Below are 70,317 nucleotides of genomic sequence, written 5' to 3' on the forward strand. Positions count from 1 at the left end.
ACTTTTGCGATTGCTTTCACTGTGCACTGAATACAAGGATGGCATGTGCACGCTACAACAACGAGCTGGGCAGGAGTGGGCAGAAGAGGACGGCCGTCAGAAATAAGCTTACATATTACCCAGAAAAGAGCAGTGTTTTTCGAGTGTGCAGAAAATCCGTGTTTCTGGACAAGCGCGGCATAAGTGCGCTGCGCTGCTAAGCTTTCTCCGTGCGAGACACACTGGCAAACATTTTCGCTATGATGCAGTCTAGTGCAGACGCACAGTACGGCTCTCCAGAGCTGATCGGAGGGAAGCGCCGTTCGCCGGCGTCTTTCGGCTGAAGCAGTGCTTCAGAGCTTACGGCTGCCGCTCTGGTGTTGTGTGCGCGAAGCAGCCGCTTCTCCTGCTCCCGGAGCCGGACAGAGCGGTAGCTTCTACGAGGGCGCAGAACTAAACCGCTGAGAGACGAGATTGTGTGCACAGCCTTGGGACTGCTAGAGGACGGTGGCTAAAGCTCCCTGCCTTTTCTATGCGCTGCTGGCATGCTTTATTGAAGGTGTTCCGAGACAACTTTTCTGGTTTTTGACTTCGTCCTGATGCAGCCCCTCTTGGGAAATTCGTGTTCGTCTCCTGAGGCTCGAGATGCAGTGAACCCGATGGCACCTGCCGAAATGAAAAACTCTGTTGAGTTGTCAAGAAGCAAGAACATAGACAGCGCCTTGTGATTGGGAGTCAGCCGCTGCTGGACTTTTGCGATTGCTTTCACTGTGCACTGAATACAAGGACGGCATGTGCACGCTACAACAACGAGCTGGGCAGGAGTGGGCAGAAGAGAACGGCCGTCAGACAGCAGCTTACATATTACCCAGGAAAGAGAAGTGTTTTTGGAGTGTGCAGCAAATCCGTGTTTCTGGGCAAGGGCGACATAAGTGCGCTGCGCTGCTAAGCTTTCTCCCTGCGAGACACACTGGCAAAGCTTTTCGCTATGATGCAGTCTAGTGCAGACGCACACTACGGCTCTCTGGAGCTGATCGGAGGGAAGCGCCGTTCGCCGGCGTCTTTCGGCTGAAGCAGTGCTTCAGAGCTTACGGCTGCCGCTCTGGTGTTGTGTGCGCGAAGCAGCCGCTTCTCCTGCTCCCGGAGCCGGACAGAGCGGTAGCTTCTACGAAGGCGAAGAACGAAGCCGCTGAGAGACGAGATTGTGTGCACAACCTTGGGACTGCTAGAGGACGGCGGCTAAAGCTCCCTGCCTTTTCAAAGCACTGCTGGCATGCTTTATTGAAGGTGTTCCGAGACAACTTTTTTGGGTCTTGACTTCATCCTGATGCAGCCCCTCTTGAGAAATTCATGTTCGTCTCCTGAGGCTCGAGATGCAGTGAATCCGATGGCACCTGCCGAAATGAAAAACTCCGTTGAGTTGTCAAGAAGCAAGAACATAGACAGCGCCTTGTGATTGGGAGTCAGCCGCTTCTGGACTTTTGCGATTGCTTTCACTGTGCACTGAATACAAGGACGGCATGTGCACGCTACAACAACGAGCTGGGCAGGAGTGGGCAGAAAAGAACGGCCGTTAGAGAGCAGCTTACATATTACCCAGGAAAGAGCAGTGTTTTTGGAGTGTGCAGCAAATCCGTGTTTCTGGGCAAGGGCGGCATAAGTGCGCTGCGCTGCTAAGCGTTCTCCCTGCGAGACACACTGGCAAAGCTTTTCGCTATGATGCAGTCTAGTGCAGACGCACACTGGGTTCTCCGCTGCTGTCCGAAGCCAAGCGCCGGTTGCCGGTGTCTTTCGGCTGAAGCAGCGCTTCGGAGCTTACGGCTGCCGCTCCGGTGTTGTGTGCGCGAAGCAGCCGCTTCTCCTGCTCCCGGAGCCGGACAGAGCGGTAGCTTCTACGAGGGCGCAGAACTAAACCGCTGAGAGACGAGATTGTGTGCACAGCCTTGGGACTGCTAGAGGACGGTGGCTAAAGCTCCCTGCCTTTTCTATGCGCTGCTGGCATGCTTTATTGAAGGTGTTCCGAGACAACTTTTCTGGTTTTTGACTTCGTCCTGATGCAGCCCCTCTTGGGAAATTCGTGTTCGTCTCCTGAGGCTCGAGATGCAGTGAACCCGATGGCACCTGCCGAAATGAAAAACTCTGTTGAGTTCTCAAGAAGCAAGAACATAGACAGCGCCTTGTGATTGGGAGTCAGCCGCTGCTGGACTTTTGCGATTGCTTTCACTGTGCACTGAATACAAGGACGGCATGTGCACGCTACAACAACGAGCTGGGCAGGAGTGGGCAGAAGAGAACGGCCGTCAGACAGCAGCTTACATATTACCCAGGAAAGAGCAGTGTTTTTGGAGTGTGCAGCAAATCCGTGTTTCTGGGCAAGGGTGGCATAAGTGCGCTTCGCTGCTAAGCGTTCTCCCTGCGAGACACACTGGCAAAGCTTTTCGCTATGATGCAGTCTAGTGCAGACGCACACTACGGCTCTCTGGAGCTGATCGGAGGGAAGCGCCAGTCGCCGGCGTCTTTCGGCTGAAGCAGCGCTTCGGAGCTTGCGGCTGCCGCTCCGGTGTTGTGTGCGCGAAGCAGCCGCTTCTCCTGCTCCCGGAGCCGGACAGAGCGGTAGCTTCTACGAGGGCGCAGAACTAAACCGCTGAGAGACGAGATTGTGTGCACAGCCTTGGGACTGCTAGAGGACGGTGGCTAAAGCTCCCTGCCTTTTCTATGCACTGCTGGCATGCTTTATTGAAGGTGTTCCGAGACAACTTTTCTGGTTTTTGACTTCGTCCTGATGCAGCCCCTCTTGGGAAATTCGTGTTCGTCTCCTGAGGCTCGAGATGCAGTGAACCCGATGGCACCTGCCGAAATGAAAAACTCTGTTGAGTTGTCGAGAAGCAAGAACATAGACAGCGCCTTGTGATTGGGAGTCAGCCGCTGCTGGACTTTTGCGATTGCTTTCACTGTGCACTGAATACAAGGATGGCATGTGCACGCTACAACAACGAGCTGGGAAGGAGTGGGCAGAAGAGAACGGCCGTCAGACAGCAGCTTACATATTACCCAGGAAAGAGAAGTGTTTTTGGAGTGTGCAGCAAATCCGTGTTTCTGGGCAAGGGCGACATAAGTGCGCTGCGCTGCTAAGCTTTCTCCCTGCGAGACACACTGGCAAAGCTTTTCGCTATGATGCAGTCTAGTGCAGACGCACACTACGGCTCTCTGGAGCTGATCGGAGGGAAGCGCCAGTCGCCGGCGTCTTTCGGCTGAAGCAGCGCTTCGGAGCTTGCGGCTGCCGCTCCGGTGTTGTGTGCGCGAAGCAGCCGCTTCTCCTGCTCCCGGAGCCGGACAGAGCGGTAGCTTCTACGAGGGCGCAGAACTAAACCGCTGAGAGACGAGATTGTGTGCACAGCCTTGGGACTGCTAGAGGACGGTGGCTAAAGCTCCCTGCCTTTTCTATGCACTGCTGGCATGCTTTATTGAAGGTGTTCCGAGACAACTTTTCTGGTTTTTGACTTCGTCCTGATGCAGCCCCTCTTGGGAAATTCGTGTTCGTCTCCTGAGGCTCGAGATGCAGTGAACCCGATGGCACCTGCCGAAATGAAAAACTCTGTTGAGTTGTCGAGAAGCAAGAACATAGACAGCGCCTTGTGATTGGGAGTCAGCCGCTGCTGGACTTTTGCGATTGCTTTCACTGTGCACTGAATACAAGGATGGCATGTGCACGCTACAACAACGAGCTGGGCAGGAGTGGGCAGAAGAGGACGGCCGTCAGAAATAAGCTTACATATTACCCAGAAAAGAGCAGTGTTTTTCGAGTGTGCAGAAAATCCGTGTTTCTGGACAAGCGCGGCATAAGTGCGCTGCGCTGCTAAGCTTTCTCCGTGCGAGACACACTGGCAAACATTTTCGCTATGATGCAGTCTAGTGCAGACGCACAGTACGGCTCTCCAGAGCTGATCGGAGGGAAGCGCCGTTCGCCGGCGTCTTTCGGCTGAAGCAGTGCTTCAGAGCTTACGGCTGCCGCTCTGGTGTTGTGTGCGCGAAGCAGCCGCTTCTCCTGCTCCCGGAGCCGGACAGAGCGGTAGCTTCTACGAGGGCGCAGAACTAAACCGCTGAGAGACGAGATTGTGTGCACAGCCTTGGGACTGCTAGAGGACGGTGGCTAAAGCTCCCTGCCTTTTCTATGCGCTGCTGGCATGCTTTATTGAAGGTGTTCCGAGACAACTTTTCTGGTTTTTGACTTCGTCCTGATGCAGCCCCTCTTGGGAAATTCGTGTTCGTCTCCTGAGGCTCGAGATGCAGTGAACCCGATGGCACCTGCCGAAATGAAAAACTCTGTTGAGTTGTCAAGAAGCAAGAACATAGACAGCGCCTTGTGATTGGGAGTCAGCCGCTGCTGGACTTTTGCGATTGCTTTCACTGTGCACTGAATACAAGGACGGCATGTGCACGCTACAACAACGAGCTGGGCAGGAGTGGGCAGAAGAGAACGGCCGTCAGACAGCAGCTTACATATTACCCAGGAAAGAGAAGTGTTTTTGGAGTGTGCAGCAAATCCGTGTTTCTGGGCAAGGGCGACATAAGTGCGCTGCGCTGCTAAGCTTTCTCCCTGCGAGACACACTGGCAAAGCTTTTCGCTATGATGCAGTCTAGTGCAGACGCACACTACGGCTCTCCGGAGCTGATCGGAGGGAAGCGCCGTTCGCCGGCGTCTTTCGGCTGAAGCAGTGCTTCAGAGCTTACGGCTGCCGCTCTGGTGTTGTGTGCGCGAAGCAGCCGCTTCTCCTGCTCCCGGAGCCGGACAGAGCGGTAGCTTCTACGAAGGCGAAGAACGAAGCCGCTGAGAGACGAGATTGTGTGCACAACCTTGGGACTGCTAGAGGACGGCGGCTAAAGCTCCCTGCCTTTTCAAAGCACTGCTGGCATGCTTTATTGAAGGTGTTCCGAGACAACTTTTTTGGGTCTTGACTTCATCCTGATGCAGCCCCTCTTGAGAAATTCATGTTCGTCTCCTGAGGCTCGAGATGCAGTGAATCCGATGGCACCTGCCGAAATGAAAAACTCCGTTGAGTTGTCAAGAAGCAAGAACATAGACAGCGCCTTGTGATTGGGAGTCAGCCGCTTCTGGACTTTTGCGATTGCTTTCACTGTGCACTGAATACAAGGACGGCATGTGCACGCTACAACAACGAGCTGGGCAGGAGTGGGCAGAAAAGAACGGCCGTTAGAGAGCAGCTTACATATTACCCAGGAAAGAGCAGTGTTTTTGGAGTGTGCAGCAAATCCGTGTTTCTGGGCAAGGGCGGCATAAGTGCGCTGCGCTGCTAAGCGTTCTCCCTGCGAGACACACTGGCAAAGCTTTTCGCTATGATGCAGTCTAGTGCAGACGCACACTGGGCTCTCCGCTGCTGTCCGAAGCCAAGCGCCGGTTGCCGGTGTCTTTCGGCTGAAGCAGCGCTTCGGAGCTTACGGCTGCCGCTCCGGTGTTGTGTGCGCGAAGCAGCCGCTTCTCCTGCTCCCGGAGCCGGACAGAGCGGTAGCTTCTACGAGGGCGCAGAACTAAACCGCTGAGAGACGAGATTGTGTGCACAGCCTTGGGACTGCTAGAGGACGGTGGCTAAAGCTCCCTGCCTTTTCTATGCGCTGCTGGCATGCTTTATTGAAGGTGTTCCGAGACAACTTTTCTGGTTTTTGACTTCGTCCTGATGCAGCCCCTCTTGGGAAATTCGTGTTCGTCTCCTGAGGCTCGAGATGCAGTGAACCCGATGGCACCTGCCGAAATGAAAAACTCTGTTGAGTTCTCAAGAAGCAAGAACATAGACAGCGCCTTGTGATTGGGAGTCAGCCGCTGCTGGACTTTTGCGATTGCTTTCACTGTGCACTGAATACAAGGACGGCATGTGCACGCTACAACAACGAGCTGGGCAGGAGTGGGCAGAAGAGAACGGCCGTCAGACAGCAGCTTACATATTACCCAGGAAAGAGAAGTGTTTTTGGAGTGTGCAGCAAATCCGTGTTTCTGGGCAAGGGCGACATAAGTGCGCTGCGCTGCTAAGCTTTCTCCCTGCGAGACACACTGGCAAAGCTTTTCGCTATGATGCAGTCTAGTGCAGACGCACACTACGGCTCTCCGGAGCTGATCGGAGGGAAGCGCCGTTCGCCGGCGTCTTTCGGCTGAAGCAGTGCTTCAGAGCTTACGGCTGCCGCTCTGGTGTTGTGTGCGCGAAGCAGCCGCTTCTCCTGCTCCCGGAGCCGGACAGAGCGGTAGCTTCTACGAAGGCGAAGAACGAAGCCGCTGAGAGACGAGATTGTGTGCACAACCTTGGGACTGCTAGAGGACGGCGGCTAAAGCTCCCTGCCTTTTCAAAGCACTGCTGGCATGCTTTATTGAAGGTGTTCCGAGACAACTTTTTTGGGTCTTGACTTCATCCTGATGCAGCCCCTCTTGGGAAATTCATGTTCGTCTCCTGAGGCTCGAGATGCAGTGAACCCGATGGCACCTGCCGAAATGAAAAACTCTGTTGAGTTGTCGAGAAGCAAGAACATAGACAGCGCCTTGTGATTGGGAGTCAGCCGCTGCTGGCCTTTTGCGATTGCTTTCACTGTGCACTGAATACAAGACGGCATGTGCACGTTACAACAACGAGCTGGGCAGGAGTGGGCAGAAGAGAACGGCCGTCAGACAGCAGCTTACATATTACCCAGGAAAGAGCAGTGTTTTTGGAGTGTGCAGCAAATCCGTGTTTCTGGGCAAGGGCGGCATAAGTACGCAGCGCTGCTAAGCTTTCTCCCTGCGAGACACACTGGCAAAGCTTTTCGCTATGATGCAGTCTAGTGCAGACGCACACTACGGCTCTCCGGAGCTGATCGGATGGAAGCGCTGGTCGCCGGTGTCTTTCGCCTGAAGCAGCGCTTCGGAGCTTACCGCTGCGGCTCCGGTGTTGTGTGCGCGAAACAGCCGCTTTTCCTGCTCCCGGAGCCGGACAGAGCGGTAGCTTGTACGTGGGCGAAGAACGAAGCCGCTGGGAGATGAGATTGTGTGCACAGCCTTGGGACTGCTAGAGGACGGTGGTTAAAGCTCACTGCCTTTTCAATGCACTGCTGGCATGCTTTACTGACGGTGTTCTGATACAACTTTTCTGTGTTTTCACTTCGTCCTGATATAGCCCCTTTTGGGAAATTCATGTTCGTCCCCTGAGGCTCGAGATGCAGAGTACCCGATGGCACCTGCCGAAATGAAAAACTCCATTGAGTTGTCGAGAAGCAAGGACATAGACAGCGCCTTGTGATTGGGAGTCAGCAGCTGCCGGACTTTTGCGATTGCTTTCACTGTGCACTGAATGCCAGGACGGCATGTGCACGCTACAACAACGAACTGGGAAGGAGTGGGCAGAAGAGAACAGCCATCAGACAGCAGCTTACATATTACCCAGGAAAGAGCTGTGTTTTTGGATTGTGCAGCAAATCCGTGTTTCTGGGCAAGGGCGGCATAAGTATGCAGCGCTGCTAAGCTTTCACCCTGAGAGACACACTGGCAAAGCTTTTCGCTATGATGCAGTCTAGTGCAGACGCACACTACGGCTCTCCGGAGCTGATCGGATGGAAGCGCCGGTCGCCGGTGTCTTTCGGCTGAAGCAGCGCTTCGGAGCTTACGGCTGCCGCTCCGGTGTTGTGTGCGCGAAACAGCCGCTTTTCTTGCTCCCGGAGCCGGACAGAGCGGTAGCTTGTACGTGGGTGAAGAACGAAGACGCTGGGAGACGAGATTGTGTGCACAACCTTGGGACTGCTAGAGGACGTTGGTTAAAGCTCCCTGCCTTACAATGCACTGCTGGCATGCTTTATTGAAGGTGTTCCGAGACAACTTTTCTGGGTTTTGACTAGGTCCTGATATAGCCCATCTTGGGAAATTCGTGCTTGTCCCCTGAGGCACGAGATGCAGAGAACTCGAAGGCAGCTATCGAAATGAGAAACTCCATTGAATTGTCGAGAGGCAAGAACATAGACAGCGCCGTGTGATTGGGAATCAGCAGCTGCTGGACTTTTGCGATTGCTTTCACTGTGGAATGAATGCCAGGACGGCATGTGCACGCTACAACAACGAACTGGGAAGGAGAGGGCAGAAGAGAATGGCCGTCAGACTGCAGCTTACATATTACCCAGGAAAGAGCAGTGTTTTTGGAGTGTGCAGCAAATCCGTGTTTCTGGGCAAGGGCGGCATGAGTACGCAGCGCTACTAAGCTTTCTCCCTGCGAGACACACTGGCAAAGCTTTTCACTATGATGCAGTCTAGTGCAGACGCACACTGGGCTCTCCGCTGCTGTCCGAAGCCAAGCGCCGGTTCCCGGTGTCTTTCGGCTGAAGCAGCGCTTCGGAGCTTACGGCTGCCGCTCCGGTGTTGTGTGCGCGAAGCAGCCACTTCTCCTGCTCCCGGAGCCGGACAGAGCGGTAGCTTCTACGAGGGCGCAGAACTAAACCGCTGAGAGATGAGATTGTGTGCACAGCCTTGGGACTGCTAGAGGACGGTGGCTAAAGCTCCCTGCCTTTTCTATGCGCTGCTGGCATGCTTTATTGAAGGTGTTCCGAGACAACTTTTCTGGTTTTTGACTTCGTCCTGATGCAGCCCCTCTTGGGAAATTCGTGTTCGTCTCCTGAGGCTCGAGATGCAGTGAACCCGATGGCACCTGCCGAAATGAAGAACTCCATTGAGTTGTCGAGAAGCAAGAACATAGACAGCGCCTTGTGATTGGGAGTCAGCCGCTGCTGGACTTTTGCGATTGCTTTCACTGTGCACTGAATACAAGGACGGCATGTGCACGCTACAACAACGAGCTGGGAAGGAGTGGGCAGAAGAGAACGGCCGTCAGACAGCAGCTTACATATTACCCAGGAAAGAGAAGTGTTTTTGGAGTGTGCAGCAAATCCGTGTTTCTGGGCAAGGGCGACATAAGTGCGCTGCGCTGCTAAGCTTTCTCCCTGCGAGACACACTGGCAAAGCTTTTCGCTATGATGCAGTCTAGTGCAGACGCACACTACGGCTCTCCGGAGCTGATCTGAGGGAAGCGCCGGTCGCTGGCGTCTTTCGGCTGAAGCAGCGCTTCGGAGCTTACGGCTGCCGCTCCGGTGTTGTGCGCGCGAATCAGCCGCTTCTCCTGCTCCTGGAGCCGGACAGAGCGGTAGCTTCTACGAAGGCGGAGAACGAAGCCGCTGAGAGACGAGATTGTGTGCACAGCCTTGGGACTGCTAGAGGACGGTGGCTAAAGCTCCCTGCCTTTTCAATGCACTGCTGGCATGCTTTCTTGAAGGTGTTCCGAGACAACTTTTCTGGGTTTTGACTATGTCCTGATGCAGCACCTCTTGGGAAATTCGTGTTCGTTTCCTGAGGCTCGATATGCAGTGAACCCGATGGCACCTGCCGAAATGAAAAACTCTGTTGAGTTGTCAAGAAGCAAGAACATAGACAGCGCCTTGTGATTGGGAGTCAGCCGCTGCTGGACTTTTGCGATTGCTTTCACTGTGCACTGAATACAAGGTTGGCATGTGCACGCTACAACAACGAGCTGGGCAGGAGTGGGCAGAAGAGAACGGCCGTCAGACAGCAGCTTACATATTACCCAGGAAAGAGCAGTGTTTTTGGAGTGTGCAGCAAATCCGTGTTTCTGGGCAAGGGCGGCATAAGTGCGCTTCGCTGCTAAGCGTTCTCCCTGCGAGACACACTGGCAAAGCTTTTCGCTATGATGCAGTCTAGTGCAGACGCACACTACGGCTCTCTGGAGCTGATCGGAGGGAAGCGCCAGTCGCCGGCGTCTTTCGGCTGAAGCAGCGCTTCGGAGCTTGCGGCTGCCGCTCCGGTGTTGTGTGCGCGAAGCAGCCGCTTCTCCTGCTCCCGGAGCCGGACAGAGCGGTAGCTTCTACGAGGGCGCAGAACTAAACCGCTGAGAGACGAGATTGTGTGCACAGCCTTGGGACTGCTAGAGGACGGTGGCTAAAGCTCCCTGCCTTTTCTATGCACTGCTGGCATGCTTTATTGAAGGTGTTCCGAGACAACTTTTCTGGTTTTTGACTTCGTCCTGATGCAGCCCCTCTTGGGAAATTCGTGTTCGTCTCCTGAGGCTCGAGATGCAGTGAACCCGATGGCACCTGCCGAAATGAAAAACTCCGTTGAGTTGTCAAGAAGCAAGAACATAGACAGCGCCTTGTGATTGGGAGTCAGCCGCTGCTGGACTTTTGCGATTGCTTTCACTGTGCACTGAATACAAGGATGGCATGTGCACGCTACAACAACGAGCTGGGCAGGAGTGGGCAGAAGAGGACGGCCGTCAGAAATAAGCTTACATATTACCCAGAAAAGAGCAGTGTTTTTCGAGTGTGCAGAAAATCCGTGTTTCTGGACAAGCGCGGCATAAGTGCGCAGCGCTGCTAAGCTTTCTCCGTGCGAGACACACTGGCAAACATTTTCGCTATGATGCAGTCTAGTGCAGACGCACACTACGGCTCTCTGGAGCTGATCGGAGGGAAGCGCCGTTCGCCGGCGTCTTTCGGCTGAAGCAGTGCTTCAGAGCTTACGGCTGCCGCTCTGGTGTTGTGTGCGCGAAGCAGCCGCTTCTCCTGCTCCCGGAGCCGGACAGAGCGGTAGCTTCTACGAAGGCGAAGAACAAAGCCGCTGAGAGACGAGATTGTGTGCACAACCTTGGGACTGCTAGAGGACGGCGGCTAAAGCTCCCTGCCTTTTCAAAGCACTGCTGGCATGCTTTATTGAAGGTGTTCCGAGACAACTTTTTTGGGTCTTGACTTCATCCTGATGCAGCCCCTCTTGAGAAATTCATGTTCGTCTCCTGAGGCTCGAGATGCAGTGAATCCGATGGCACCTGCCGAAATGAAAAACTCCGCTGAGTTGTCAAGAAGCAAGAACATAGACAGCGCCTTGTGATTGGGAGTCAGCCGCTTCTGGACTTTTGCGATTGCTTTCACTGTGCACTGAATACAAGGACGGCATGTGCACGCTACAACAACGAGCTGGGCAGGAGTGGGCAGAAGAGAACGGCCGTTAGACAGCAGCTTACATATTACCCAGGAAAGAGCAGTGTTTTTGGAGTGTGCAGCAAATCCGTGTTTCTGGGCAAGGGCGGCATAAGTGCGCTGCGCTGCTAAGCTTTCTCCCTGCGAGACACACTGGCAAAGCTTTTCGCTATGATGCAGTCTAGTGCAGACGCACACTGGGCTCTCCGCTGCTGTCCGAAGCCAAGCGCCGGTTGCCGGTGTCTTTCGGCTGAAGCAGCGCTTCGGAGCTTACGGCTGCCGCTCCGGTGTTGTGTGCGCGAAGCAGCCGCTTCTCCTGCTCCCGGAGCCGGACAGAGCGGTAGCTTCTACGAGGGCGCAGAACTAAACCGCTGAGAGACGAGATTGTGTGCACAGCCTTGGGACTGCTAGAGGACGGTGGCTAAAGCTCCCTGCCTTTTCAATGCACTGCTGGCATGCTTTATTGAAGGTGTTCCGAGACAACTTTTCTGGGTTTTGACTTCGTCCTGATATAGCCCCTCTTGGGAAATTCGTGCTTGTCCCCTGAGGTACGAGATGCAGAGTACCCGATGGCACCTGCCGAAATGAAAAACTCCATTGAGTTGTCGAGAAGCAGGAACATAGACAGCGCCTTGTGATTGGGAGTCAACCGTTGCTGGACTTTTGCGATTGCTTTCACTGTGCACTGAATGCCAGGACGGCATGTGCACGCTACAACAACGAACTGGGAAGGAGAGGGCAGAAGAGAACGGCCGTCAGACTGCAGCTTACATATTACCCAGGAAAGAGCAGTGTTTTTGGAGTGTGCAGCAAATCCGTGTTTCTGGGCAAGGGCGGCATAAGTACGCAGCGCTGCTAAGCTTTCTCCCTGCGAGACACACTGGCAAAGCTTTTCGCTATGATGCAGTCTAGTGCAGACGCACACTACGGCTCTCCGGAGCTGATCGGATGGAAGCGCTGGTCGCCGGTGTCTTTCGCCTGAAGCAGCGCTTCGGAGCTTACCGCTGCGGCTCCGGTGTTGTGTGCGCGAAACAGCCGCTTTTCCTGCTCCCGGAGCCGGACAGAGCGGTAGCTTGTACGTGGGCGAAGAACGAAGCCGCTGGGAGATGAGATTGTGTGCACAGCCTTGGGACTGCTAGAGGACGGTGGTTAAAGCTCACTGCCTTTTCAATGCACTGCTGGCATGCTTTACTGACGGTGTTCTGATACAACTTTTCTGTGTTTTCACTTCGGCCTGATATAGCCCCTTTTGGGAAATTCATGTTCGTCCCCTGAGGCTCGAGATGCAGAGTACCCGATGGCACCTGCCGAAATGAAAAACTCCATTGAGTTGTCGAGAAGCAAGGACATAGACAGCGCCTTGTGATTGGGAGTCAGCAGCTGCCGGACTTTTGCGATTGCTTTCACTGTGCACTGAATGCCAGGACGGCATGTGCACGCTACAACAACGAACTGGGAAGGAGTGGGCAGAAGAGAACAGCCATCAGACAGCAGCTTACATATTACCCAGGAAAGAGCTGTGTTTTTGGATTGTGCAGCAAATCCGTGTTTCTGGGCAAGGGCGGCATAAGTATGCAGCGCTGCTAAGCTTTCTCCCTGAGAGACACACTGGCAAAGCTTTTCGCTATGATGCAGTCTAGTGCAGACGCACACTACGGCTCTCCGGAGCTGATCGGATGGAAGCGCCGGTCGCCGGTGTCTTTCGGCTGAAGCAGCGCTTCGGAGCTTACGGCTGCCGCTCCGGTGTTGTGTGCGCGAAACAGCCGCTTTTCTTGCTCCCGGAGCCGGACAGAGCGGTAGCTTGTACGTGGGGGAAGAACGAAGACGCTGGGAGACGAGATTGTGTGCACAACCTTGGGACTGCTAGAGGACGTTGGTTAAAGCTCCCTGCCTTACAATGCACTGCTGGCATGCTTTATTGAAGGTGTTCCGAGACAACTTTTCTGGGTTTTGACTAGGTCCTGATATAGCCCATCTTGGGAAATTCGTGCTTGTCCCCTGAGGCACGAGATGCAGAGAACTCGAAGGCAGCTATCGAAATGAGAAACTCCATTGAATTGTCGAGAGGCAAGAACATAGACAGCGCCGTGTGATTGGGAATCAGCAGCTGCTGGACTTTTGCGATTGCTTTCACTGTGGAATGAACGCCAGGACGGCATGTGCACGCTACAACAACGAACTGGGAAGGAGAGGGCAGAAGAGAATGGCCGTCAGACTGCAGCTTACATATTACCCAGGAAAGAGCAGTGTTTTTGGAGTGTGCAGCAAATCCGTGTTTCTGGGCAAGGGCGGCATGAGTACGCAGCGCTACTAAGCTTTCTCCCTGCGAGACACACTGGCAAAGCTTTTCTCTATGATGCAGTCTAGTGCAGACGCACACTGGGCTCTCCGCTGCTGTCCGAAGCCAAGCGCCGGTTCCCGGTGTCTTTCGGCTGAAGCAGCGCTTCGGTGCTTACGGCTGCCGCTCCGGTGTTGTGTGCGCGAAGCAGCCGCTTCTCCTGCTCTTGGAGCCGTACAGAGCGGTAGCTTGTACGAAGGCGAAGAACGAAGCCGCTGAGAGACGAGATTGCGTGCACAGCCTTGGGACTGCTAGAGGACGGTGGCTAAAGCTCCCTGCCTTTTCTATGCACTGCTGGCATGCTTCATTGAAGGTGTTCCGAGACAACTTTTCTGGGTTTTGACTTCGTCCTGATGCAGCCCCTTTTGGGAAATTCGTGTTCGTCTCCTGAGGCTCGAGATGCAGTGAACCCGATGGCACCTGCCAAAATGAAAAACTCCGCTGAGTTGTCGAGAAGCAAGAAAATAGAAAGCGCCTTGTGATTAGGAGTCAGCCGCTGCTGGACTTTTGCGATTGCTTTCAATGTGCACTGAATGCCAGGACGGCATGTGCACGCTACAACAACGAGCTGGGCAGGAGTGGGCAGAAGAGAACGGCCGTCAGACAGCAGCTTACATATTACCCAGGAAAGAGCAGTGTTTTTGGAGTGTGCAGCAAATCCGTGTTTCTGGGCAAGGGCGGCATAAGTGCGCTGCGCTGCTAAGCTTTCTCCCTGCGAGACACACTGGCAAAGCTTTTCGCTATGATGCAGTTTAGTGCAGACGCACACTACGGCTCTCTGGAGCTGATCGGAGGGAAGCGCCGGTCGCCGGCGTCTTTCGGCTGAAGCAGCGCTTTGGAGCTTACAGCTGCCGCTCCGGTGTTGTGCGCGCGAATCAGCCGCTTCTCCTGCTCCCGGAGCTGGACAGAGCGGTAGCTCCTACGAGGGCGCAGAACTAAGCCGCTGAGAGACAAGATTGTGTGCACAGCCTTGGGACTGCTAGAGGACGGTGGCTAAAGCTCCCTGCCTTTTCAATGCACTGCTGGCATGCTTTATTGAAGGTGTTCCGAGACAACTTTTCTGGGTTTTGACTTCGTCCTGATGCAGCCCCTCTTGGGAAATTCGTGCTCGTCCCCTGAGGCACGAGATGCAGAGAACTCGAAGGCAGTTGTCGAAATTAAAAACTCCATTGAGTTGTCGAGAAGCAAGAACAGAGACAGCGCCTTGTGTTTGGGAGTCAGCAGCTGCTGGACTTTTGCGATTGCTTTAACTGTGCACTGAATGCCAGGACGGCATGTGCACGCTACAACAACGAGCTGGGAAGAAGTGGGCTGAAGAGGACGGCCGTCAGAAAAAAGCTTACATATTACCCAGGAAAGAGCAGTGTTTTTGGAGTGTGCAGCAAATCCGTGTTTCTGGGCAAGGGCGGCATAAGTGCGCTGCGCTGCTAAGCTTTCTCCCTGTGAGACACACTGGCAAAGCTTTTCGCTATGATGCAGTCTAGTGCAGACACACACTACGGCTCTCCGGAGCTGATCGGAGGGAAGCGCCGGTCGCCGGTGTCTTTCGACTGAAGCAGCGCTTCGGAGCTTACGGCTGCCGCTCCGGTGTTGTGTGCGCGAAGCAGCCGCTTCTCCTGCTCCCGGAGCCGGACAGAGCGGTAGCTTCTACGAGGGCACAGAACTAAACCGCTGAGAGACGAGATTGTGTGCAGAGCCTTGGGACTGCTAGAGGACGGTGGCTAAAGCTCCCTGCCTTTTCTATGCGCTGCTGGCATGCTTTATTGAAGGTGTTCCGAGACAACTTTTCTGGTTTTTGACTTCGTCCTGATGCAGCCCCTCTTGGGAAATTCGTGTTCGTCTCCTGAGGCTCGAGATGCAGTGAACCCGATGGCACCTGCCGAAATGAAAAACTCTGTTGAGTTGTCAAGAAGCAAGAACATAGACAGCGCCTTGTGATTGGGAGTCAGCCGCTGCTGGCCTTTTGCGATTGCTTTCACTGTGCACTGAATACAAGACGGCATGTGCACGCTACAACAACGAGCTGGGCAGGAGTGGGCAGAAGAGAACGGCCGTCAGACAGCAGCTTACATATTACCCAGGAAAGAGCAGTGTTTTTGGAGTGTGCAGCAAATCCGTGTTTCTGGGCAAGGGCGACATAAGTGCGCTGCGCTGCTAAGCTTTCTCCCTGCGAGACACACTGGCAAAGCTTTTCGCTATGATGCAGTCTAGTGCAGACGCACACTCGGCTCTCCGCTGCTGTCCGAAGCCAAGCGCCGGTTGCCGGTGTCTTTCGGCTGAAGCAGCGCTTCGGAGCTTACGGCTGCCGCTCCGGTGTTGTGTGCGCGAAGCAGCCGCTTCTCCTGCTCTTGGAGCCGGACAGAGCGGTAGCTTCTACGAAGGCGAAGAACGAAGCCGCTGAGCGACGAGATTGTGTGCACAGCCTTGGGACTGCTAGAGGACGGTGGCTAAAGCTCCCTGCCTTTTCTATGCACTGCTGGCATGCTTCATTGAAGGTGTTCCGAGACAACTTTTCTGGGTTTTGACTTTGTTCTGATGCAGCCCCTCTTGGGAAATTCGTGCTCGTCCCCTGAGGCACGAGATGCAGAGAACTAGAAGGCAGCTGTCGAAATTAAAAACTCCATTGAGTTGTCGATAAGCAAGAACATAGACAGCGCCTTGTGTTTGGGAGTCAGCAGCTGCTGGACTTTTGCGATTGCTTTCATTGTGCAATGAATGCCAGGACGGCATGTGCCCGCTACAACAACGAGCTGGGCAGGAGTGGGCAGAAGAGGACCACCGTCAGAAATAAGCTTACATATTACCCAGGAAAGAGCAGTGTTTTTGAAGTGTGCAGCAAATCCGTGTTTCTGGGCAAGGGCAGCATAAGTGTGCTGCGCTGCTAAGCTTTCTCACTGCGAGACAGACTGGCAAAGCTTTTCGCTATGATGCAGTCTAGTGCAGACGCACACTACGGCTCTCCGGAGCTGATCGGAGGGAAGCGCCGGTCGCCGGCGTCTTTCGGCTGAAGCAGCGCTTCGGAGCTTACGGCTGCCGCTCCGGTGTTGTGCGCGCGAATCAGCCGCTTCTCCTGCTCCCGGAGCCGGACAGAGCGGTAGCTTCTACGTGGGCGCAGAACTAAGCCGCTGAGAGACGAGATTGTGTGCACAGCCTTGGGACTGCCAGAGGACGGTGGTTAAAGCTCCGTGCCTTTTCACTGCACTGCTGGCATACTTTATTGAAGGTGTTCCGAGACAACTTTTCTGGGTTTTGACTTCGTCCTGATGCAGCCCCTCTTGGGAAATTCGTGCTCGTCCCCTGAGGCACGAGATGCAGAAAACTAGAAGGCAGATGTCGAAATTAAAACTCCATTGAGTTGTCGAGAAGCAAGAACATAGACAGCGCCTTGTGTTTGTGAGTCAGCATCTGCTGGACTTTTGCGATTGCTTTCATTGTGCAATGAATGCCAGGACGGCATGTGCCCGCTACAACAACGAGCTGGGCAGGAGTGGGCAGAAGAGGACGGCCATCAGAAATAAGCTTACATATTACCCAGGAAAGAGCAGTGTTTTTGGAGTGTGCAGCAAATCCGTGTTTCTGGGCAAGGGCAGCATAAGTGTGCTGCGCTGCTAAGCTTTCTCCCTGTGAGACACACTGGCAAAGCTTTTCGCTATGATGCAGTCTAGTGCAGACGCACAGTACGGCTCTCTGGAGCTGATCGGAGGGAAGCGCCGGTCGCCGGCGTCTTTCGGCTGAAGCAGCGCTTCGGAGCTTACGGCTGCCGCTCCGGTGTTGTGCGCGCGAATCAGCCGCTTCTCCTGCTCCCGGAGCCGGACAGAGCGGTAGCTTCTACGTGGGCGCAGAACTAAGCTGCTGAGAGACGAGATTGTGTGCACAGCCTTGGGACTGCCAGAGGACGGTGGTTAAAGCTCCGTGCCTTTTCAATGCACTGCTGGCATACTTTATTGAAGGTGTTCCGAGACAACTTTTCTGGGTTTTGACTTTGTTCTGATGCAGCACCTCTTGGGAAATTCGTGTTCGTTTCCTGAGGCTCGAGATGCAGTGAACCCGATGGCACCTGCCGAAATGAAAAACTCCGTTGAGTTGTCGAGAAGCAAGAACATAGACAGCGCCTTGTGATTGGGAGTCAGCCGCTGCTGGACTTTTGCGATTGCTTTCACTGTGCACTGAATACAAGGACGGCATGTGCACGCTACAACAACGAGCTGGGCAGGAGTGGGCAGAAGAGAACGGCCGTCAGACAGCAGCTTACATATTACCCAGGAAAGAGCAGTGTTTTTGGAGTGTGCAGCAAATCCGTGTTTCTGGACAAGCGCGGCATAAGTGCGCTGCGCTGCTAAGCTTTCTCCGTGCGAGACACACTGGCAAAGCTTTTCGCTATGATGCAGTCTAGTGCAGACGCACAGTACGGCTCTCCGGAGCTGATCGGAGGGAAGCGCCGTTCGCCGGCGTCTTTCGGCTGAAGCAGTGCTTCAGAGCTTACAGCTGCCGCTCTGGTGTTGTGTGCGCGAAGCAGCCGCTTCTCCTGCTCCCGGAGCCGGACAGAGCGGTAGCTTCTACGAAGGCGAAGAACGAAGCCGCTGAGAGACGAGATTGTGTGCACAGCCTTGGGACTGCTAGAGGACGGCGGCTAAAACTCCCTGCCTTTTCAAAGCACTGCTGGCATGCTTTATTGAAGGTGTTCCGAGACAACTTTTTTGGGTCTTGACTTCATCCTGATGCAGCCCCTCTTGGGAAATTCATGTTCGTCTCCTAAGGCACGAGATGCAGTGAATCCGATGGCACCTGCCGAAATGAAAAACTCCGTTGAGTTGTCGAGAAGCAAGAACATAGACAGCGCCTTGTGATTGGGAGTCAGCCGCTGCTGGCCTTTTGCGATTGCTTTCACTGTGCACTGAATACAAGACGGCATGTGCACGCTACAACAACGAGCTGGGCAGGAGTGGGGAGAAGAGAACGGCCGTCAGACAGCAGCTTACATATTACCCAGGAAAGAGCAGTGTTTTTGGAGTGTGCAGCAAATCCGTGTTTCTGGGCAAGGGCGACATAAGTGCGCTGCGCTGCTAAGCTTTCTCCCTGCGAGACACACTGGCAAAGCTTTTCGCTATGATGCAGACTAGTGCAGACGCACACTCGGCTCTCCGCTGCTGTCCGAAGCCAAGCGCCGGTTGCCGGTGTCTTTCGGCTGAAGCAGCGCTTCGGAGCTTACGGCTGCCGCTCTGGTGTTGTGTGCGCGAAGCAGCCGCTTCTCCTGCTCTTGGAGCCGGACAGAGCGGTAGCTTCTATAAAGGCGAAGAACGAAGCCGCTGAGAGACGAGATTGTGTGCACAGCCTTGGGACTGCTAGAGGACGGTGGCTAAAGCTCCCTGCCTTTTCTATGCACTGCTGGCATGCTTCATTGAAGGTGTTCCGAGACAACTTTTCTGGGTTTTGACTTTGTTCTGATGCAGCCCCTCTTGGGAAATTCGTGCTCGTCCCCTGAGGCACGAGATGCAGAGAACTAGAAGGCAGCTGTCGAAATTAAAAACTCCATTGAGTTGTAGAGAAGCAAAAACATAGACAGCGCCTTGTGTTTGGGAGTCAGCAGCTGCTGGACTTTTGCGATTGCTTTCATTGTGCAATGAATGCCAGGACGGCATGTGCCCGCTACAACAACGAGCTGGGCAGGAGTGGGCAGAAGAGGACGGCCATCAGAAAAAAGCTTACATATTACCCAGGAAAGAGCAGTGTTTTTGGAGTGTGCAGCAAATCCGTGTTTCTGGGCAAGGGCGACATAAGTGCGCTGCGCTGCTAAGCTTTCTCCCTGTGAGACACACTGGCAAAGCTTTTCGCTATGATGCAGTCTAGTGCAGACGCACACTACGGCTCTCCGGAGCTGATCGGAGGGAAGCGCCGGTCGCCGGCGTCTTTCGGCTGAAGCAGCGCTTCGGAGCTTACGGCTGCCGCTCCGGTGCTGTGCGCGCGAATCAGCCGCTTCTCCTGCTCCCGGAGCCGGACAGAGCGGTAGCTTCTACGTGGGCGCAGAACTAAGCCGCTGAGAGACGAGATTGTGTGCACAGCCTTGGGACGGCCAGAGGACGGTGGTTAAAGCCCCGTGCCTTTTCAATGCACTGCTGGCATACTTTATTGAAGGTGTTCCAAGACAACTTTTCTGGGTTTTGACTTTGTTCTGATGCAGCACCTCTTGGGAAATTCGTGTTCGTTTCCTGAGGCTCGAGATGCAGTGAACCCGATGGCACCTGCCGAAATGAAAAACTCCGTTGAGTTGTCGAGAAGCAAGAACATAGACAGCGCCTTGTGTTTGGGAGTCAGCAGCTGCTGGACTTTTGCGATTGCTTTCACTGTGCACTGAATGCCAGGACGGCATGTGCACGCTACAACAACGAACTGGGAAGGAGTGGGCAGAAGAGAACGGCCGTCAGACTGCAGCTTACATATTACCCAGGAAAGAGCAGTGTTTTTGGAGTGTGCAGCAAATCCGTGTTTCTGGGCAAGGGCGACATAAGTGCGCTGCGCTGCTAAGCTTTCTCACTGCGAGACACACTGGCAAAGCTTTTCGCTATGATGCAGTCTAGTGCAGACGCACACTACGGCTCTCCGGAGCTGATCGGAGGGAAGCGCCGGTCGCCGGCGTCTTTCGGCTGAAGCAGCGCTTCGGAGCTTACGGCTGCCGCTCTGGTGCTGTGCGCGCGAATCAGCCGCTTCTCCTGCTCCCGGAGCCGGACAGAGCGGTAGCTTCTACGTGGGCGCAGAACTAAGCCGCTGGGAGACGAGATTGTGTGCACAGCCTTGGGACTGCCAGAGGACGGTGGTTAAAGCTCCGTGCCTTTTCAATGCACTGCTGGCATACTTTATTGAAGGTGTTCCGAGACAACTTTTCTGGGTTTTGACTTCGTCCTGATGCAGCCCCTCTTGGGAAATTCGTGCTCGTCCCCTGAGGCACGAGATGCAGAAAACTAGAAGGCAGCTGTCGAAATTAAAAACTCCATTGAGTTGTCGAAAAGCAAGAACATAGACAGCGCCTTGTGTTTGTGAGTCAGCATCTGCTGGACTTTTGCGATTGCTTTCATTGTGCAATGAATGCCAGGACGGCATGTGCCCGCTACAACAACGAGCTGGGCAGGAGTGGGCAGAAGAGGACGGCCATCAGAAAAAAGCTTACATATTACCCAGGAAAGAGCAGTGTTTTTGGAGTGTGCAGCAAATCCGTGTTTCTGGGCAAGGGCGACATAAGTGCGCTGCGCTGCTAAGCTTTCTCCCTGTGAGACACACTGGCAAAGCTTTTCGCTATGATGCAGTCTAGTGCAGACGCACACTACGGCTCTCCGGAGCTGATCGGAGGGAAGCGCCGGTCGCCGGCGTCTTTCGGCTGAAGCAGCGCTTCGGAGCTTACGGCTGCCGCTCCGGTGCTGTGCGCGCGAATCAGCCGCTTCTCCTGCTCCCGGAGCCGGACAGAGCGGTAGCTTCTACGTGGGCGCAGAACTAAGCCGCTGAGAGACGAGATTGTGTGCACAGCCTTGGGACGGCCAGAGGACGGTGGTTAAAGCCCCGTGCCTTTTCAATGCACTGCTGGCATACTTTATTGAAGGTGTTCCAAGACAACTTTTCTGGGTTTTGACTTTGTTCTGATGCAGCACCTCTTGGGAAATTCGTGTTCGTTTCCTGAGGCTCGAGATGCAGTGAACCCGATGGCACCTGCCGAAATGAAAAACTCCGTTGAGTTGTCGAGAAGCAAGAACATAGACAGCGCCTTGTGTTTGGGAGTCAGCAGCTGCTGGACTTTTGCGATTGCTTTCACTGTGCACTGAATGCCAGGACGGCATGTGCACGCTACAACAACGAACTGGGAAGGAGTGGGCAGAAGAGAACGGCCGTCAGACTGCAGCTTACATATTACCCAGGAAAGAGCAGTGTTTTTGGAGTGTGCAGCAAATCCGTGTTTCTGGGCAAGGGCGACATAAGTGCGCTGCGCTGCTAAGCTTTCTCACTGCGAGACACACTGGCAAAGCTTTTCGCTATGATGCAGTCTAGTGCAGACGCACACTACGGCTCTCCGGAGCTGATCGGAGGGAAGCGCCGGTCGCCGGCGTCTTTCGGCTGAAGCAGCGCTTCGGAGCTTACGGCTGCCGCTCTGGTGCTGTGCGCGCGAATCAGCCGCTTCTCCTGCTCCCGGAGCCGGACAGAGCGGTAGCTTCTACGTGGGCGCAGAACTAAGCCGCTGGGAGACGAGATTGTGTGCACAGCCTTGGGACTGCCAGAGGACGGTGGTTAAAGCTCCGTGCCTTTTCAATGCACTGCTGGCATACTTTATTGAAGGTGTTCCGAGACAACTTTTCTGGGTTTTGACTTCGTCCTGATGCAGCCCCTCTTGGGAAATTCGTGCTCGTCCCCTGAGGCACGAGATGCAGAAAACTAGAAGGCAGCTGTCGAAATTAAAAACTCCATTGAGTTGTCGAAAAGCAAGAACATAGACAGCGCCTTGTGTTTGTGAGTCAGCATCTGCTGGACTTTTGCGATTGCTTTCATTGTGCAATGAATGCCAGGACGGCATGTGCCCGCTACAACAACGAGCTGGGCAGGAGTGGGCAGAAGAGGACGGCCATCAGAAATAAGCTTACATATTACCCAGGAAAGAGCAGTGTTTTTGGAGTGTGCAGCAAATCCGTGTTTCTGGGCAAGGGCGACATAAGTGCGCTGCGCTGCTAAGCTTTCTCACTGCGAGACACACTGGCAAAGCTTTTCGCTATGATGCAGTCTAGTGCAGACGCACACTACGGCTCTCCGGAGCTGATCGGAGGGAAGCGCCGGTCGCCGGCGTCTTTCGGCTGAAGCAGCGCTTCGGAGCTTACGGCTGCCGCTCCGGTGTTGTGTGCGCGAAGCAGCCGCTTCTCCTGCTCCCGGAGCCGGACAGAGCGGTAGCTTGTACGTGGGCGCAGAACTAAGCCGCTGAGAGACGAGATTGTGTGCACAGCCTTGGGACGGCCAGAGGACGGTGGTTAAAGCCCCGTGCCTTTTCAATGCACTGCTGGCATACTTTATTGAAGGTGTTCCAAGACAACTTTTCTGGGTTTTGACTTTGTTCTGATGCAGCACCTCTTGGGAAATTCGTGTTCGTTTCCTGAGGCTCGAGATGCAGTGAACCCGATGGCACCTGCCGAAATGAAAAACTCCGTTGAGTTGTCGAGAAGCAAGAACATAGACAGCGCCTTGTGATTAGGAGTCAGCCGCTGCTGGACTTTTGCGATTGCTTTCACTGTGCACTGAATACAAGGACGGCATGTGCACGCTACAACAACGAGCTGGGTAGGAGTGGGCAGAAGAGAACGGCCGTCAGACAGCAGCTTACATATTACCCAGGAAAGAGCAGTGTTTTTGGAGTGTGCAGCAAATCCGTGTTTCTGGGCAAGGGCGACATAAGTGCGCTGCGCTGCTAAGCTTTCTCACTGCGAGACACACTGGCAAAGCTTTTCGCTATGATGCAGTCTAGTGCAGACGCACACTACGGCTCTCCGGAGCTGATCGGAGGGAAGCGCCGGTCGCCGGCGTCTTTCGGCTGAAGCAGCGCTTCGGAGCTTACGGCTGCCGCTCCGGTGCTGTGCGCGCGAATCAGCCGCTTCTCCTGCTCCCGGAGCCGGACAGAGCGGTAGCTTCTACGTGGGCGCAGAACTAAGCCGCTGAGAGACGAGATTGTGTGCACAGCCTTGGGACTGCCAGAGGACGGTGGCTAAAGCTCCCTGCCTTTTCAATGCACTGCTGGCATGCTTTATTGAAGGTGTTCCGAGACAACTTTTCTGGGTTTTGACTTCGTCCTGATGCAGCCCCTCTTGGGAAATTCGTGCTCGTCCCCTGAGGCACGAGATGCAGAAAACTAGAAGGCAGCTGTCGAAATTAAAACACCATTGAGTTGTCGAGAAGCAAGAACATAGACAGCGCCTTGTGTTTGTGAGTCAGCATCTGCTGGACTTTTGCGATTGCTTTCATTGTGCAATGAATGCCAGGACGGCATGTGCCCGCTACAACAACGAGCTGGGCAGGAGTGGGCAGAAGAGGACGGCCATCAGAAATAAGCTTACATATTACCCAGGAAAGAGCAGTGTTTTTGGAGTGTGCAGCAAATCCGTGTTTCTGGGCAAGGGCAGCATAAGTGTGCAGCGCTGCTAAGCTTTCTCCCTGTGAGACACACTGGCAAAGCTTTTCGCTATGATGCAGTCTAGTGCAGACGCACAGTACGGCTCTCTGGAGCTGATCGGAGGGAAGCGCCGGTCGCCGGCGTCTTTCGGCTGAAGCAGCGCTTCGGAGCTTACAGCTGCCGCTCCGGTGTTGTGCGCGCGAATCAGCCGCTTCTCCTGCTCCCGGAGCCGGACAGAGCGATAGCTTCTACGAAGGAGAAGAACGAAGCCGCTGAGAGACGAGATTGTGTGCACAGCCTTGGGACTGCTAGAGGACGGCGGCTAAAGCTCCCTGCCTTTTCAAAGCACTGCTGGCATGCTTTATTGAAGGTGTTCCGAGACAACTTTTTTGGGTCTTGACTTCATCCTCATGCAGCCCATTTTGGGAAATTCATGTTCGTCTCCTAAGGCTCGAGATGCAGTGAATCCGATGGCACCTGCCGAAATGAAAAACTCCGTTGAGTTGTCGAGAAGCAAGAACATAGACAGCGCCTTGTGTTTGGGAGTCAGCAGCTGCTGGACTTTTGCGATTGCTTTCACTGTGGAATGAATGCCAGGACGGCATGTGCACGCTACAACAACGAACTGGGAAAGAGAGGGCAGAAGAGAATGGCCGTCAGACTGCAGCTTACATATTACCCAGGAAAGAGCAGTGTTTTTGGAGTGTGCAGCAAATCCGTGTTTCTGGGCAAGGGCGACATAAGTGCGCTGCGCTGCTAAGCGTTCTCCCTGCGAGACACACTGGCAAAGCTTTTCGCTATGATGCAGTCTAGTGCAGACGCACACTCGGCTCTCCGCTGCTGTCCGAAGCCAAGCGCCGGTTGCCGGCGTCTTTCAGCTGAAGCAGCGCTTCGGAGCTTACGGCTGCCGCTCCGGTGTTGTGTGCGCGAAGCAGCCGCTTCTCCTGCTCTTGGAGCCGGACAGAGCGGTAGCTTCTATGTGGGCGCAGAACTAAGCCGCTGAGAGACGAGATTGTGTGCACAGCCTTGGGACTGCCAGAGGACGGTGGTTAAAGCTCCGTGCCTTTTCACTGCACTGCTGGCATACTTTATTGAAGGTGTTCCGAGACAACTTTTCTGGGTTTTGACTTTGTTCTGATGCAGCCCCTCTTGGGAAATTCGTGCTCGTCCCCTGAGGCACGAGATGCAGAGAACTAGAAGGCAGCTGTCGAAATTAAAAACTCCATTGAGTTGTCGAGAAGCAAGAACATAGACAGCGCCTTGTGTTTGGGCGTCAGCAGCTGCTGGACTTTTGCGATTGCTTTCATTGTGCAATGAATGCCAGGACGGCATGTGCCCGCTACAACAACGAGCTGGGCAGGAGTGGGCAGAAGAGGACGGCCATCAGAAATAAGCTTACATATTACCCAGGAAAGAGCAGTGTTTTTGGAGTGTGCAGCAAATCCGTGTTTCTGGGCAAGGGCAGCATAAGTGTGCTGCGCTGCTAAGCTTTCTCCCTGTGAGACACACTGGCAAAGCTTTTCGCTATGATGCAGTCTAGTGCAGACGCACAGTACGGCTCTCTGGAGCTGATCGGAGGGAAGCGCCGGTCGCCGGCGTCTTTCGACTGAAGCAGCGCTTCGGAGCTTACGGCTGCCGCTCCGGTGTTGTGTGCGCGAAGCAGCTGCTTCTCCTGCTCCCGGAGTTGGACAGGGCGGCAGCTTGTACTAAGGCGAAGAACGAAGCCACTGAGAGACGAGATTGAGTGCACAGCCTTGGGACTGCTAGAGGACGGTGGCTAAAGCTCCCTGCCTTTTCAATGCACTGCTGGCATGCTTTATGGAAGGTGTTCCGAGACAACTTTTCTGGGTTTTGACTTCGTCCTGATGCAGCCCCTCTTGGGAAATTGGTGTTCGCCTCCTGAGGCTCGAGATGCAGTGAACCCGATGGCACCTGCCGAAATGAAAAACTCCGTTGAGTTGTCGAGAAGCAAGAACATAGACAGCGCCTTGTGATTAGGAGTCAGCCGCTGCTGGACTTTTGCGATTGCTTTCATTGTGCACTGAATACAAGGACGGCATGTGCACGCTACAACAACGAGCTGGGTAGGAGTGGGCAGAAGAGAACGGCCGTCAGACAGCAGCTTACATATTACCCAGGAAAGAGCAGTGTTTTTGGAGTGTGCAGCAAATCCGTGTTTCTGGGCAAGGGCGACATAAGTGTGCTGCGCTGCTAAGCTTTCTCCCTGTGAGACACACTGGCAAAGCTTTTCGCTATGATGCAGTCTAGTGCAGACGCACACTACGGCTCTCCGGAGCTGATCAGAGGGAAGCGCCGGTCGCCGGCGTCTTTCGGCTGAAGCAGCGCTTCGGAGCTTACGGCTGCCGCTCCGGTGTTGTGCGCGCGAATCAGCCGCTTCTCCTGCTCCCGGAGCCGGACAGAGCGGTAGCTTCTACGTGGGCGCAGAACTAAGCCGCTGAGAGACGAGATTGTGTGCACAGCCTTGGGACTGCCAGAGGACGGTGGCTAAAGCTCCCTGCCTTTTCAATGCACTGCTGGCATGCTTTATTGAAGGTGTTCCGAGACAACTTTTCTGGGTTTTGACTTCGTCCTGATGCAGCCCCTCTTGGGAAATTCGTGCTCGTCCCCTGAGGCACGAGATGCAGAAAACTAGAAGGCAGCTGTCGAAATTAAAACTCCATTGAGTTGTCGAGAAGCAAGAACATAGACAGCGCCTTGTGTTTGTGAGTCAGCATCTGCTGGACTTTTGCGATTGCTTTCATTGTGCAATGAATGCCAGGACGGCATGTGCCCGCTACAACAACGAGCTGGGCAGGAGTGGGCAGAAGAGGACGGCCATCAGAAATAAGCTTACATATTACCCAGGAAAGAGCAGTGTTTTTGGAGTGTGCAGCAAATCCGTGTTTCTGGGCAAGGGCAGCATAAGTGTGCAGCGCTGCTAAGCTTTCTCCCTGTGAGACACACTGGCAAAGCTTTTCGCTATGATGCAGTCTAGTGCAGACGCACAGTACGGCTCTCTGGAGCTGATCGGAGGGAAGCGCCGGTCGCCGGCGTCTTTCGGCTGAAGCAGCGCTTCGGAGCTTACGGCTGCAGCTCCGGTGTTGTGCGCGCGAATCAGCCGCTTCTCCTGCTCCCGGAGCCGGACAGAGCGATAGCTTCTACGAAGGCGAAGAACGAAGCCGCTGAGAGACGAGATTGTGTGCACAGCCTTGGGACTGCTAGAGGACGGCGGCTAAAGCTCCCTGCCTTTTCAAAGCACTGCTGGCATGCTTTATGGAAGGTGTTCCGAGACAACTTTTCTGGGTTTTGACTTCGTCCTGATGCAGCCCCTCTTGGGAAATTGGTGTTCGCCTCCTGAGGCTCGAGATGCAGTGAACCCGATGGCACCTGCCGAAATGAAAAACTCCGTTGAGTTGTCGAGAAGCAAGAACATAGACAGCGCCTTGTGATTAGGAGTCAGCCGCTGCTGGACTTTTGCGATTGCTTTCATTGTGCACTGAATACAAGGACGGCATGTGCACGCTACAACAACGAGCTGGGTAGGAGTGGGCAGAAGAGAACGGCCGTCAGACAGCAGCTTACATATTACCCAGGAAAGAGCAGTGTTTTTGGAGTGTGCAGCAAATCCGTGTTTCTGGGCAAGGGCGACATAAGTGTGCTGCGCTGCTAAGCTTTCTCCCTGTGAGACACACTGGCAAAGCTTTTCGCTATGATGCAGTCTAGTGCAGACGCACACTACGGCTCTCCGGAGCTGATCAGAGGGAAGCGCCGGTCGCCGGCGTCTTTCGGCTGAAGCAGCGCTTCGGAGCTTACGGCTGCCGCTCCGGTGTTGTGCGCGCGAATCAGCCGCTTCTCCTGCTCCCGGAGCCGGACAGAGCGGTAGCTTCTACGTGGGCGCAGAACTAAGCCGCTGAGAGACGAGATTGTGTGCACAGCCTTGGGACTGCCAGAGGACGGTGGCTAAAGCTCCCTGCCTTTTCAATGCACTGCTGGCATGCTTTATTGAAGGTGTTCCGAGACAACTTTTCTGGGTTTTGACTTCGTCCTGATGCAGCCCCTCTTGGGAAATTCGTGCTCGTCCCCTGAGGCACGAGATGCAGAAAACTAGAAGGCAGCTGTCGAAATTAAAACTCCATTGAGTTGTCGAGAAGCAAGAACATAGACAGCGCCTTGTGTTTGTGAGTCAGCATCTGCTGGACTTTTGCGATTGCTTTCATTGTGCAATGAATGCCAGGACGGCATGTGCCCGCTACAACAACGAGCTGGGCAGGAGTGGGCAGAAGAGGACGGCCATCAGAAATAAGCTTACATATTACCCAGGAAAGAGCAGTGTTTTTGGAGTGTGCAGCAAATCCGTGTTTCTGGGCAAGGGCAGCATAAGTGTGCAGCGCTGCTAAGCTTTCTCCCTGTGAGACACACTGGCAAAGCTTTTCGCTATGATGCAGTCTAGTGCAGACGCACAGTACGGCTCTCTGGAGCTGATCGGAGGGAAGCGCCGGTCGCCGGCGTCTTTCGGCTGAAGCAGCGCTTCGGAGCTTACGGCTGCAGCTCCGGTGTTGTGCGCGCGAATCAGCCGCTTCTCCTGCTCCCGGAGCCGGACAGAGCGATAGCTTCTACGAAGGCGAAGAACGAAGCCGCTGAGAGACGAGATTGTGTGCACAGCCTTGGGACTGCTAGAGGACGGCGGCTAAAGCTCCCTGCCTTTTCAAAGCACTGCTGGCATGCTTTATTGAAGGTGTTCCGAGACAACTTTTTTGGGTCTTGACTTCATCCTCATGCAGCCCATTTTGGGAAATTCATGTTCGTCTCCTAAGGCTCGAGATGCAGTGAATCCGATGGCACCTGCCGAAATGAAAAACTCCGTTGAGTTGTCGAGAAGCAAGAACATAGACAGCGCCTTGTGATTGGGAATCAGCAGCTGCTGGACTTTTGCGATTGCTTTCACTGTGGAATGAATGCCAGGACGGCATGTGCACGCTACAACAACGAACTGGGAAGGAGAGGGCAGAAGAGAATGGCCGTCAGACTGCAGCTTACATATTACCCAGGAAAGAGCAGTGTTTTTGGAGTGTGCAGCAAATCCGTGTTTCTGGGCAAGGGCGACATAAGTGCGCTGCGCTGCTAAGCTTTCTCCCTGCGAGACACACTGGCAAAGCTTTTCGCTATGATGCAGTCTAGTGCAGACGCACACTCGGCTCTCCGCTGCTGTCCGAAGCCAAGCGCCGGTTGCCGGCGTCTTTCAGCTGAAGCAGCACTTCGGAGCTTACGGCTGCCGCTCCGGTGTTGTGTGCGCGAAGCAGCCGCTTCTCCTGCTCTTGGAGCCGGACAGAGCGGTAGCTTCTATGTGGGCGCAGAACTAAGCCGCTGAGAGACGAGATTGTGTGCACAGCCTTGGGACTGCCAGAGGACGGTGGTTAAAGCTCCGTGCCTTTTCACTGCACTGCTGGCATACTTTATTGAAGGTGTTCCGAGACAACTTTTCTGGGTTTTGACTTTGTTCTGATGCAGCCCCTCTTGGGAAATTCGTGCTCGTCCCCTGAGGCACGAGATGCAGAGAACTAGAAGGCAGCTGTCGAAATTAAAAACTCCATTGAGTTGTCGAGAAGCAAGAACATAGACAGCGCCTTGTGTTTGGGAGTCAGCAGCTGCTGGACTTTTGCGATTGCTTTCATTGTGCAATGAATGCCAGGACGGCATGTGCCCGCTACAACAACGAGCTGGGCAGGAGTGGGCAGAAGAGGACGGCCATCAGAAATAAGCTTACATATTACCCAGGAAAGAGCAGTGTTTTTGGAGTGTGCAGCAAATCCGTGTTTCTGGGCAAGGGCAGCATAAGTGTGCTGCGCTGCTAAGCTTTCTCCCTGTGAGACACACTGGCAAAGCTTTTCGCTATGATGCAGTCTAGTGCAGACGCACAGTACGGCTCTCTGGAGCTGATCGGAGGGAAGCGCCGGTCGCCGGCGTCTTTCGACTGAAGCAGCGCTTCGGAGCTTACGGCTGCCGCTCCGGTGTTGTGTGCGCGAAGCAGCTGCTTCTCCTGCTCCCGGAGTTGGACAGGGCGGCAGCTTGTACTAAGGCGAAGAACGAAGCCACTGAGAGACGAGATTGAGTGCACAGCCTTGGGACTGCTAGAGGACGGTGGCTAAAGCTCCCTGCCTTTTCAATGCACTGCTGGCATGCTTTATGGAAGGTGTTCCGAGACAACTTTTCTGGGTTTTGACTTCGTCCTGATGCAGCCCCTCTTGGGAAATTGGTGTTCGCCTCCTGAGGCTAGAGATGCAGTGAACCCGATGGCACCTGCCGAAATGAAAAACTCCGTTGAGTTGTCGAGAAGCAAGAACATAGACAGCGCCTTGTGATTAGGAGTCAGCCGCTGCTGGACTTTTGCGATTGCTTTCATTGTGCACTGAATACAAGGACGGCATGTGCACGCTACAACAACGAGCTGGGTAGGAGTGGGCAGAAGAGAACGGCCGTCAGACAGCAGCTTACATATTACCCAGGAAAGAGCAGTGTTTTTGGAGTGTGCAGCAAATCCGTGTTTCTGGGCAAGGGCGACATAAGTGCACTGCGCTGCTAAGCTTTCTCACTGCGAGACACACTGGCAAAGCTTTTCGCTATGATGCAGTCTAGTGCAGACGCACACTACGGCTCTCCGGAGCTGATCGGAGGGAAGCGCCGGTCGCCGGTGTCTTTCGGCTGAAGCAGCGCTTCGGAGCTTACGGCTGCCGCTCCGGTGTTGTGCGCGCGAATCAGCCGCTTCTCCTGCTCCCGGAGCCGGACAGAGCGGTAGCTTCTACGAAGGCGAAGAACGAAGCCGCTGAGAGACGAGATTGTGTGCACAACCTTGGGACTGCTAGAGGACGGCGGCTAAAGCTCCCTGCCTTTTCAAAGCACTGCTGGCATGCTTTATTGAAGGTGTTCCGAGACAACTTTTTTGGGTCTTGACTTCATCCTGATGCAGCCCCTCTTGGGAAATTCGTGTTCGTCTCCTGAGGCTCGAGATGCAGTGAACCCGATGGCACCTGCCGAAATGAAAAACTCCGTTTAGTTGTCGAGAAGCAAGAACATAGACAGCGCCTTGTGATTGGGAGTCAGCCGCTGCTGGCCTTTTGCGATTGCTTTCACTGTGCACTGAATACAAGACGGCATGTGCACGTTACAACAACGAGCTGGGCAGGAGTGGGCAGAAGAGAACGGCCGTCAGACAGCAGCTTACATATTACCCAGGAAAGCGCAGTGTTTTTGGAGTGTGCAGCAAATCCGTGTTTCTGGGCAAGGGCGACATAAGTGCGCTGCGCTGCTAAGCTTTCTCCCTGCGAGACACACTGGCAAAGCTTTTCGCTATGATGCAGTCTAGTGCAGAACCACACTCGGCTCTCCGCTGCTGTCCGAAGCCAAGCGCCGGTTGCCGGTGTCTTTCGACTGAAGCAGCGCTTTGGAGCTTACGGCTGCCGCTCCGGTGTTGTGTGCGCGAAGCAGCCGCTTCTCCTGCTCTTGGAGCCGGACAGAGCGGTAGCTTCTACGAAGGCGAAGAACGAAGCCGCTGAGAGAGGAGATTGTGTGCACAGCCTTGGGACTGCTAGAGGACGGTGGCTAAAGCTCCCTGCCTTTTCTATGCACTGCTGGCATGCTTCATTGAAGGTGATCCGAGACAACTTTTCTGGGTTTTGACTTTGTCCTGATGCAGCCCCTCTTGGGAAATTCGTGCTCGTCCCCTGAGGCACGAGATGCAGAGAACTAGAAGGCAGTTGTCGAAATTAAAAACTCCATTGAGTTGTCGAGAAGCAAGAACATAGACAGCGCCTTGTGTTTGGGAGTCAGCAGCTGCTGGACTTTTGCGATTGCTTTCACTGTGCACTGAATACAAGGATGGCATGTGCACGCTACAACAACGAGCTGGGTAGGAGTGGGCAGAAGAGAACGGCCGTCAGGCAGCAGCTTACATATTACCCAGGAAAGAGCAGTGTTTTTGGAGTGTGCAGCAAATCCGTGTTTCTGGGCAAGGGCGACATAAGTGCGCTGCGCTGCTAAGCTTTCTCACTGCGAGACAGACTGGCAAAGCTTTTCGCTATGATGCAGTCTAGTGCAGACGCACACTACGGCTCTCCGGAGCTGATCGGAGGGAAGCGCCGGTCGCCGGCGTCTTTCGGCTGAAGCAGCGCTTCGGAGCTTACGGCTGCCGCTCCGGTGTTGTGCGCGCGAATCAGCCGCTTCTCCTGCTCCCGGAGCCGGACAGAGCGGTAGCTTCTACGTGGGCGCAGAACTAAGCCGCTGAGAGATGAGATTCTGTGCACAGCCTTGGGACTGCCAGAGGACGGTGGTTAAAGCTCCGTGCCTTTTCACTGCACTGCTGGCATACTTTATTGAAGGTGTTCCGAGACAACTTTTCTGGGTTTTGACTTCGTCCTGATGCAGCCCCTCTTGGGAAATTCGTGCTCGTCCCCTGAGGCACGAGATGCAGAAAACTAGAAGGCAGATGTCGAAATTAAAACTCCATTGAGTTGTCGAGAAGCAAGAACATAGACAGCGCCTTGTGTTTGGGAGTCAGCAGCTGCTGGACTTTTGCGATTGCTTTCATTGTGCAATGAATGCCAGGACGGCATGTGCCCGCTACAACAACGAGCTGGGCAGGAGTGGGCAGAAGAGGACGGCCATCAGAAATAAGCTTACATATTACCCAGGAAAGAGCAGTGTTTTTGGAGTGTGCAGCAAATCCGTGTTTCTGGGCAAGGGCAGCATAAGTGTGCTGCGCTGCTAAGCTTTCTCCCTGTGAGACACACTGGCAAAGCTTTTCGCTATGATGCAGTCTAGTGCAGACGCACAGTACGGCTCTCTGGAGCTGATCGGAGGGAAGCGCCGGTCGCCGGCGTCTTTCGGCTGAAGCAGCGCTTCGGAGCTTACGGCTGCCGCTCCGGTGTTGTGCGCGCGAATCAGCCGCTTCTCCTGCTCCCGGAGCCGGACAGAGCGGTAGCTTCTACGTGGGCGCAGAACTAAGCTGCTGAGAGACGAGATTGTGTGTACAGCCTTGGGACTGCCAGAGGACGGTGGTTAAAGCTCCGTGCCTTTTCAATGCACTGCTGGCATGCTTTATTGAAGGTGTTCCGAGACAACTTTTTTGGGTCTTGACTTCATCCTGATGCAGCCCCTCTTGGGAAATTCATGTTCGTCTCCTGAGGCTCGAGATGCAGTGAACCCGATGGCACCTGCCGAAATGAAAAACTCCGTTGAGTTGTCGAGAAGCAAGAACATAGACAGCGCCTTGTGATTGGGAGTCAGCCGCTGCTGGACTTTTGCGATTGCTTTCACTGTGCACTGAATACAAGGTTGGCATGTGCACGCTACAACAACGAGCTGGGCAGGAGTGGGCAGAAGAGAACGGCCGTCAGACAGCAGCTTACATATTACCCAGGAAAGAGCAGTGTTTTTGGAGTGTGCAGCAAATCCGTGTTTCTGGGCAAGGGTGGCATAAGTGCGCTTCGCTGCTAAGCGTTCTCCCTGCGAGACACACTGGCAAAGCTTTTCGCTATGATGCAGTCTAGTGCAGACGCACACTACGGCTCTCTGGAGCTGATCGGAGGGAAGCGCCAGTCGCCGGCGTCTTTCGGCTGAAGCAGCGCTTCGGAGCTTGCGGCTGCCGCTCCGGTGTTGTGTGCGCGAAGCAGCCGCTTCTCCTGCTCCCGGAGCCGGACAGAGCGGTAGCTTCTACGAGGGCGCAGAACTAAACCGCTGAGAGACGAGATTGTGTGCACAGCCTTGGGACTGCTAGAGGACGGTGGCTAAAGCTCCCTGCCTTTTCTATGCACTGCTGGCATGCTTTATTGAAGGTGTTCCGAGACAACTTTTCTGGTTTTTGACTTCGTCCTGATGCAGCCCCTCTTGGGAAATTCGTGTTCGTCTCCTGAGGCTCGAGATGCAGTGAACCCGATGGCACCTGCCGAAATGAAAAACTCTGTTGAGTTGTCGAGAAGCAAGAACATAGACAGCGCCTTGTGATTGGGAGTCAGCCGCTGCTGGACTTTTGCGATTGCTTTCACTGTGCACTGAATACAAGGATGGCATGTGCACGCTACAACAACGAGCTGGGCAGGAGTGGGCAGAAGAGGACGGCCGTCAGAAATAAGCTTACATATTACCCAGAAAAGAGCAGTGTTTTTCGAGTGTGCAGAAAATCCGTGTTTCTGGACAAGCGCGGCATAAGTGCGCTGCGCTGCTAAGCTTTCTCCGTGCGAGACACACTGGCAAACATTTTCGCTATGATGCAGTCTAGTGCAGACGCACAGTACGGCTCTCCAGAGCTGATCGGAGGGAAGCGCCGTTCGCCGGCGTCTTTCGGCTGAAGCAGTGCTTCAGAGCTTACGGCTGCCGCTCTGGTGTTGTGTGCGCGAAGCAGCCGCTTCTCCTGCTCCCGGAGCCGGACAGAGCGGTAGCTTCTACGAAGGCGAAGAACGAAGCCGCTGAGAGACGAGATTGTGTGCACAACCTTGGGACTGCTAGAGGACGGCGGCTAAAGCTCCCTGCCTTTTCAAAGCACTGCTGGCATGCTTTATTGAAGGTGTTCCGAGACAACTTTTTTGGGTCTTGACTTCATCCTGATGCAGCCCCTCTTGAGAAATTCATGTTCGTCTCCTGAGGCTCGAGATGCAGTGAATCCGATGGCACCTGCCGAAATGAAAAACTCCGTTGAGTTGTCAAGAAGCAAGAACATAGACAGCGCCTTGTGATTGGGAGTCAGCCGCTTCTGGACTTTTGCGATTGCTTTCACTGTGCACTGAATACAAGGACGGCATGTGCACGCTACAACAACGAGCTGGGCAGGAGTGGGCAGAAAAGAACGGCCGTTAGACAGCAGCTTACATATTACCCAGGAAAGAGTAGTGTTTTTGGAGTGTGCAGCAAATCCGTGTTTCTGGGCAAGGGCGGCATAAGTGCGCTGCGCTGCTAAGCGTTCTCCCTGCGAGACACACTGGCAAAGCTTTTCGCTATGATGCAGTCTATTGCAGACGCACACTGGGCTCTCCGCTGCTGTCCGAAGCCAAGCGCCGGTTGCCGGTGTCTTTCGGCTGAAGCAGCGCTTCGGAGCTTACGGCTGCCGCTCCGGTGTTGTGTGCGCGAAGCAGCCGCTTCTCCTGCTCCCGGAGCCGGACAGAGCGGTAGCTTCTACGAGGGCGCAGAACTAAACCGCTGAGAGACGAGATTGTGTGCACAGCCTTGGGACTGCTAGAGGACGGTGGCTAAAGCTCCCTGCCTTTTCTATGCGCTGCTGGCATGCTTTATTGAAGGTGTTCCGAGACAACTTTTCTGGTTTTTGACTTCGTCCTGATGCAGCCCCTCTTGGGAAATTCGTGTTCGTCTCCTGAGGCTCGAGATGCAGTGAACCCGATGGCACCTGCCGAAATGAAAAACTCTGTTGAGTTGTCAAGAAGCAAGAACATAGACAGCGCCTTGTGATTGGGAGTCAGCCGCTGCTGGACTTTTGCGATTGCTTTCACTGTGCACTGAATACAAGGACGGCATGTGCACGCTACAACAACGAGCTGGGCAGGAGTGGGCAGAAGAGAACGGCCGTCAGACAGCAGCTTACATATTACCCAGGAAAGAGAAGTGTTTTTGGAGTGTGCAGCAAATCCGTGTTTCTGGGCAAGGGCGACATAAGTACGCTGCGCTGCTAAGCTTTCTCCCTGCGAGACACACTGGCAAAGCTTTTCGCTATGATGCAGTCTAGTGCAGACGCACACTACGGCTCTCCGGAGCTGATCGGAGGGAAGCGCCGTTCGCCGGCGTCTTTCGGCTGAAGCAGTGCTTCAGAGCTTACGGCTGCCGCTCTGGTGTTGTGTGCGCGAAGCAGCCGCTTCTCCTGCTCCCGGAGCCGGACAGAGCGGTAGCTTCTACGAAGGCGAAGAACGAAGCCGCTGAGAGACGAGATTGTGTGCACAACCTTGGGACTGCTAGAGGACGGCGGCTAAAGCTCCCTGCCTTTTCAAAGCACTGCTGGCATGCTTTATTGAAGGTGTTCCGAGACAACTTTTTTGGGTCTTGACTTCATCCTGATGCAGCCCCTCTTGGGAAATTCATGTTCGTCTCCTGAGGCTCGAGATGCAGTGAACCCGATGGCACCTGCCGAAATGAAAAACTTCGTTGAGTTGTCGAGAAGCAAGAACATAGACAGCGCCTTGTGATTGGGAGTCAGCCGCTGCTGGCCTTTTGCGATTGCTTTCACTGTGCACTGAATACAAGACGGCATGTGCACGTTACAACAACGAGCTGGGCAGGAGTGGGCAGAAGAGAACGGCCGTCAGACAGCAGCTTACATATTACCCAGGAAAGCGCAGTGTTTTTGGAGTGTGCAGCAAATCCGTGTTTCTGGGCAAGGGCGACATAAGTGCGCTGCGCTGCTAAGCTTTCTCCCTGCGAGACACACTGGCAAAGCTTTTCGCTATGATGCAGTCTAGTGCAGACGCACACTACGGCTCTCTGGAGCTGATCGGAGGGAAGCGCCAGTCGCCGGCGTCTTTCGGCTGAAGCAGCGCTTCGGAGCTTGCGGCTGCCGCTCCGGTGTTGTGTGCGCGAAGCAGCCGCTTCTCCTGCTCCCGGAGCCGGACAGAGCGGTAGCTTCTACGAGGGCGCAGAACTAAACCGCTGAGAGACGAGATTGTGTGCACAGCCTTGGGACTGCTAGAGGACGGTGGCTAAAGCTCCCTGCCTTTTCTATGCACTGCTGGCATGCTTTATTGAAGGTGTTCCGAGACAACTTTTCTGGTTTTTGACTTCGTCCTGATGCAGCCCCTCTTGGGAAATTCGTGTTCGTCTCCTGAGGCTCGAGATGCAGTGAACCCGATGGCACCTGCCGAAATGAAAAACTCCGTTGAGTTGTCAAGAAGCAAGAACATAGACAGCGCCTTGTGATTGGGAGTCAGCCGCTGCTGGACTTTTGCGATTGCTTTCACTGTGCACTGAATACAAGGACGGCATGTGCACGCTACAACAACGAGCTGGGAAGGAGTGGGCAGAAGAGAACGGCCGTCAGACAGCAGCTTACATATTACCCAGGAAAGAGAAGTGTTTTTGGAGTGTGCAGCAAATCCGTGTTTCTGGGCAAGGGCGACATAAGTGTGCTGCGCTGCTAAGCTTTCTCCCTGCGAGACACACTGGCAAAGCTTTTCGCTATGATGCAGTCTAGTGCAGACGCACACTACGGCTCTCCGGAGCTGATCTGAGGGAAGCGCCGGTCGCCGGCGTCTTTCGGCTGAAGCAGCGCTTCGGAGCTTACGGCTGCCGCTCCGGTGTTGTGCGCGCGAATCAGCCGCTTCTCCTGCTCCTGGAGCCGGACAGAGCGGTAGCTTCTACGAAGGCGGAGAACGAAGCCGCTGAGAGACGAGATTGTGTGCACAGCCTTGGGACTGCTAGAGGACGGTGGCTAAAGCTCCCTGCCTTTTCAATGCACTGCTGGCATGCTTTCTTGAAGGTGTTCCGAGACAACTTTTCTGGGTTTTGACTATGTCCTGATGCAGCACCTCTTGGGAAATTCGTGTTCGTTTCCTGAGGCTCGATATGCAGTGAACCCGATGGCACCTGCCGAAATGAAAAACTCTGTTGAGTTGTCAAGAAGCAAGAACATAGACAGCGCCTTGTGATTGGGAGTCAGCCGCTGCTGGACTTTTGCGATTGCTATCACTGTGCACTGAATACAAGGTTGGCATGTGCACGCTACAACAACGAGCTGGGCAGGAGTGGGCAGAAGAGAACGGCCGTCAGACAGCAGCTTACATATTACCCAGGAAAGAGCAGTGTTTTTGGAGTGTGCAGCAAATCCGTGTTTCTGGGCAAGGGTGGCATAAGTGCGCTTCGCTGCTAAGCGTTCTCCCTGCGAGACACACTGGCAAAGCTTTTCGCTATGATGCAGTCTAGTGCAGACGCACACTACGGCTCTCTGGAGCTGATCGGAGGGAAGCGCCGGTTGCCGGTGTCTTTCGGCTGAAGCAGCGCTTCGGAGCTTACGGCTGCCGCTCCGGTGTTGTGTGCGCGAAGCAGCCGCTTCTCCTGCTCCCGGAGCCGGACAGAGCGGTAGCTTCTACGAGGGCGCAGAACTAAACCGCTGAGAGACGAGATTGTGTGCACAGCCTTGGGACTGCTAGAGGACGGTGGCTAAAGCTCCCTGCCTTTTCTATGCGCTGCTGGCATGCTTTATTGAAGGTGTTCCGAGACAACTTTTCTGGTTTTTGACTTCGTCCTGATGCAGCCCCTCTTGGGAAATTCGTGTTCGTCTCCTGAGGCTCGAGATGCAGTGAACCCGATGGCACCTGCCGAAATGAAAAACTCTGTTGAGTTGTCAAGAAGCAAGAACATAGACAGCGCCTTGTGATTGGGAGTCAGCCGCTGCTGGACTTTTGCGATTGCTTTCACTGTGCACTGAATACAAGGACGGCATGTGCACGCTACAACAACGAGCTGGGCAGGAGTGGGCAGAAGAGAACGGCCGTCAGACAGCAGCTTACATATTACCCAGGAAAGAGAAGTGTTTTTGGAGTGTGCAGCAAATCCGTGTTTCTGGGCAAGGGCGACATAAGTACGCTGCGCTGCTAAGCTTTCTCCCTGCGAGACACACTGGCAAAGCTTTTCGCTATGATGCAGTCTAGTGCAGACGCACACTACGGCTCTCCGGAGCTGATCGGAGGGAAGCGCCGTTCGCCGGCGTCTTTCGGCTGAAGCAGTGCTTCAGAGCTTACGGCTGCCGCTCTGGTGTTGTGTGCGCGAAGCAGCCGCTTCTCCTGCTCCCGGAGCCGGACAGAGCGGTAGCTTCTACGAAGGCGAAGAACGAAGCCGCTGAGAGACGAGATTGTGTGCACAACCTTGGGACTGCTAGAGGACGGCGGCTAAAGCTCCCTGCCTTTTCAAAGCACTGCTGGCATGCTTTATTGAAGGTGTTCCGAGACAACTTTTTTGGGTCTTGACTTCATCCTGATGCAGCCCCTCTTGGGAAATTCATGTTCGTCTCCTGAGGCTCGAGATGCAGTGAACCCGATGGCACCTGCCGAAATGAAAAACTTCGTTGAGTTGTCGAGAAGCAAGAACATAGACAGCGCCTTGTGATTGGGAGTCAGCCGCTGCTGGCCTTTTGCGATTGCTTTCACTGTGCACTGAATACAAGACGGCATGTGCACGTTACAACAACGAGCTGGGCAGGAGTGGGCAGAAGAGAACGGCCGTCAGACAGCAGCTTACATATTACCCAGGAAAGCGCAGTGTTTTTGGAGTGTGCAGCAAATCCGTGTTTCTGGGCAAGGGCGACATAAGTGCGCTGCGCTGCTAAGCTTTCTCCCTGCGAGACACACTGGCAAAGCTTTTCGCTATGATGCAGTCTAGTGCAGACGCACACTACGGCTCTCTGGAGCTGATCGGAGGGAAGCGCCAGTCGCCGGCGTCTTTCGGCTGAAGCAGCGCTTCGGAGCTTGCGGCTGCCGCTCCGGTGTTGTGTGCGCGAAGCAGCCGCTTCTCCTGCTCCCGGAGCCGGACAGAGCGGTAGCTTCTACGAGGGCGCAGAACTAAACCGCTGAGAGACGAGATTGTGTGCACAGCCTTGGGACTGCTAGAGGACGGTGGCTAAAGCTCCCTGCCTTTTCTATGCACTGCTGGCATGCTTTATTGAAGGTGTTCCGAGACAACTTTTCTGGTTTTTGACTTCGTCCTGATGCAGCCCCTCTTGGGAAATTCGTGTTCGTCTCCTGAGGCTCGAGATGCAGTGAACCCGATGGCACCTGCCGAAATGAAAAACTCCGTTGAGTTGTCAAGAAGCAAGAACATAGACAGCGCCTTGTGATTGGGAGTCAGCCGCTGCTGGACTTTTGCGATTGCTTTCACTGTGCACTGAATACAAGGACGGCATGTGCACGCTACAACAACGAGCTGGGAAGGAGTGGGCAGAAGAGAACGGCCGTCAGACAGCAGCTTACATATTACCCAGGAAAGAGAAGTGTTTTTGGAGTGTGCAGCAAATCCGTGTTTCTGGGCAAGGGCGACATAAGTGTGCTGCGCTGCTAAGCTTTCTCCCTGCGAGACACACTGGCAAAGCTTTTCGCTATGATGCAGTCTAGTGCAGACGCACACTACGGCTCTCCGGAGCTGATCTGAGGGAAGCGCCGGTCGCCGGCGTCTTTCGGCTGAAGCAGCGCTTCGGAGCTTACGGCTGCCGCTCCGGTGTTGTGCGCGCGAATCAGCCGCTTCTCCTGCTCCTGGAGCCGGACAGAGCGGTAGCTTCTACGAAGGCGGAGAACGAAGCCGCTGAGAGACGAGATTGTGTGCACAGCCTTGGGACTGCTAGAGGACGGTGGCTAAAGCTCCCTGCCTTTTCAATGCACTGCTGGCATGCTTTCTTGAAGGTGTTCCGAGACAACTTTTCTGGGTTTTGACTATGTCCTGATGCAGCACCTCTTGGGAAATTCGTGTTCGTTTCCTGAGGCTCGATATGCAGTGAACCCGATGGCACCTGCCGAAATGAAAAACTCTGTTGAGTTGTCAAGAAGCAAGAACATAGACAGCGCCTTGTGATTGGGAGTCAGCCGCTGCTGGACTTTTGCGATTGCTTTCACTGTGCACTGAATACAAGGACGGCATGTGCACGCTACAACAACGAGCTGGGCAGGAGTGGGCAGAAGAGAACGGCCGTCAGACAGCAGCTTACATATTACCCAGGAAAGAGCAGTGTTTTTGGAGTGTGCAGCAAATCCGTGTTTCTGGGCAAGGGTGGCATAAGTGCGCTTCGCTGCTAAGCGTTCTCCCTGCGAGACACACTGGCAAAGCTTTTCGCTATGATGCAGTCTAGTGCAGACGCACACTACGGCTCTCTGGAGCTGATCGGAGGGAAGCGCCAGTCGCCGGCGTCTTTCGGCTGAAGCAGCGCTTCGGAGCTTGCGGCTGCCGCTCCGGTGTTGTGTGCGCGAAGCAGCCGCTTCTCCTGCTCCCGGAGCCGGACAGAGCGGTAGCTTCTACGAGGGCGCAGAACTAAACCGCTGAGAGACGAGATTGTGTGCACAGCCTTGGGACTGCTAGAGGACGGTGGCTAAAGCTCCCTGCCTTTTCTATGCACTGCTGGCATGCTTTATTGAAGGTGTTCCGAGACAACTTTTCTGGTTTTTGACTTCATCCTGATGCAGCCCCTCTTGGGAAATTCGTGTTCGTCTCCTGAGGCTCGAGATGCAGTGAACCCGATGGCACCTGCCGAAATGAAAAACTCTGTTGAGTTGTCGAGAAGCAAGAACATAGACAGCGCCTTGTGATTGGGAGTCAGCCGCTGCTGGACTTTTGCGATTGCTTTCACTGTGCACTGAATACAAGGATGGCATGTGCACGCTACAACAACGAGCTGGGCAGGAGTGGGCAGAAGAGGACGGCCGTCAGAAATAAGCTTACATATTACCCAGAAAAGAGCAGTGTTTTTCGAGTGTGCAGAAAATCCGTGTTTCTGGACAAGCGCGGCATAAGTGCGCTGCGCTGCTAAGCTTTCTCCGTGCGAGACACACTGGCAAACATTTTCGCTATGATGCAGTCTAGTGCAGACGCACAGTACGGCTCTCCAGAGCTGATCGGAGGGAAGCGCCGTTCGCCGGCGTCTTTCGGCTGAAGCAGTGCTTCAGAGCTTACGGCTGCCGCTCTGGTGTTGTGTGCGCGAAGCAGCCGCTTCTCCTGCTCCCGGAGCCGGACAGAGCGGTAGCTTCTACGAAGGCGAAGAACGAAGCCGCTGAGAGACGAGATTGTGTGCACAACCTTGGGACTGCTAGAGGACGGCGGCTAAAGCTCCCTGCCTTTTCAAAGCACTGCTGGCATGCTTTATTGAAGGTGTTCCGAGACAACTTTTTTGGGTCTTGACTTCATCCTGATGCAGCCCCTCTTGAGAAATTCATGTTCGTCTCCTGAGGCTCGAGATGCAGTGAATCCGATGGCACCTGCCGAAATGAAAAACTCCGTTGAGTTGTCAAGAAGCAAGAACATAGACAGCGCCTTGTGATTGGGAGTCAGCCGCTTCTGGACTTTTGCGATTGCTTTCACTGTGCACTGAATACAAGGACGGCATGTGCACGCTACAACAACGAGCTGGGCAGGAATGGGCAGAAAAGAACGGCCGTTAGAGAGCAGCTTACATATTACCCAGGAAAGAGCAGTGTTTTTGGAGTGTGCAGCAAATCCGTGTTTCTGGGCAAGGGCGACATAAGTGCGCTGCGCTGCTAAGCTTTCTCCCTGCGAGACACACTGGCAAAGCTTTTCGCTATGATGCAGTCTAGTGCAGACGCACACTACGGCTCTCCGGAGCTGATCGGAGGGAAGCGCCGGTCGCCGGCCTCTTTTGGCTGAAGCAGTGCTTCAGAGCTTACGGCTGCCGCTCTGGTGTTGTGTGCGCGAAGCAGCCGCTTCTCCTGCTCCCGGAGCCGGACAGAGCGGTAGCTTCTACGAAGGCGAAGAACGAAGCCGCTGAGAGACGAGATTGTGTGCACAACCTTGGGACTGCTAGAGGACGGCGGCTAAAGCTCCCTGCCTTTTCAAAGCACTGCTGGCATGCTTTATTGAAGGTGTTCCGAGACAACTTTTTTGGGTCTTGACTTCATCCTGATGCAGCCCCTCTTGAGAAATTCATGTTCGTCTCCTGAGGCTCGAGATGCAGTGAATCCGATGGCACCTGCCGAAATGAAAAACTCCGTTGAGTTGTCAAGAAGCAAGAACATAGACAGCGCCTTGTGATTGGGAGTCAGCCGCTGCTGGACTTTTGCGATTGCTTTCACTGTGCACTGAATACAAGGACGGCATGTGCACGCTACAACAACGAGCTGGGCAGGAGTGGGCAGAAAAGAACGGCCGTTAGAGAGCAGCTTACATATTAGTCACGGAAAGAGCAGTGTTTTTGGAGTGTGCAGCAAATCCGTGTTTCTGGGCAAGGGCGGCATAAGTGCGCTGCGCTGCTAAGCGTTCTCCCTGCGAGACACACTGGCAAAGCTTTTCGCTATGATGCAGTCTAGTGCAGACGCACACTGTGCTCTCCGCTGCTGTCCGAAGCCAAGCGCCGGTTGCCGGTGTCTTTCGGCTGAAGCAGCGCTTCGGAGCTTACGGCTGCCGCTCCGGTGTTGTGTGCGCGAAGCAGCCGCTTCTCCTGCTCCCGGAGCCGGACAGAGCGGTAGCTTCTACGAGGGCGCAGAACTAAACCGCTGAGAGACGAGATTGTGTGCACAGCCTTGGGACTGCTAGAGGACGGTGGCTAAAGCTCCCTGCCTTTTCTATGCGCTGCTGGCATGCTTTATTGAAGGTGTTCCGAGACAACTTTTCTGGTTTTTGACTTCGTCCTGATGCAGCCCCTCTTGGGAAATTCGTGTTCGTCTCCTGAGGCTCGAGATGCAGTGAACCCGATGGCACCTGCCGAAATGAAAAACTCTGTTGAGTTGTCAAGAAGCAAGAACATAGACAGCGCCTTGTGATTGGGAGTCAGTCGCTGGTGGACTTTTGCGATTGCTTTCACTGTGCACTGAATACAAGGACGGCATGTGCACGCTACAACAACGAGCTGGGCAGGAGTGGGCAGAAGAGAACGGCCGTCAGACAGCAGCTTACATATTACCCAGGAAAGAGAAGTGTTTTTGGAGTGTGCAGCAAATCCGTGTTTCTGGGCAAGGGCGACATAAGTGCGCTGCGCTGCTAAGCTTTCTCCCTGCGAGACACACTGGCAAAGCTTTTCGCTATGATGCAGTCTAGTGCAGACGCACAGTACGGCTCTCCGGAGCTGATCGGAGGGAAGCGCCGTTCGCCGACGTCTTTCGGCTGAAGCAGTGCTTCAGAGCTTACGGCTGCCGCTCTGGTGTTGTGTGCGCGAAGCAGCCGCTTCTCCTGCTCCCGGAGCCAGACAGAGCGGTAGCTTCTACGAAGGCGAAGAACGAAGCCGCTGAGAGACGAGATTGTGTGCACAACCTTGGGACTGCTAGAGGACGGCGGCTAAAGCTCCCTGCCTTTTCAAAGCACTGCTGGCATGCTTTATTGAAGGTGTTCCGAGACAACTTTTTTGGGTCTTGACTTCATCCTGATGCAGCCCCTCTTGGGAAATTCATGTTCGTCTCCTGAGGCTCGAGATGCAGTGAACCCGATGGCACCTGCCGAAATGAAAAACTCCGTTGAGTTGTCGAGAAGCAAGAACATAGACAGCGCCTTGTGATTGGGAGTCAGCCGCTGCTGGCCTTTTGCGATTGCTTTCACTGTGCACTGAATACAAGACGGCATGTGCACGTTACAACAACGAGCTGGGCAGGAGTGGGCAGAAGAGAACGGCCGTCAGACAGCAGCTTACATATTACCCAGGAAAGCGCAGTGTTTTTGGAGTGTGCAGCAAATCCGTGTTTCTGGGCAAGGGCGACATAAGTGCGCTGCGCTGCTAAGCTTTCTCCCTGCGAGACACACTGGCAAAGCTTTTCGCTATGATGCAGTCTAGTGCAGACGCACACTACGGCTCTCTGGAGCTGATCGGAGGGAAGCGCCAGTCGCCGGCGTCTTTCGGCTGAAGCAGCGCTTCGGAGTTTGCGGCTGCCGCTCCGGTGTTGTGTGCGCGAAGCAGCCGCTTCTCCTGCTCCCGGAGCCGGACAGAGCGGTAGCTTCTACGAGGGCGCAGAACTAAACCGCTGAGAGACGAGATTGTGTGCACAGCCTTGGGACTGCTAGAGGACGGTGGCTAAAGCTCCCTGCCTTTTCTATGCACTGCTGGCATGCTTTATTGAAGGTGTTCCGAGACAACTTTTCTGGTTTTTGACTTCGTCCTGATGCAGCCCCTCTTGGGAAATTCGTGTTCGTCTCCTGAGGCTCGAGATGCAGTGAACCCGATGGCACCTGCCGAAATGAAAAACTCCGTTGAGTTGTCAAGAAGCAAGAACATAGACAGCGCCTTGTGATTGGGAGTCAGCCGCTGCTGGACTTTTGCGATTGCTTTCACTGTGCACTGAATACAAGGACGGCATGTGCACGCTACAACAACGAGCTGGGAAGGAGTGGGCAGAAGAGAACGGCCGTCAGACAGCAGCTTACATATTACCCAGGAAAGAGAAGTGTTTTTGGAGTGTGCAGCAAATCCGTGTTTCTGGGCAAGGGCGACATAAGTGCGCTGCGCTGCTAAGCTTTCTCCCTGCGAGACACACTGGCAAAGCTTTTCGCTATGATGCAGTCTAGTGCAGACGCACACTACGGCTCTCCGGAGCTGATCTGAGGGAAGCGCCGGTCGCCGACGTCTTTCGGCTGAAGCAGCGCTTCGGAGCTTACGGCTGCCGCTCCGGTGTTGTGCGCGCGAATCAGCCGCTTCTCCTGCTCCTGGAGCCGGACAGAGCGGTAGCTTCTACGAAGGCGGAGAACGAAGCCGCTGAGAGACGAGATTGTGTGCACAGCCTTGGGACTGCTAGAGGACGGTGGCTAAAGCTCCCTGCCTTTTCAATGCACTGCTGGCATGCTTTCTTGAAGGTGTTCCGAGACAACTTTTCTGGGTTTTGACTATGTCCTGATGCAGCACCTCTTGGGAAATTCGTGTTCGTTTCCTGAGGCTCGATATGCAGTGAACCCGATGGCACCTGCCGAAATGAAAAACTCTGTTGAGTTCTCAAGAAGCAAGAACATAGACAGCGCCTTGTGATTGGGAGTCAGCCGCTGCTGGACTTTTGCGATTGCTTTCACTGTGCACTGAATACAAGGTTGGCATGTGCACGCTACAACAACGAGCTGGGCAGGAGTGGGCAGAAGAGAACGGCCGTCAGACAGCAGCTTACATATTACCCAGGAAAGAGCAGTGTTTTTGGAGTGTGCAGCAAATCCGTGTTTCTGGGCAAGGGTGGCATAAGTGCGCTTCGCTGCTAAGCGTTCTCCCTGCGAGACACACTGGCAAAGCTTTTCGCTATGATGCAGTCTAGTGCAGACGCACACTACGGCTCTCTGGAGCTGATCGGAGGGAAGCGCCAGTCGCCGGCGTCTTTCGGCTGAAGCAGCGCTTCGGAGCTTGCGGCTGCCGCTCCGGTGTTGTGTGCGCGAAGCAGCCGCTTCTCCTGCTCCCGGAGCCGGACAGAGCGGTAGCTTCTACGAGGGCGCAGAACTAAACCGCTGAGAGACGAGATTGTGTGCACAGCCTTGGGACTGCTAGAGGACGGTGGCTAAAGCTCCCTGCCTTTTCTATGCACTGCTGGCATGCTTTATTGAAGGTGTTCCGAGACAACTTTTCTGGTTTTTGACTTCGTCCTGATGCAGCCCCTCTTGGGAAATTCGTGTTCGTCTCCTGAGGCTCGAGATGCAGTGAACCCGATGGCACCTGCCGAAATGAAAAACTCTGTTGAGTTGTCGAGAAGCAAGAACATAGACAGCGCCTTGTGATTGGGAGTCAGCCGCTGCTGGACTTTTGCGATTGCTTTCACTGTGCACTGAATACAGGGATGGCATGTGCACGCTACAACAACGAGCTGGGCAGGAGTGGGCAGAAGAGGACGGCCGTCAGAAATAAGCTTACATATTACCCAGAAAAGAGCAGTGTTTTTCGAGTGTGCAGAAAATCCGTGTTTCTGGACAAGCGCGGCATAAGTGCGCTGCGCTGCTAAGCTTTCTCCGTGCGAGACACACTGGCAAACATTTTCGCTATGATGCAGTCTAGTGCAGACGCATAGTACGGCTCTCCAGAGCTGATCGAAGGGAAGCGCCGTTCGCCGGCGTCTTTCGGCTGAAGCAGTGCTTCAGAGCTTACGGCTGCCGCTCTGGTGTTGTGTGCGCGAAGCAGCCGCTTCTCCTGCTCCCGGAGCCGGACAGAGCGGTAGCTTCTACGAAGGCGAAGAACGAAGCCGCTGAGAGACGAGATTGTGTGCACAACCTTGGGACTGCTAGAGGACGGCGGCTAAAGCTCCCTGCCTTTTCAAAGCACTGCTGGCATGCTTTATTGAAGGTGTTCCGAGACAACTTTTTTGGGTCTTGACTTCATCCTGATGCAGCCCCTCTTGAGAAATTCATGTTCGTCTCCTGAGGCTCGAGATGCAGTGAATCCGATGGCACCTGCCGAAATGAAAAACTCCGTTGAGTTGTCAAGAAGCAAGAACATAGACAGCGCCTTGTGATTGGGAGTCAGCCGCTTCTGGACTTTTGCGATTGCTTTCACTGTGCACTGAATACAAGGACGGCATGTGCACGCTACAACAACGAGCTGGGCAGGAGTGGGCAGAAAAGAACGGCCGTTAGACAGCAGCTTACATATTACCCAGGAAAGAGTAGTGTTTTTGGAGTGTGCAGCAAATCCGTGTTTCTGGGCAAGGGCGGCATAAGTGCGCTGCGCTGCTAAGCGTTCTCCCTGCGAGACACACTGGCAAAGCTTTTCGCTATGATGCAGTCTAGTGCAGACGCACACTGGGCTCTCCGCTGCTGTCCGAAGCCAAGCGCCGGTTGCCGGTGTCTTTCGGCTGAAGCAGCGCTTCGGAGCTTACGGCTGCCGCTCCGGTGTTGTGTGCGCGAAGCAGCCGCTTCTCCTGCTCCCGGAGCCGGACAGAGCGGTAGCTTCTACGAGGGCGCAGAACTAAACCGCTGAGAGACGAGATTGTGTGCACAGCCTTGGGACTGCTAGAGGACGGTGGCTAAAGCTCCCTGCCTTTTCTCTGCGCTGCTGGCATGCTTTATTGAAGGTGTTCCGAGACAACTTTTCTGGTTTTTAACTTCGTCCTGATGCAGCCCCTCTTGGGAAATTCGTGTTCGTCTCCTGAGGCTCGAGATGCAGTGAACCCGATGGCACCTGCCGAAATGAAAAACTCTGTTGAGTTGTCAAGAAGCAAGAACATAGACAGCGCCTTGTGATTGGGAGTCAGCCGCTGCTGGACTTTTGCGATTGCTTTCACTGTGCACTGAATACAAGGACGGCATGTGCACGCTACAACAACGAGCTGGGCAGGAGTGGGCAGAAGAGAACGGCCGTCAGACAGCAGCTTACATATTACCCAGGAAAGAGAAGTGTTTTTGGAGTGTGCAGCAAATCCGTGTTTCTGGGCAAGGGCGACATAAGTACGCTGCGCTGCTAAGCTTTCTCCCTGCGAGACACACTGGCAAAGCTTTTCGCTATGATGCAGTCTAGTGCAGACGCACACTACGGCTCTCCGGAGCTGATCGGAGGGAAGCGCCGTTCGCCGGCGTCTTTCGGCTGAAGCAGTGCTTCAGAGCTTACGGCTGCCGCTCTGGTGTTGTGTGCGCGAAGCAGCCGCTTCTCCTGCTCCCGGAGCCGGACAGAGCGGTAGCTTCTACGAAGGCGAAGAACGAAGCCGCTGAGAGACGAGATTGTGTGCACAACCTTGGGACTGCTAGAGGACGGCGGCTAAAGCTCCCTGCCTTTTCAAAGCACTGCTGGCATGCTTTATTGAAGGTGTTCCGAGACAACTTTTTTGGGTCTTGACTTCATCCTGATGCAGCCCCTCTTGGGAAATTCATGTTCGTCTCCTGAGGCTCGAGATGCAGTGAACCCGATGGCACCTGCCGAAATGAAAAACTTCGTTGAGTTGTCGAGAAGCAAGAACATAGACAGCGCCTTGTGATTGGGAGTCAGCCGCTGCTGGCCTTTTGCGATTGCTTTCACTGTGCACTGAATACAAGACGGCATGTGCACGTTACAACAACGAGCTGGGCAGGAGTGGGCAGAAGAGAACGGCCGTCAGACAGCAGCTTACATATTACCCAGGAAAGCGCAGTGTTTTTGGAGTGTGCAGCAAATCCGTGTTTCTGGGCAAGGGCGACATAAGTGCGCTGCGCTGCTAAGCTTTCTCCCTGCGAGACACACTGGCAAAGCTTTTCGCTATGATGCAGTCTAGTGCAGACGCACACTACGGCTCTCTGGAGCTGATCGGAGGGAAGCGCCAGTCGCCGGCGTCTTTCGGCTGAAGCAGCGCTTCGGAGCTTGCGGCTGCCGCTCCGGTGTTGTGTGCGCGAAGCAGCCGCTTCTCCTGCTCCCGGAGCCGGACAGAGCGGTAGCTTCTACGAGGGCGCAGAACTAAACCGCTGAGAGACGAGATTGTGTGCACAGCCTTGGGACTGCTAGAGGACGGTGGCTAAAGCTCCCTGCCTTTTCTATGCACTGCTGGCATGCTTTATTGAAGGTGTTCCGAGACAACTTTTCTGGTTTTTGACTTCGTCCTGATGCAGCCCCTCTTGGGAAATTCGTGTTCGTCTCCTGAGGCTCGAGATGCAGTGAACCCGATGGCACCTGCCGAAATGAAAAACTCCGTTGAGTTGTCAAGAAGCAAGAACATAGACAGCGCCTTGTGATTGGGAGTCAGCCGCTGCTGGACTTTTGCGATTGCTTTCACTGTGCACTGAATACAAGGACGGCATGTGCACGCTACAACAACGAGCTGGGAAGGAGTGGGCAGAAGAGAACGGCCGTCAGACAGCAGCTTACATATTACCCAGGAAAGAGAAGTGTTTTTGGAGTGTGCAGCAAATCCGTGTTTCTGGGCAAGGGCGACATAAGTGCGCTGCGCTGCTAAGCTTTCTCCCTGCGAGACACACTGGCAAAGCTTTTCGCTATGATGCAGTCTAGTGCAGACGCACACTACGGCTCTCCGGAGCTGATCTGAGGGAAGCGCCGGTCGCCGGCGTCTTTCGGCTGAAGCAGCGCTTCGGAGCTTACGGCTGCCGCTCCGGTGTTGTGCGCGCGAATCAGCCGCTTCTCCTGCTCCTGGAGCCGGACAGAGCGGTAGCTTCTACGAAGGCGGAGAACGAAGCCGCTGAGAGACGAGATTGTGTGCACAGCCTTGGGACTGCTAGAGGACGGTGGCTAAAGCTCCCTGCCTTTTCAATGCACTGCTGGCATGCTTTCTTGAAGGTGTTCCGAGACAACTTTTCTGGGTTTTGACTATGTCCTGATGCAGCACCTCTTGGGAAATTCGTGTTCGTTTCCTGAGGCTCGATATGCAGTGAACCCGATGGCACCTGCCGAAATGAAAAACTCTGTTGAGTTGTCAAGAAGCAAGAACATAGACAGCGCCTTGTGATTGGGAGTCAGCCGCTGCTGGACTTTTGCGATTGCTTTCACTGTGCACTGAATACAAGGATGGCATGTGCACGCTACAACAACAAGCTGGGCAGGAGTGGGCAGAAGAGGACGGCCGTCAGAAATAAGCTTACATATTACCCAGAAAAGAGCAGTGTTTTTCGAGTGTGCAGAAAATCCGTGTTTCTGGACAAGCGCGGCATAAGTGCGCTGCGCTGCTAAGCTTTCTCCGTGCGAGACACACTGGCAAACATTTTCGCTATGATGCAGTCTAGTGCAGACGCACACTACGGCTCTCCGGAGCTGATCGGAGGGAAGCGCCGGTCGCCGGCCTCTTTTGGCTGAAGCAGTGCTTCAGAGCTTACGGCTGCCGCTCTGGTGTTGTGTGCGCGAAGCAGCCGCTTCTCCTGCTCCCGGAGCCGGACAGAGCGGTAGCTTCTACGAAGGCGAAGAACGAAGCCGCTGAGAGACGAGATTGTGTGCACAACCTTGGGACTGCTAGAGGACGGCGGCTAAAGCTCCCTGCCTTTTCAAAGCACTGCTGGCATGCTTTATTGAAGGTGTTCCGAGACAACTTTTTTGGGTCTTGACTTCATCCTGATGCAGCCCCTCTTGAGAAATTCATGTTCGTCTCCTGAGGCTCGAGATGCAGTGAATCCGATGGCACCTGCCGAAATGAAAAACTCCGTTGAGTTGTCAAGAAGCAAGAACATAGACAGCGCCTTGTGATTGGGAGTCAGCCGCTGCTGGACTTTTGCGATTGCTTTCACTGTGCACTGAATACAAGGACGGCATGTGCACGCTACAACAACGAGCTGGGCAGGAGTGGGCAGAAAAGAACGGCCGTTAGAGAGCAGCTTACATATTACCCAGGAAAGAGCAGTGTTTTTGGAGTGTGCAGCAAATCCGTGTTTCTGGGCAAGGGCGGCATAAGTGCGCTGCGCTGCTAAGCGTTCTCCCTGCGAGACACACTGGCAAAGCTTTTCGCTATGATGCAGTCTAGTGCAGACGCACACTGGGCTCTCCGCTGCTGTCCGAAGCCAAGCGCCGGTTGCCGGTGTCTTTCGGCTGAAGCAGCGCTTCGGAGCTTACGGCTGCCGCTCCGGTGTTGTGTGCGCGAAGCAGCCGCTTCTCCTGCTCCCGGAGCCGGACAGAGCGGTAGCTTCTACGAGGGCGCAGAACTAAACCGCTGAGAGACGAGATTGTGTGCACAGCCTTGGGACTGCTAGAGGACGGTGGCTAAAGCTCCCTGCCTTTTCTATGCGCTGCTGGCATGCTTTATTGAAGGTGTTCCGAGACAACTTTTCTGGTTTTTGACTTCGTCCTGATGCAGCCCCTCTTGGGAAATTCGTGTTCGTCTCCTGAGGCTCGAGATGCAGTGAACCCGATGGCACCTGCCGAAATGAAAAACTCTGTTGAGTTGTCAAGAAGCAAGAACATAGACAGCGCCTTGTGATTGGGAGTCAGCCGCTGCTGGACTTTTGCGATTGCTTTCACTGTGCACTGAATACAAGGACGGCATGTGCACGCTACAACAACGAGCTGGGCAGGAGTGGGCAGAAGAGAACGGCCGTCAGACAGCAGCTTACATATTACCCAGGAAAGAGAAGTGTTTTTGGAGTGTGCAGCAAATCCGTGTTTCTGGGCAAGGGCGACATAAGTGCGCTGCGCTGCTAAGCTTTCTCCCTGCGAGACACACTGGCAAAGCTTTTCGCTATGATGCAGTCTAGTGCAGACGCACAGTACGGCTCTCCGGAGCTGATAGGAGGGAAGCGCCGTTCGCCGGCGTCTTTCGGCTGAAGCAGTGCTTCAGAGCTTACGGCTGCCGCTCTGGTGTTGTGTGCGCGAAGCAGCCGCTTCTCCTGCTCCCGGAGCCGGACAGAGCGGTAGCTTCTACGAAGGCGAAGAACGAAGCCGCTGAGAGACGAGATTGTGTGCACAACCTTGGGACTGCTAGAGGACGGCGGCTAAAGCTCCCTGCCTTTTCAAAGCACTGCTGGCATGCTTTATTGAAGGTGTTCCGAGACAACTTTTTTGGGTCTTGACTTCATCCTGATGCAGCCCCTCTTGGGAAATTCATGTTCGTCTCCTGAGGCTCGAGATGCAGTGAACCCGATGGCACCTGCCGAAATGAAAAACTCCGTTGAGTTGTCGAGAAGCAAGAACATAGACAGCGCCTTGTGATTGGGAGTCAGCCGCTGCTGGCCTTTTGCGATTGCTTTCACTGTGCACTGAATACAAGACGGCATGTGCACGTTACAACAACGAGCTGGGCAGGAGTGGGCAGAAGAGAACGGCCGTCAGACAGCAGCTTACATATTACCCAGGAAAGCGCAGTGTTTTTGGAGTGTGCAGCAAATCCGTGTTTCTGGGCAAGGGCGACATAAGTGCGCTGCGCTGCTAAGCTTTCTCCCTGCGAGACACACTGGCAAAGCTTTTCGCTATGATGCAGTCTAGTGCAGACGCACACTACGGCTCTCTGGAGCTGATCGGAGGGAAGCGCCAGTCGCCGGCGTCTTTCGGCTGAAGCAGCGCTTCGGAGCTTGCGGCTGCCGCTCCGGTGTTGTGTGCGCGAAGCAGCCGCTTCTCCTGCTCCCGGAGCCGGACAGAGCGGTAGCTTCTACGAGGGCGCAGAACTAAACCGCTGAGAGACGAGATTGTGTGCACAGCCTTGGGACTGCTAGAGGACGGTGGCTAAAGCTCCCTGCCTTTTCTATGCACTGCTGGCATGCTTTATTGAAGGTGTTCCGAGACAACTTTTCTGGTTTTTGACTTCGTCCTGATGCAGCCCCTCTTGGGAAATTCGTGTTCGTCTCCTGAGGCTCGAGATGCAGTGAACCCGATGGCACCTGCCGAAATGAAAAACTCCGTTGAGTTGTCAAGAAGCAAGAACATAGACAGCGCCTTGTGATTGGGAGTCAGCCGCTGCTGGACTTTTGCGATTGCTTTCACTGTGCACTGAATACAAGGACGGCATGTGCACGCTACAACAACGAGCTGGGAAGGAGTGGGCAGAAGAGAACGGCCGTCAGACAGCAGCTTACATATTACCCAGGAAAGAGAAGTGTTTTTGGAGTGTGCAGCAAATCCGTGTTTCTGGGCAAGGGCGACATAAGTGCGCTGCGCTGCTAAGCTTTCTCCCTGCGAGACACACTGGCAAAGCTTTTCGCTATGATGCAGTCTAGTGCAGACGCACACTACGGCTCTCCGGAGCTGATCTGAGGGAAGCGCCGGTCGCCGACGTCTTTCGGCTGAAGCAGCGCTTCGGAGCTTACGGCTGCCGCTCCGGTGTTGTGCGCGCGAATCAGCCGCTTCTCCTGCTCCTGGAGCCGGACAGAGCGGTAGCTTCTACGAAGGCGGAGAACGAAGCCGCTGAGAGACGAGATTGTGTGCACAGCCTTGGGACTGCTAGAGGACGGTGGCTAAAGCTCCCTGTCTTTTCAATGCACTGCTGGCATGCTTTCTTGAAGGTGTTCCGAGACAACTTTTCTGGGTTTTGACTATGTCCTGATGCAGCACCTCTTGGGAAATTCGTGTTCGTTTCCTGAGGCTCGATATGCAGTGAACCCGATGGCACCTGCCGAAATGAAAAACTCTGTTGAGTTCTCAAGAAGCAAGAACATAGACAGCGCCTTGTGATTGGGAGTCAGCCGCTGCTGGACTTTTGCGATTGCTTTCACTGTGCACTGAATACAAGGTTGGCATGTGCACGCTACAACAACGAGCTGGGCAGGAGTGGGCAGAAGAGAACGGCCGTCAGACAGCAGCTTACATATTACCCAGGAAAGAGCAGTGTTTTTGGAGTGTGCAGCAAATCCGTGTTTCTGGGCAAGGGTGGCATAAGTGCGCTTCGCTGCTAAGCGTTCTCCCTGCGAGACACACTGGCAAAGCTTTTCGCTATGATGCAGTCTAGTGCAGACGCACACTACGGCTCTCTGGAGCTGATCGGAGGGAAGCGCCAGTCGCCGGCGTCTTTCGGCTGAAGCAGCGCTTCGGAGCTTGCGGCTGCCGCTCCGGTGTTGTGTGCGCGAAGCAGCCGCTTCTCCTGCTCCCGGAGCCGGACAGAGCGGTAGCTTCTACGAGGGCGCAGAACTAAACCGCTGAGAGACGAGATTGTGTGCACAGCCTTGGGACTGCTAGAGGACGGTGGCTAAAGCTCCCTGCCTTTTCTATGCACTGCTGGCATGCTTTATTGAAGGTGTTCCGAGACAACTTTTCTGGTTTTTGACTTCGTCCTGATGCAGCCCCTCTTGGGAAATTCGTGTTCGTCTCCTGAGGCTCGAGATGCAGTGAACCCGATGGCACCTGCCGAAATGAAAAACTCCGTTGAGTTGTCAAGAAGCAAGAACATAGACAGCGCCTTGTGATTGGGAGTCAGCCGCTGCTGGACTTTTGCGATTGCTTTCACTGTGCACTGAATACAAGGACGGCATGTGCACGCTACAACAACGAGCTGGGAAGGAGTGGGCAGAAGAGAACGGCCGTCAGACAGCAGCTTACATATTACCCAGGAAAGAGAAGTGTTTTTGGAGTGTGCAGCAAATCCGTGTTTCTGGGCAAGGGCGACATAAGTGCGCTGCGCTGCTAAGCTTTCTCCCTGCGAGACACACTGGCAAAGCTTTTCGCTATGATGCAGTCTAGTGCAGACGCACACTACGGCTCTCCGGAGCTGATCTGAGGGAAGCGCCGGTCGCCGACGTCTTTCGGCTGAAGCAGCGCTTCGGAGCTTACGGCTGCCGCTCCGGTGTTGTGCGCGCGAATCAGCCGCTTCTCCTGCTCCTGGAGCCGGACAGAGCGGTAGCTTCTACGAAGGCGGAGAACGAAGCCGCTGAGAGACGAGATTGTGTGCACAGCCTTGGGACTGCTAGAGGACGGTGGCTAAAGCTCCCTGTCTTTTCAATGCACTGCTGGCATGCTTTCTTGAAGGTGTTCCGAGACAACTTTTCTGGGTTTTGACTATGTCCTGATGCAGCACCTCTTGGGAAATTCGTGTTCGTTTCCTGAGGCTCGATATGCAGTGAACCCGATGGCACCTGCCGAAATGAAAAACTCTGTTGAGTTCTCAAGAAGCAAGAACATAGACAGCGCCTTGTGATTGGGAGTCAGCCGCTGCTGGACTTTTGCGATTGCTTTCACTGTGCACTGAATACAAGGTTGGCATGTGCACGCTACAACAACGAGCTGGGCAGGAGTGGGCAGAAGAGAACGGCCGTCAGACAGCAGCTTACATATTACCCAGGAAAGAGCAGTGTTTTTGGAGTGTGCAGCAAATCCGTGTTTCTGGGCAAGGGTGGCATAAGTGCGCTTCGCTGCTAAGCGTTCTCCCTGCGAGACACACTGGCAAAGCTTTTCGCTATGATGCAGTCTAGTGCAGACGCACACTACGGCTCTCTGGAGCTGATCGGAGGGAAGCGCCAGTCGCCGGCGTCTTTCGGCTGAAGCAGCGCTTCGGAGCTTGCGGCTGCCGCTCCGGTGTTGTGTGCGCGAAGCAGCCGCTTCTCCTGCTCCCGGAGCCGGACAGAGCGGTAGCTTCTACGAGGGCGCAGAACTAAACCGCTGAGAGACGAGATTGTGTGCACAGCCTTGGGACTGCTAGAGGACGGTGGCTAAAGCTCCCTGCCTTTTCTATGCACTGCTGGCATGCTTTATTGAAGGTGTTCCGAGACAACTTTTCTGGTTTTTGACTTCGTCCTGATGCAGCCCCTCTTGGGAAATTCGTGTTCGTCTCCTGAGGCTCGAGATGCAGTGAACCCGATGGCACCTGCCGAAATGAAAAACTCTGTTGAGTTGTCGAGAAGCAAGAACATAGACAGCGCCTTGTGATTGGGAGTCAGCCGCTGCTGGACTTTTGCGATTGCTTTCACTGTGCACTGAATACATGGATGGCATGTGCACGCTACAACAACGAGCTGGGCAGGAGTGGGCAGAAGAGGACGGCCGTCAGAAATAAGCTTACATATTACCCAGAAAAGAGCAGTGTTTTTCGAGTGTGCAGAAAATCCGTGTTTCTGGACAAGCGCGGCATAAGTGCGCTGCGCTGCTAAGCTTTCTCCGTGCGAGACACACTGGCAAACATTTTCGCTATGATGCAGTCTAGTGCAGACGCATAGTACGGCTCTCCAGAGCTGATCGGAGGGAAGCGCCGTTCGCCGGCGTCTTTCGGCTGAAGCAGTGCTTCAGAGCTTACGGCTGCCGCTCTGGTGTTGTGTGCGCGAAGCAGCCGCTTCTCCTGCTCCCGGAGCCGGACAGAGCGGTAGCTTCTACGAAGGCGAAGAACGAAGCCGCTGAGAGACGAGATTGTGTGCACAACCTTGGGACTGCTAGAGGACGGCGGCTAAAGCTCCCTGCCTTTTCAAAGCACTGCTGGCATGCTTTATTGAAGGTGTTCCGAGACAACTTTTTTGGGTCTTGACTTCATCCTGATGCAGCCCCTCTTGAGAAATTCATGTTCGTCTCCTGAGGCTCGAGATGCAGTGAATCCGATGGCACCTGCCGAAATGAAAAACTCCGTTGAGTTGTCAAGAAGCAAGAACATAGACAGCGCCTTGTGATTGGGAGTCAGCCGCTTCTGGACTTTTGCGATTGCTTTCACTGTGCACTGAATACAAGGACGGCATGTGCACGCTACAACAACGAGCTGGGCAGGAGTGGGCAGAAAAGAACGGCCGTTAGACAGCAGCTTACATATTACCCAGGAAAGAGTAGTGTTTTTGGAGTGTGCAGCAAATCCGTGTTTCTGGGCAAGGGCGGCATAAGTGCGCTGCGCTGCTAAGCGTTCTCCCTGCGAGACACACTGGCAAAGCTTTTCGCTATGATGCAGTCTAGTGCAGACGCACACTGGGCTCTCCGCTGCTGTCCGAAGCCAAGCGCCGGTTGCCGGTGTCTTTCGGCTGAAGCAGCGCTTCGGAGCTTACGGCTGCCGCTCCGGTGTTGTGTGCGCGAAGCAGCCGCTTCTCCTGCTCCCGGAGCCGGACAGAGCGGTAGCTTCTACGAGGGCGCAGAACTAAACCGCTGAGAGACGAGATTGTGTGCACAGCCTTGGGACTGCTAGAGGACGGTGGCTAAAGCTCCCTGCCTTTTCTCTGCGCTGCTGGCATGCTTTATTGAAGGTGTTCCGAGACAACTTTTCTGGTTTTTAACTTCGTCCTGATGCAGCCCCTCTTGGGAAATTCGTGTTCGTCTCCTGAGGCTCGAGATGCAGTGAACCCGATGGCACCTGCCGAAATGAAAAACTCTGTTGAGTTGTCAAGAAGCAAGAACATAGACAGCGCCTTGTGATTGGGAGTCAGCCGCTGCTGGACTTTTGCGATTGCTTTCACTGTGCACTGAATACAAGGACGGCATGTGCACGCTACAACAACGAGCTGGGCAGGAGTGGGCAGAAGAGAACGGCCGTCAGACAGCAGCTTACATATTACCCAGGAAAGAGAAGTGTTTTTGGAGTGTGCAGCAAATCCGTGTTTCTGGGCAAGGGCGACATAAGTACGCTGCGCTGCTAAGCTTTCTCCCTGCGAGACACACTGGCAAAGCTTTTCGCTATGATGCAGTCTAGTGCAGACGCACACTACGGCTCTCCGGAGCTGATCGGAGGGAAGCGCCGTTCGCCGGCGTCTTTCGGCTGAAGCAGTGCTTCAGAGCTTACGGCTGCCGCTCTGGTGTTGTGTGCGCGAAGCAGCCGCTTCTCCTGCTCCCGGAGCCGGACAGAGCGGTAGCTTCTACGAAGGCGAAGAACGAAGCCGCTGAGAGACGAGATTGTGTGCACAACCTTGGGACTGCTAGAGGACGGCGGCTAAAGCTCCCTGCCTTTTCAAAGCACTGCTGGCATGCTTTATTGAAGGTGTTCCGAGACAACTTTTTTGGGTCTTGACTTCATCCTGATGCAGCCCCTCTTGGGAAATTCATGTTCGTCTCCTGAGGCTCGAGATGCAGTGAACCCGATGGCACCTGCCGAAATGAAAAACTTCGTTGAGTTGTCGAGAAGCAAGAACATAGACAGCGCCTTGTGATTGGGAGTCAGCCGCTGCTGGCCTTTTGCGATTGCTTTCACTGTGCACTGAATACAAGACGGCATGTGCACGTTACAACAACGAGCTGGGCAGGAGTGGGCAGAAGAGAACGGCCGTCAGACAGCAGCTTACATATTACCCAGGAAAGCGCAGTGTTTTTGGAGTGTGCAGCAAATCCGTGTTTCTGGGCAAGGGCGACATAAGTGCGCTGCGCTGCTAAGCTTTCTCCCTGCGAGACACACTGGCAAAGCTTTTCGCTATGATGCAGTCTAGTGCAGACGCACACTACGGCTCTCTGGAGCTGATCGGAGGGAAGCGCCAGTCGCCGGCGTCTTTCGGCTGAAGCAGCGCTTCGGAGCTTGCGGCTGCCGCTCCGGTGTTCTGTGCGCGAAGCAGCCGCTTCTCCTGCTCCCGGAGCCGGACAGAGCGGTAGCTTCTACGAGGGCGCAGAACTAAACCGCTGAGAGACGAGATTGTGTGCACAGCCTTGGGACTGCTAGAGGACGGTGGCTAAAGCTCCCTGCCTTTTCTATGCACTGCTGGCATGCTTTATTGAAGGTGTTCCGAGACAACTTTTCTGGTTTTTGACTTCGTCCTGATGCAGCCCCTCTTGGGAAATTCGTGTTCGTCTCCTGAGGCTCGAGATGCAGTGAACCCGATGGCACCTGCCGAAATGAAAAACTCCGTTGAGTTGTCAAGAAGCAAGAACATAGACAGCGCCTTGTGATTGGGAGTCAGCCGCTGCTGGACTTTTGCGATTGCTTTCACTGTGCACTGAATACAAGGACGGCATGTGCACGCTACAACAACGAGCTGGGAAGGAGTGGGCAGAAGAGAACGGCCGTCAGACAGCAGCTTACATATTACCCAGGAAAGAGAAGTGTTTTTGGAGTGTGCAGCAAATCCGTGTTTCTGGGCAAGGGCGACATAAGTGCGCTGCGCTGCTAAGCTTTCTCCCTGCGAGACACACTGGCAAAGCTTTTCGCTATGATGCAGTCTAGTGCAGACGCACACTACGGCTCTCCGGAGCTGATCTGAGGGAAGCGCCGGTCGCCGACGTCTTTCGGCTGAAGCAGCGCTTCGGAGCTTACGGCTGCCGCTCCGGTGTTGTGCGCGCGAATCAGCCGCTTCTCCTGCTCCTGGAGCCGGACAGAGCGGTAGCTTCTACGAAGGCGGAGAACGAAGCCGCTGAGAGACGAGATTGTGTGCACAGCCTTGGGACTGCTAGAGGACGGTGGCTAAAGCTCCCTGCCTTTTCAATGCACTGCTGGCATGCTTTCTTGAAGGTGTTCCGAGACAACTTTTCTGGGTTTTGACTATGTCCTGATGCAGCACCTCTTGGGAAATTCGTGTTCGTTTCCTGAGGCTCGATATGCAGTGAACCCGATGGCACCTGCCGAAATGAAAAACTCTGTTGAGTTGTCAAGAAGCAAGAACATAGACAGCGCCTTGTGATTGGGAGTCAGCCGCTGCTGGACTTTTGCGATTGCTTTCACTGTGCACTGAATACAAGGATGGCATGTGCACGCTACAACAACAAGCTGGGCAGGAGTGGGCAGAAGAGGACGGCCGTCAGAAATAAGCTTACATATTACCCAGAAAAGAGCAGTGTTTTTCGAGTGTGCAGAAAATCCGTGTTTCTGGACAAGCGCGGCATAAGTGCGCTGCGCTGCTAAGCTTTCTCCGTGCGAGACACACTGGCAAACATTTTCGCTATGATGCAGTCTAGTGCAGACGCACACTACGGCTCTCCGGAGCTGATCGGAGGGAAGCGCCGGTCGCCGGCCTCTTTTGGCTGAAGCAGTGCTTCAGAGCTTACGGCTGCCGCTCTGGTGTTGTGTGCGCGAAGCAGCCGCTTCTCCTGCTCCCGGAGCCGGACAGAGCGGTAGCTTCTACGAAGGCGAAGAACGAAGCCGCTGAGAGACGAGATTGTGTGCACAACCTTGGGACTGCTAGAGGACGGCGGCTAAAGCTCCCTGCCTTTTCAAAGCACTGCTGGCATGCTTTATTGAAGGTGTTCCGAGACAACTTTTTTGGGTCTTGACTTCATCCTGATGCAGCCCCTCTTGAGAAATTCATGTTCGTCTCCTGAGGCTCGAGATGCAGTGAATCCGATGGCACCTGCCGAAATGAAAAACTCCGTTGAGTTGTCAAGAAGCAAGAACATAGACAGCGCCTTGTGATTGGGAGTCAGCCGCTGCTGGACTTTTGCGATTGCTTTCACTGTGCACTGAATACAAGGACGGCATGTGCACGCTACAACAACGAGCTGGGCAGGAGTGGGCAGAAAAGAACGGCCGTTAGAGAGCAGCTTACATATTACCCAGGAAAGAGCAGTGTTTTTGGAGTGTGCAGCAAATCCGTGTTTCTGGGCAAGGGCGGCATAAGTGCGCTGCGCTGCTAAGCGTTCTCCCTGCGAGACACACTGGCAAAGCTTTTCGCTATGATGCAGTCTAGTGCAGACGCACACTGGGCTCTCCGCTGCTGTCCGAAGCCAAGCGCCGGTTGCCGGTGTCTTTCGGCTGAAGCAGCGCTTCGGAGCTTACGGCTGCCGCTCCGGTGTTGTGTGCGCGAAGCAGCCGCTTCTCCTGCTCCCGGAGCCGGACAGAGCGGTAGCTTCTACGAGGGCGCAGAACTAAACCGCTGAGAGACGAGATTGTGTGCACAGCCTTGGGACTGCTAGAGGACGGTGGCTAAAGCTCCCTGCCTTTTCTATGCGCTGCTGGCATGCTTTATTGAAGGTGTTCCGAGACAACTTTTCTGGTTTTTGACTTCGTCCTGATGCAGCCCCTCTTGGGAAATTCGTGTTCGTCTCCTGAGGCTCGAGATGCAGTGAACCCGATGGCACCTGCCGAAATGAAAAACTCTGTTGAGTTGTCAAGAAGCAAGAACATAGACAGCGCCTTGTGATTGGGAGTCAGCCGCTGCTGGACTTTTGCGATTGCTTTCACTGTGCACTGAATACAAGGACGGCATGTGCACGCTACAACAACGAGCTGGGCAGGAGTGGGCAGAAGAGAACGGCCGTCAGACAGCAGCTTACATATTACCCAGGAAAGAGAAGTGTTTTTGGAGTGTGCAGCAAATCCGTGTTTCTGGGCAAGGGCGACATAAGTGCGCTGCGCTGCTAAGCTTTCTCCCTGCGAGACACACTGGCAAAGCTTTTCGCTATGATGCAGTCTAGTGCAGACGCACAGTACGGCTCTCCGGAGCTGATAGGAGGGAAGCGCCGTTCGCCGGCGTCTTTCGGCTGAAGCAGTGCTTCAGAGCTTACGGCTGCCGCTCTGGTGTTGTGTGCGCGAAGCAGCCGCTTCTCCTGCTCCCGGAGCCGGACAGAGCGGTAGCTTCTACGAAGGCGAAGAACGAAGCCGCTGAGAGACGAGATTGTGTGCACAACCTTGGGACTGCTAGAGGACGGCGGCTAAAGCTCCCTGCCTTTTCAAAGCACTGCTGGCATGCTTTATTGAAGGTGTTCCGAGACAACTTTTTTGGGTCTTGACTTCATCCTGATGCAGCCCCTCTTGGGAAATTCATGTTCGTCTCCTGAGGCTCGAGATGCAGTGAACCCGATGGCACCTGCCGAAATGAAAAACTCCGTTGAGTTGTCGAGAAGCAAGAACATAGACAGCGCCTTGTGATTGGGAGTCAGCCGCTGCTGGCCTTTTGCGATTGCTTTCACTGTGCACTGAATACAAGACGGCATGTGCACGTTACAACAACGAGCTGGGCAGGAGTGGGCAGAAGAGAACGGCCGTCAGACAGCAGCTTACATATTACCCAGGAAAGCGCAGTGTTTTTGGAGTGTGCAGCAAATCCGTGTTTCTGGGCAAGGGCGACATAAGTGCGCTGCGCTGCAAAGCTTTCTCCCTGCGAGACACACTGGCAAAGCTTTTCGCTATGATGCAGTCTAGTGCAGACGCACACTACGGCTCTCTGGAGCTGATCGGAGGGAAGCGCCAGTCGCCGGCGTCTTTCGGCTGAAGCAGCGCTTCGGAGCTTGCGGCTGCCGCTCCGGTGTTGTGTGCGCGAAGCAGCCGCTTCTCCTGCTCCCGGAGCCGGACAGAGCGGTAGCTTCTACGAGGGCGCAGAACTAAACCGCTGAGAGACGAGATTGTGTGCACAGCCTTGGGACTGCTAGAGGACGGTGGCTAAAGCTCCCTGCCTTTTCTATGCACTGCTGGCATGCTTTATTGAAGGTGTTCCGAGACAACTTTTCTGGTTTTTGACTTCGTCCTGATGCAGCCCCTCTTGGGAAATTCGTGTTCGTCTCCTGAGGCTCGAGATGCAGTGAACCCGATGGCACCTGCCGAAATGAAAAACTCCGTTGAGTTGTCAAGAAGCAAGAACATAGACAGCGCCTTGTGATTGGGAGTCAGCCGCTGCTGGACTTTTGCGATTGCTTTCACTGTGCACTGAATACAAGGACGGCATGTGCACGCTACAACAACGAGCTGGGCAGGAGTGGGCAGAAGAGAACGGCCGTCAGACAGCAGCTTACATATTACCCAGGAAAGAGAAGTGTTTTTGGAGTGTGCAGCAAATCCGTGTTTCTGGGCAAGGGCGACATAAGTGCGCTGCGCTGCTAAGCTTTCTCCCTGCGAGACACACTGGCAAAGCTTTTCGCTATGATGCAGTCTAGTGCAGACGCACAGTACGGCTCTCCGGAGCTGATAGGAGGGAAGCGCCGTTCGCCGGCGTCTTTCGGCTGAAGCAGTGCTTCAGAGCTTACGGCTGCCGCTCTGGTGTTGTGTGCGCGAAGCAGCCGCTTCTCCTGCTCCCGGAGCCGGACAGAGCGGTAGCTTCTACGAAGGCGAAGAACGAAGCCGCTGAGAGACGAGATTGTGTGCACAACCTTGGGACTGCTAGAGGACGGCGGCTAAAGCTCCCTGCCTTTTCAAAGCACTGCTGGCATGCTTTATTGAAGGTGTTCCGAGACAACTTTTTTGGGTCTTGACTTCATCCTGATGCAGCCCCTCTTGGGAAATTCATGTTCGTCTCCTGAGGCTCGAGATGCAGTGAACCCGATGGCACCTGCCGAAATGAAAAACTCCGTTGAGTTGTCGAGAAGCAAGAACATAGACAGCGCCTTGTGATTGGGAGTCAGCCGCTGCTGGCCTTTTGCGATTGCTTTCACTGTGCACTGAATACAAGACGGCATGTGCACGTTACAACAACGAGCTGGGCAGGAGTGGGCAGAAGAGAACGGCCGTCAGACAGCAGCTTACATATTACCCAGGAAAGCGCAGTGTTTTTGGAGTGTGCAGCAAATCCGTGTTTCTGGGCAAGGGCGACATAAGTGCGCTGCGCTGCAAAGCTTTCTCCCGGCGAGACACACTGGCAAAGCTTTTCGCTATGATGCAGTCTAGTGCAGACGCACACTACGGCTCTCTGGAGCTGATCGGAGGGAAGCGCCAGTCGCCGGCGTCTTTCGGCTGAAGCAGCGCTTCGGAGCTTGCGGCTGCCGCTCCGGTGTTGTGTGCGCGAAGCAGCCGCTTCTCCTGCTCCCGGAGCCGGACAGAGCGGTAGCTTCTACGAGGGCGCAGAACTAAACCGCTGAGAGACGAGATTGTGTGCACAGCCTTGGGACTGCTAGAGGACGGTGGCTAAAGCTCCCTGCCTTTTCTATGCACTGCTGGCATGTTTTATTGAAGGTGTTCCGAGACAACTTTTCTGGTTTTTGACTTCGTCCTGATGCAGCCCCTCTTGGGAAATTCGTGTTCGTCTCCTGAGGCTCGAGATGCAGTGAACCCGATGGCACCTGCCGAAATGAAAAACTCCGTTGAGTTGTCAAGAAGCAAGAACATAGACAGCGCCTTGTGATTGGGAGTCAGCCGCTGCTGGACTTTTGCGATTGCTTTCACTGTGCACTGAATACAAGGACGGCATGTGCACGCTACAACAACGAGCTGGGAAGGAGTGGGCAGAAGAGAACGGCCGTCAGACAGCAGCTTACATATTACCCAGGAAAGAGAAGTGTTTTTGGAGTGTGCAGCAAATCCGTGTTTCTGGGCAAGGGCGACATAAGTGCGCTGCGCTGCTAAGCTTTCTCCCTGCGAGACACACTGGCAAAGCTTTTCGCTATGATGCAGTCTAGTGCAGACGCACACTACGGCTCTCCGGAGCTGATCTGAGGGAAGCGCCGGTCGCCGACGTCTTTCGGCTGAAGCAGCGCTTCGGAGCTTACGGCTGCCGCTCCGGTGTTGTGCGCGCGAATCAGCCGCTTCTCCTGCTCCTGGAGCCGGACAGAGCGGTAGCTTCTACGAAGGCGGAGAACGAAGCCGCTGAGAGACGAGATTGTGTGCACAGCCTTGGGACTGCTAGAGGACGGTGGCTAAAGCTCCCTGCCTTTTCAATGCACTGCTGGCATGCTTTATGGAAGGTGTTCCGAGACAACTTTTCTGGGTTTTGACTATGTCCTGATGCAGCACCTCTTGGGAAATTCGTGTTCGTTTCCTGAGGCTCGATATGCAGTGAACCCGATGGCACCTGCCGAAATGAAAAACTCTGTTGAGTTGTCAAGAAGCAAGAACATAGACAGCGCCTTGTGATTGGGAGTCAGCCGCTGCTGGACTTTTGCGATTGCTTTCACTGTGCACTGAATACAAGGTTGGCATGTGCACGCTACAACAACGAGCTGGGCAGGAGTGGGCAGAAGAGAACGGCCGTCAGACAGCAGCTTACATATTACCCAGGAAAGAGCAGTGTTTTTGGAGTGTGCAGCAAATCCGTGTTTCTGGGCAAGGGTGGCATAAGTGCGCTTCGCTGCTAAGCGTTCTCCCTGCGAGACACACTGGCAAAGCTTTTCGCTATGATGCAGTCTAGTGCAGACGCACACTACGGCTCTCTGGAGCTGATCGGAGGGAAGCGCCAGTCGCCGGCGTCTTTCGGCTGAAGCAGCGCTTCGGAGCTTGCGGCTGCCGCTCCGGTGTTGTGTGCGCGAAGCAGCCGCTTCTCCTGCTCCCGGAGCCGGACAGAGCGGTAGCTTCTACGAGGGCGCAGAACTAAACCGCTGAGAGACGAGATTGTGTGCACAGCCTTGGGACTGCTAGAGGACGGTGGCTAAAGCTCCCTGCCTTTTCTATGCACTGCTGGCATGCTTTATTGAAGGTGTTCCGAGACAACTTTTCTGGTTTTTGACTTCGTCCTGATGCAGCCCCTCTTGGGAAATTCGTGTTCGTCTCCTGAGGCTCGAGATGCAGTGAACCCGATGGCACCTGCCGAAATGAAAAACTCTGTTGAGTTGTCGAGAAGCAAGAACATAGACAGCGCCTTGTGATTGGGAGTCAGCCGCTGCTGGACTTTTGCGATTGCTTTCACTGTGCACTGAATACAAGGATGGCATGTGCACGCTACAACAACGAGCTGGGCAGGAGTGGGCAGAAGAGGACGGCCGTCAGAAATAAGCTTACATATTACCCAGAAAAGAGCAGTGTTTTTCGAGTGTGCAGAAAATCCGTGTTTCTGGACAAGCGCGGCATAAGTGCGCTGCGCTTCTAAGCTTTCTCCGTGCGAGACACACTGGCAAACATTTTCGCTATGATGCAGTCTAGTGCAGACGCACAGTACGGCTCTCCAGAGCTGATCGGAGGGAAGCGCCGTTCGCCGGCGTCTTTCGGCTGAAGCAGTGCTTCAGAGCTTACGGCTGCCGCTCTGGTGTTGTGTGCGCGAAGCAGCCGCTTCTCCTGCTCCCGGAGCCGGACAGAGCGGTAGCTTCTACGAAGGCGAAGAACGAAGCCGCTGAGAGACGAGATTGTGTGCACAACCTTGGGACTGCTAGAGGACGGCGGCTAAAGCTCCCTGCCTTTTCAAAGCACTGCTGGCATGCTTTATTGAAGGTGTTCCGAGACAACTTTTTTGGGTCTTGACTTCATCCTGATGCAGCCCCTCTTGAGAAATTCATGTTCGTCTCCTGAGGCTCGAGATGCAGTGAATCCGATGGCACCTGCCGAAATGAAAAACTCCGTTGAGTTGTCAAGAAGCAAGAACATAGACAGCGCCTTGTGATTGGGAGTCAGCCGCTTCTGGACTTTTGCGATTGCTTTCACTGTGCACTGAATACAAGGACGGCATGTGCACGCTACAACAACGAGCTGGGCATGAGTGGGCAGAAAAGAACGGCCGTTAGAGAGCAGCTTACATATTACCCAGGAAAGAGCAGTGTTTTTGGAGTGTGCAGCAAATCCGTGTTTCTGGGCAAGGGCGGCATAAGTGCGCTGCGCTGCTAAGCGTTCTCCCTGCGAGACACACTGGCAAAGCTTTTCGCTATGATGCAGTCTAGTGCAGACGCACACTGGGCTCTCCGCTGCTGTCCGAAGCCAAGCGCCGGTTGCCGGTGTCTTTCGGCTGAAGCAGCGCTTCGGAGCTTACGGCTGCCGCTCCGGTGTTGTGTGCGCGAAGCAGCCGCTTCTCCTGCTCCCGGAGCCGGACAGAGCGGTAGCTTCTACGAGGGCGCAGAACTAAACCGCTGAGAGACGAGATTGTGTGCACAGCCTTGGGACTGCTAGAGGACGGTGGCTAAAGCTCCCTGCCTTTTCTATGCGCTGCTGGCATGCTTTATTGAAGGTGTTCCGAGACAACTTTTCTGGTTTTTGACTTCGTCCTGATGCAGCCCCTCTTGGGAAATTCATGTTCGTCTCCTGAGGCTCGAGATGCAGTGAACCCGATGGCACCTGCCGAAATGAAAAACTCCGTTGAGTTGTCGAGAAGCAAGAACATAGACAGCGCCTTGTGATTGGGAGTCAGCCGCTGCTGGCCTTTTGCGATTGCTTTCACTGTGCACTGAATACAAGACGGCATGTGCACGTTACAACAACGAGCTGGGCAGGAGTGGGCAGAAGAGAACGGCCGTCAGACAGCAGCTTACATATTACCCAGGAAAGCGCAGTGTTTTTGGAGTGTGCAGCAAATCCGTGTTTCTGGGCAAGGGCGACATAAGTGCGCTGCGCTGCTAAGCTTTCTCCCTGCGAGACACACTGGCAAAGCTTTTCGCTATGATGCAGTCTAGTGCAGACGCACACTACGGCTCTCTGGAGCTGATCGGAGGGAAGCGCCAGTCGCCGGCGTCTTTCGGCTGAAGCAGCGCTTCGGAGCTTGCGGCTGCCGCTCCGGTGTTGTGTGCGCGAAGCAGCCGCTTCTCCTGCTCCCGGAGCCGGACAGAGCGGTAGCTTCTACGAGGGCGCAGAACTAAACCGCTGAGAGACGAGATTGTGTGCACAGCCTTGGGACTGCTAGAGGACGGTGGCTAAAGCTCCCTGCCTTTTCTATGCACTGCTGGCATGCTTTATTGAAGGTGTTCCGAGACAACTTTTCTGGTTTTTGACTTCGTCCTGATGCAGCCCCTCTTGGGAAATTCGTGTTCGTCTCCTGAGGCTCGAGATGCAGTGAACCCGATGGCACCTGCCGAAATGAAAAACTCCGTTGAGTTGTCGAGAAGCAAGAACATAGACAGCGCCTTGTGATTGGGAGTCAGCCGCTGCTGGCCTTTTGCGATTGCTTTCACTGTGCACTGAATACAAGACGGCATGTGCACGTTACAACAACGAGCTGGGCAGGAGTGGGCAGAAGAGAACGGCCGTCAGACAGCAGCTTACATATTACCCAGGAAAGCGCAGTGTTTTTGGAGTGTGCAGCAAATCCGTGTTTCTGGGCAAGGGCGACATAAGTGCGCTGCGCTGCTAAGCTTTCTCCCTGCGAGACACACTGGCAAAGCTTTTCTCTATGATGCAGTCTAGTGCAGAACCACACTCGGCTCTCCGCTGCTGTCCGAAGCCAAGCGCCGGTTGCCGGTGTCTTTCGACTGAAGCAGCGCTTCGGAGCTTACGGCTGCCGCTCCGGTGTTGTGTGCGCGAAACAGCCGCTTTTCTTGCTCCCGGAGCCGGACAGAGCGGTAGCTTGTACGTGGGTGAAGAACGAAGCCGCTGAGAGACGAGATTGTGTGCACAGCCTTGGGACTGCCAGAGGACGGTGGCTAAAGCTCCCTGCCTTTTCAATGCACTGCTGGCATGCTTTATTGAAGGTGTTCCGAGACAACTTTTCTGGGTTTTGACTTCGTCCTGATATAGCCCCTCTTGGGAAATTCGTGCTTGTCCCCTGAGGTACGAGATGCAGAGTACCCGATGGCACCTGCCGAAATGAAAAACTCCATTGAGTTGTCGAGAAGCAGGAACATAGACAGCGCCTTGTGATTGGGAGTCAACCGTTGCTGGACTTTTGCGATTGCTTTCACTGTGCACTGAATGCCAGGACGGCATGTGCACGCTACAACAACGAACTGGGAAGGAGAGGGCAGAAGAGAACGGCCGTCAGACTGCAGCTTACATATTACCCAGGAAAGAGCAGTGTTTTTGGAGTGTGCAGCAAATCCGTGTTTCTGGGCAAGGGCGGCATAAGTACGCAGCGCTGCTAAGCTTTCTCCCTGCGAGACACACTGGCAAAGCTTTTCGCTATGATGCAGTCTAGTGCAGACGCACACTACGGCTCTCCGGAGCTGATCGGATGGAAGCGCTGGTCGCCGGTGTCTTTCGCCTGAAGCAGCGCTTCGGAGCTTACCGCTGCGGCTCCGGTGTTGTGTGCGCGAAACAGCCGCTTTTCCTGCTCCCGGAGCCGGACAGAGCGGTAGCTTGTACGTGGGCGAAGAACGAAGCCGCTGGGAGATGAGATTGTGTGCACAGCCTTGGGACTGCTAGAGGACGGTGGTTAAAGCTCACTGCCTTTTCAATGCACTGCTGGCATGCTTTAATGACGGTGTTCTGATACAACTTTTCTGTGTTTTCACTTCGTCCTGATATAGCCCCTTTTGGGAAATTCATGTTCGTCCCCTGAGGCTTGAGATGCAGAGTACCCGATGGCACCTGCCGAAATGAAAAACTCCATTGAGTTGTCGAGAAGCAAGGACATAGACAGCGCCTTGTGATTTGGAGTCAGCAGCTGCCGGACTTTTGCGATTGCTTTCACTGTGCACTGAATGCCAGGACGGCATGTGCACGCTACAACAACGAACTGGGAAGGAGTGGGCAGAAGAGAACAGCCATCAGACAGCAGCTTACATATTACCCAGGAAAGAGCAGTGTTTTTGGATTGTGCAGCAAATCCGTGTTTCTGGGCAAGGGCGGCATAAGTATGCAGCGCTGCTAAGCTTTCTCCCTGAGAGACACACTGGCAAAGCTTTTCGCTATGATGCAGTCTAGTGCAGACGCACACTACGGCTCTCCAGAGCTGATCGGATGGAAGCGCCGGTCGCCGGTGTCTTTCGGCTGAAGCAGCGCTTCGGAGCTTACGGCTGCCGCTCCGGTGTTGTGTGCGCGAAACAGCCGCTTTTCTTGCTCCCGGAGCCGGACAGAGCGGTAGCTTGTACGTGGGTGAAGAACGAAGACGCTGGGAGACGAGATTGTGTGCACAACCTTGGGACTGCTAGAGGACGTTGGTTAAAGCTCCCTGCCTTACAATGCACTGCTGGCATGCTTTATTGAAGGTGTTCCGAGACAACTTTTCTGGGTTTTGACTAGGTCCTGATATAGCCCATCTTGGGAAATTCGTGCTTGTCCCCTGAGGCACGAGATGCAGAGAACTCGAAGGCAGCTATCGAAATGAGAAACTCCATTGAATTGTCGAGAGGCAAGAACATAGACAGCGCCGTGTGATTGGGAATCAGCAGCTGCTGGACTTTTGCGATTGCTTTCACTGTGGAATGAATGCCAGGACGGCATGTGCACGCTACAACAACGAACTGGGAAGGAGAGGGCAGAAGAGAATGGCCGTCAGACTGCAGCTTACATATTACCCAAGAAAGAGCAGTGTTTTTGGAGTGTGCAGCAAATCCGTGTTTCTGGGCAAGGGCGGCATGAGTACGCAGCGCTACTAAGCTTTCTCCCTGCGAGACACACTGGCAAAGCTTTTCACTATGATGCAGTCTAGTGCAGACGCACACTGGGCTCTCCGCTGCTGTCCGAAGCCAAGCGCCGGTTCCCGGTGTCTTTCGGCTGAAGCAGCGCTTCGGAGCTTACGGCTGCCGCTCCGGTGTTGTGTGCGCGAAGCAGCCACTTCTCCTGCTCCCGGAGCCGGACAGAGCGGTAGCTTCTACGAGGGCGCAGAACTAAACCGCTGAGAGATGAGATTGTGTGCACAGCCTTGGGACTGCTAGAGGACGGTGGCTAAAGCTCCCTGCCTTTTCTATGCGCTGCTGGCATGCTTTATTGAAGGTGTTCCGAGACAACTTTTCTGCTTTTTGACTTCGTCCTGATGCAGCCCCTCTTGGGAAATTCGTGTTCGTCTCCTGAGGCTCGAGATGCAGTGAACCCGATGGCACCTGCCGAAATGAAGAACTCCATTGAGTTGTCGAGAAGCAAGAACATAGACAGCGCCTTGTGATTGGGAGTCAGCCGCTGCTGGACTTTTGCGATTGCTTTCACTGTGCACTGAATACAAGGACGGCATGTGCACGCTACAACAACGAGCTGGGAAGGAGTGGGCAGAAGAGAACGGCCGTCAGACAGCAGCTTACATATTACCCAGGAAAGAGAAGTGTTTTTGGAGTGTGCAGCAAATCCGTGTTTCTGGGCAAGGGCGACATAAGTGCGCTGCGCTGCTAAGCTTTCTCCCTGCGAGACACACTGGCAAAGCTTTTCGCTATGATGCAGTCTAGTGCAGACGCACACTACGGCTCTCCGGAGCTGATCTGAGGGAAGCGCCGGTCGCTGGCGTCTTTCGGCTGAAGCAGCGCTTCGGAGCTTACGGCTGCCGCTCCGGTGTTGTGCGCGCGAATCAGCCGCTTCTCCTGCTCCTGGAGCCGGACAGAGCGGTAGCTTCTACGAAGGCGGAGAACGAAGCCGCTGAGAGACGAGATTGTGTGCACAGCCTT

This window comes from Lonchura striata, chromosome W (assembly GCF_050655825.1).
Source record: "Lonchura striata isolate lonStrDom1 chromosome W, ASM5065582v1, whole genome shotgun sequence".
Taxonomy (NCBI): Eukaryota; Metazoa; Chordata; class Aves; order Passeriformes; family Estrildidae; genus Lonchura; species Lonchura striata.